This window comes from Pinus tabuliformis, chromosome 4_1 (genome assembly GCF_031772625.1).
Source record: "Pinus tabuliformis cultivar Carrire ecotype Pingquan chromosome 4_1, CPIR1, whole genome shotgun sequence".
NCBI classification, from domain to species: domain Eukaryota; kingdom Viridiplantae; phylum Streptophyta; class Pinopsida; order Pinales; family Pinaceae; genus Pinus; species Pinus tabuliformis.
In genome coordinates this window covers 294,586,076-294,658,164 of record NC_142303.1, presented here as the reverse complement: position 1 = coordinate 294,658,164, position 72,089 = coordinate 294,586,076, and the positions used below count along the sequence as shown (strand labels likewise).

The 72,089-nt window shown below is 37.3% G+C and overlaps 1 protein-coding gene across 1 annotated transcript; it reads left to right on the top strand.

Annotated features, from left to right (window-relative positions):
- The first annotated feature begins 36,401 nt into the window (after positions 1-36,401).
- Positions 36,402-37,701, top strand: LOC149175441 (uncharacterized). Its single transcript, XM_089422833.1, has 2 exons — positions 36,402-36,514; positions 37,470-37,701. Exons 1-2 carry the CDS (start codon positions 36,402-36,404, stop codon positions 37,699-37,701), a joined length of 345 nt encoding a protein of 114 aa, XP_089278959.1.
- The last annotated feature ends 34,388 nt before the right edge of the window (positions 37,702-72,089 follow it).

Sequence of the window (72,089 nt, the reverse complement as noted above, 5' to 3'; positions counted from 1 at the left end):
CCGAAGGAATGCAGGAAACCACCTGTTTGCATTAAATCCAACCCAAAATTTGAAAATGTTCATCTTTATGTTTCTAACATGTCTACTCTTCCGAGCTCTACTCATTATCCTAGCTTTTATTCTAAGGTAATACATCAGATTTCAGTTTTTTGCATCAAAAAACACTAACAAACTGGACTTACTACATCATTCCTCATTTGAGGAGATTATCGAGGCAGGCACCATGGTGCTTGATCCAGGGGTCTCGTTTCTCTGTTCCATTATCCATTTCATTGCCCTCAACATTTGTTCCACTCTCCCTAGGATGAGATTGTTGTGAGAGGCCTGAATTTGTACCTCTACAATTTCCTTAAGAAGCACTGACTTCATGTTTTCCCATTCTTCCTGATTCTAGTTCCGTAACTACTCATTTCGCTACCTCATCTCCTCCTCTTCTTCCTCCCGAATAACCCGATTCATTTCGATGGCTCTGGCTACCACATGCTTCATTATCCAAAAATGTTGGATCATTTTATTGAAGAGTGAGTTACGGCTGCACGAATTACCTAAGTCTGGCACCATGGCCTCCTAATCTCCCCTAGGGACCCCCTGGTTCGAGCTGATTGATCTCAGCTCTCTCTCCCAACCATTTATCCGGTCTCGAATTTCAAGTGGGTTCCCCACCATATAAGCATTTATAATGTTCATCATATGCTCAGCCTCCGATTTCCTTCCTCTCCTTTTCAGATTTTTGTTGGTCCCCTCTTCCTGTTTTGGAGCCCTTTTCACTTTCCATGGGGCCATGTTCTTTCTTGACTAAATGTTGTGCTTTACTGAATATTTCTTTCCTAGCAAGACATGATACCATAAGTCAGTAACATGGTTTAAAATTTGAGTTTTTATCCATTTACTTACCACCCTTTCCTTGCAAGAATTCTAGTTTCCCAGGGTTTGAAAATGGTGTGATGGCGGAGAACGCACCAAGGGCTAGCCTGTAATTCAGCCCATTTCATTTCCTCCACTCGAAATGGCCATGGGAACCCCTCATTGCCCTTGGTGTTGGCTTTCTGAGGGTCTGTGCAGGTCATCTCTTCTCTCCAACTATCGAAGGGGATGACTTTCTCTCCTTTTGTCGCAGGATTTCCTACTCTTTATCCTTCTGGACTTTTCTACAAGAATGAAAGGTGCAAGGGTTCAGTTGCTTACAAGGTTATCTCGCCTTCCAGAAATTCCTCCCTTCCCCACCCTGAGAGCTATCCTGGGTTTGGGCTTTCCTTTCCTCAGGAGACCTTGATTCATTTTCCCTAGATGACCAACAGATCTCCTCGAAGCTAGGGTTTTCTGGCTTGCTCCTCTAGTCCAGTGAGGACACTGCTTCCCGGGTCTGAGGTTTCCTACAGATAGGCTATGTCTACCTTCGAATTTCATCCTCATGGTTTCCTCAGGAACATAACTTAGACTCCTACTTCTAGCTACAACGTAAAAGACCGAATAGGAGAATGAATCTACATACCACCTTTCCCTGACGTTGATGTAGACTTTGTCTAATCATTGCTCCTATCTACCACCTTTCTTCATTCCCTCCTACTTCGAGCTCTACTGCATGCAAATTCCTAATGCCACCTCAAGCCCTCTTTGGTTTATTCCTATCCTTCTGTCCCTTCTGACCTCCACCTGTCCTGTTTCTTTCCCAACACTCTTTCCCAAGTCCTTTTCTCAAGATGTGCCTTGACCATTCTGTCCGCCTTTACTCCTCATAACTCCTATGCCCTCCCAGCTACTCCTACCGTATATTCGCTATCCTTCTGCTGCCACTGGCCATCCCTTCTCTGACCCTTTACCTGGCTCCACACTGTTATAGACATTTTTGTGCCTTACAGCATTGAGCATGAAATGTCCATAATCTAAGCGATCCAAAGTCCCTAAACATGTTGTTCCTACCCCTAGAGGAACAAGGCTAACAAACCACAACAATTCACAGAAGTTCTCCACCAGAAACTGCTCAAAAACAAGTCAATTCAGGATCAATTCAGTGGCTCCACTAGCTGTCTGCGCTGAATGTCAAAGCCAACACTGGCTACCTGCACTGAGCGAGAGTTGACATGTGGCAAGTTCATTTCACAAGGTGTCAAAACCCAGGAAGCTTCCAAAATCTTCCTCAATGACACTTGCCTCAGAGAATTCGACTGGTGATGAGTAAGAGGTTCCAAATATCCAATTGGAAGCAAGAACCTCCAAGTGGAATCAAGAACTAACAGAGGGAGAGGACACTAGTCAGATCTCAAGCTGACTCATCCTCTCTCCAAACATCTATATATGGATCTCTCCTCCATGAGATCTGGGGGCTGGAATTTTGTTATTGCAAAGAATTGCTATTGGTTTGAGATCAGAATCATTGGGTGCTTAATGCTTTGAAGGGGGTGAAGATAGGAATTCCATTTGCTGGGAAGGAGATGCTGGATTGGAGCCCTCTGGGTTGTATCTCTTCCTGAACATTGTTATTCATCAATAAAGCTATCTTGGTTTCTCCTATATACTGATGTATCTTTGATGTATGATTGCATTAGTATGTTTAGTTTATTTCTAATCCTGAACTAGTTATGAATATGAATCCATGTCTTATGTAGTGTTCTCTTCTTGTGATCTTGCAGAGACCTGTTGAAGCTGGGGGAGCGAGAAGGCAAGTAGCTGAGAACTCTCAAAGAGAAGAGAAACTGGATCGAGGGACAAACGGAAGACATCAGTTAGTCCATCCATCTCTCTTCATTCTAATTCATAAAGGAAGAATACTAGAATAGCTGTCTCTGTTTGTTGCTAAGGCACTGTCACACCTTAGGTGGATAGGATCGTCCTGCATAGGCATTTTTCCCCACAAAAAATTGGCGACTCCGCTGGGGAGATCTGTTTAGTCATTTTATTTGTGTCTCTATCATTGTTTGTTTCATAGACTCAACAGCAACAATCGAACTGCATCTGCTATTCTCAGAAGCAAAGTAGACAGTTGCTGCTTTGATCCAATCACTAGATTTGTCTATGATCTGAACAATGGACTCACAAATGATTTGATGATCCTTTGTGATAGATCTTAGTACTCCCTCAAACCGTAGATTAATCAGCAAACTGTGACCCAGAACCCAGTGAGAAACTCTCGTTTCTCCTTCAGCACGAACCCTGTGAAGAGGTTCTGCATTTCAACGCAGGTCCCGTGAAGGCTACCTGCGCTGAATGTCAAAACCCCTGTGTTGAGGTTGCGCTGATCCAGTTAGGCCTTGTGCAGCTGGGGTTCTCTGCTCTGTTTTGCCTTGTTTTGATCTCTTATTTTTGTAGCCTGTAACCAGCATAGGTACCAGTCTGATAACTCCTTTTCTCTGCTTAAATTCCGCCTCCTTTTGTACAAAAAGACTGTGAGTGTTTTTATGTGTTTGTGGCGTCATTTATAGTTTTCCTTTGCATGAGTGAAATAATCATCCTGTAGCCCTTGATTCAGATCTGTTGATTGTGATCTTAGGAGAGAGTTCATTGGCTGTTTACAGTTGATTATACATTTAATTTTGCTTTTGGTTTGAGTTTGTCTCTTTTAAGTGTCAAAACAAGTGTTCATTTCGAAAGTCGTAAAGTGTTGTATTCTCTTCTACCCTTTCTGATTTCGAAAAAGTAAACTTGTTTGTATTTGTCATTTAAAAGAAAATTCAAAGTTGTACAAAAAGCTTTCTTTGTAGGCATCAATACTAAGAAAGCGGAAAACAAACACCTGCATTGTGCATTTGCATCTTGATAGTTTGCATGCTTGATTTAGGAAAAGTGCATTAGAGTGTGGTGATTGCTCTTTGAGAAAAGATGGTGTCTTTCTTTTCCCTTTGTAGCTAGGATTTTCAAAGTTGAAAAGATATAAAGCTTGCTTATCATCTTTAGACTGCATTTAGGAATTGTATCATACATCTCGTGGTGATCCAGAAAGGCAAACTTCTAAAAAGATCAACCTAAAATAAATTGAATGAACTTAACAACGCTTTGCAACATAACGCACAACATAGAGGTCTAGGCTAGAGACGTGTTCCGGCGTCGTAAAGCCTGGTGACTGTCGATCTCGTTGAAGGTGGGTGATTCCTCTTGAGGGACGATAGCGCCAGTACGGATTGTGCTCCCACGTACCGTCGCGTATATATTGGGAGACCCCTATAGGCATAAAACCTTTATCCTTAGGAAGCCGTGTCGGCCGCCCTACTGATCGCAATTCACTGAACACAGCATTCAGGAAGATCGACCGCCCGTACCCTAAAAAGTATTCTGCGGTTTTGCGAAAAGTTTGGCACACCCTCTACCTAGAACTCCAGAGCAGTTTCTTTTGGCCTTTTTCAGACTCTATAACAGAAAACGTCCATCCGAGCATTTGTCACTTCGGGCTCGTTAAAACATCGAAGGAGACTAGAGTCATCTTTAGCTTTTTCTCGACTCTCTAAAATTGAAAAAGCAAGTTGTGTCTAAGCGTCGTTAAAAATTTATTTTAAACGGAACAATCACCCTTTATTCCTGCGTTGATCTTTAGGTTGAAAAAATGGAGCCCACCGACCAAGGAATTCCCCTTGGTGGAAATCCTAGTCCCTTCTCCTCTTGGGGAGATGTTGGTGCGCCCCATATGGCCACATTTTCGCTTCCAGGACTGACAATTGGCCTGCCGGTCTAACTCTTTTCAACCAATGTCGTTCAGAACACCACTATTCCTGAACAGTCGAGTCAACAGTTAGACCAGACCAGAGTCGCCCACCAGCCTTCTACTTCATCTAAGTCTTCCTCTCCTCCTTCCTCTTCACTTGAAGAAACTGGTAAAACAAAAAACCAAGTTCCTAAGGAGAAGAAGGAAAAGAAGAAGAAAGAGAAGAAGAAGAAGGAGCCAAAAACGACTGGGGGCAAACAAGTGTTGTCTGACAAAAATCCACACACAGCACTGGCAAGGCCTAAATCGCCATGCGTCATATGCAAGGGAGACCACTTCCACAGAGATTGTCCCTGCATCCCTCGGATACTAAGGGACTGGTCTCCCCGTTTGCACAATTCGGTGGCGTCAACCTCTGATAGCCATGTTGACAGCACACCGTCGACTAGTGAAAGTGAAGCCACAGGACAGAGAGGGAAAGCCAGATTTCCCTGCAAACTGTGTGAAGGCGACCATGCCATCCACCGTTGTCCCTTCTTAGACGAGGCTAAAAGAGTTTTGGAAGATCGCCCGATTTTACGAGCGCAACTTCCTCCTAGATATCAAAAACTCCTGCCAAGTCCTTCACTAGTTGAGAACCCGGCTGGCCCACTCAGGTGGTCAGCCGAAGCACCTATCATTGAAGATGAACCATCTGAATCCATACCTGACGAAAGTCAAAAGGTTGAGGCGGCAGTTGACCCGGTTTTTCCTTCAGAGGCTCTATCTTCGAATGATACCATCACAGAGGAGAATAAAGACGACATCGTCCAAATTCTCTTCATCAACACAGACTCCGACGAACACGGGGGCAATGCACCCATTCCTTTATCGCAGGAAGGAAGTTCGTCAGAGTCATATCCGGCCGTCTATTCGGTCCCACCACCAAGCAACCTAGTTGTCTCGTTCGACTGGAACCAACTAGGCAGACCCCGGTTACCAGCCAGTATACCATTCAGAATTATCGTTCAAATATACAGAATGGTAATGGCTGCCACCATCATTGATGAGGGGGCATCTGTGAGTATCCTTTCCTCTATTGCTTGGAAAGTGCTTGGTTCGCCAGCGCTTTTACCTGAAATGAGAAATCTATCAGGCTTTGATAAAGGAACCAGTCGACCTTTAGGGATCCTCCCCAATGTGCCTATCACATTGAAAGGGAAGACCGTTCAAATGAACGTGATGGTCGTTCAAGGACCGTTGGATTATAACCTACTCCTTGGACGAGACTATATATATTGCATGGGAGCCATCGTCTCCTCACTCTCTAGAGTAATGTGTTTTCCGCATGAAGGAAGAGTGGTCAAGCTCGTGGACCAACTTTCATTTCCCGGATCACGCATCGCAAATAGTCATGTACCATCCCTAAATGGTCTCTTCACGCAAGAAGTGTCTCAACCCACGGTCCGTCCTCCTGATGAGCGTGAGTAATCTGGGAGGATATGACTGGAACCCAGGGGGCATGCGTCCTGGTCTGCTTCGGCAGGAAAACTTTGGGTATAGGGTAGGTTTCCGCAGGAGAATATGACTAGTCTGTACCCCGTCCGTCTAGGAAGAGGGGTTATTCTAGAATAAGATTCTTTTGTCAAAGTTATGTGAGTTGGCGAGCTTCGTCGCTCGCCTTTGTCTATTTCGGTAGACATTGCCGAGGAAGTGTTTTGTTTGAAAGATTAACGAGACAATCTTTGGGTAACCTGAAAGAGGTAAGCCTCTCTCATTAAAACAAATGTCTTGACGGAAAAGAAGTAGAGGTAACCTTGAAATCATACTTTATGCCTGGGGGCATGCAAACCTTTTTGAGTGCAAGCAAGGGGCGGCTATTTATTTTTTAAATTTTTAGGACCTCTACCCCTTTAAACTCGTAGGATTAGTCGTTTCCGAACTTTCATAACGGAAGGATGCGGGGCATAGCTTTGTGAGATGAAGCTCCATAAAAAATAGAATCTTAATGAGACTTTCTTATCATATGACTGGGTTATTCGAGCAGTTTTAGCACACAGTTCATGCTCGTTTAAAAAATAAACGCAAGATCCGAGCAGTTTTAACGCGGACTTCATGCTCGTTAAAAAATAAACATAAGCAATGAGCAAGTGTCTCCACCAGCGTTTAAGCTCATTTTAAAATAAAAAATGAACAAAGTTCTGGTAAATAACCACTGTGAATGTAACATTATCAGCCGTTAAAGCCTCGGTCGTGTTTGCACCGTCACCTCCACTTTTCCATTGGCCGATCGTTCACATCCATATGATTGTTTACCCATTTTGAAGAACAGCTGCGAAGAGTGATTTCACTAGCCATCCTTGTGACACTGCCGTGATTGGAAAATTCCAACCTGTACCTAGAATCAGCTGCTAACCCTGTTTATCACTCGTTCCTCAAAAGACGAGTCTTCTTTAAGCTCTTTTCATCTGACTTGTAAAAAATGAAAAGATTGCCGAGTCCTTGGCCTTCCAGCTCGTTAAGGGGACACGAAGTGCTATCCCTCCTCTAGATTTTAATATTTCTGGACCTGAGGGATTATTGCACAAAAAGATCGAGCGCTTGTTTTGTTCGGCTCGTTAAAACTATCGAAAACTCATCCCTTCTGTATTGTTTTATACTTTTTCGGACTTAAGGGATTACATGACAAAAAAGGAACTTTGGAGTTATCTTTACGTACCTTTTCAGACTCTCTAAAAATGAAAAGGACCGAGTTATCTTTGTCGTTAGACTCGTTAAAATCATTAAATAGCGACAAACTTGTCTTTAGACGAGAACGAGTTTCACTATCGCTAGGCTCATTAAAACATAGCGATGGGCTTGCCCGAAGGGTAAGTTATAGAACAAGCATATGTTATCCTCCTCAAGCTTGACAAAAATAAAGAGGTACTGGTCAGCAATGACTGGGGAAAATTGGGTGAAACTCAAGAAAACTTTGATGGTAGCAAGTCGCTCTTGAACATGACACTTTTCGTCCGTACCACAATCGGGTTGGGTTGTTTCATTCACCGGTCACATCACCATGGTCTCGCCATACCATCCATATTTGGGGTAATGCTACCAATCCATCGCATAAGTGTCACCATATCTTCAAGAGAAGTCGTTCAGAGAAGTCAACCGTGTCCCATCCACTGCCGTACATTATCCTTCATCCTTTCATGACTGCCACCCTGAATCATATGTCACAGATCGTTTTCACCTCCATCAAAATCATTAGCTCCATTCCGTGTCATTGATGTGGGATTCATTAAGGCCCTCCTTTGATGGATCGCTTCTTGTCGACATCAGCTCATTATCCAAGAAGTTGATCTAGGAACACCCCCTTCAGTACTTTGAAGCTTGCATGCCTCAATGGCAAGTTTCTCACTTTCGGCGACAGGTATACATCAATGACCTTTGACCGAAAGATTTTGCGTGGTGTTTGACGCCAAGTCCTTTATTCACACCACGTGAATTGTACTGCAGTACCTTGAGGGTCATTATCATTATCGGTGATTCCTCTCGCGCTTGTTAACGGTTTACCTCATTGACCGGTAATCAAGCGATGTCTTTCCATGTTCGACTTCAGAACATTTCTCACATGGATCGACTTGTACTTAGAGTGAAGATCGAACGAGTTTGAAGACCCTGGATCTAGTTTCATCCATCCGGGCTGCGATATATATTCAGGAAAAATAAAGACATTGACATGTACATCATTGCAGCAGATAATCATCCTACTCAAAGGATGATAATTTCATCAAAATTATCAGTCTACCATCAGACGATTGTCTGTTCTATGTACAGAAAAATGAATTTATAAAGCTGAGCATGGGAATGCCCGCCTCAGCTAGATCATGAAAGCAGTATGAAAAATAATGTATTGTATTGTATCTTATTACAGGTCTCCTCCCAGCATTGGATGAACTTCGGACCCTCCTGGATAAAGCATTTCACCCGATAAACGGCCTCATACTTTAGGGGGCAACTGTTATAGACATTTTTGTGCCTTACAGCACTGAGCATGAAATGTCCATAATCTAAGGGATCCAAAGTCCCTAAACATGTTGTTCCTACCCCTAGAGGAACAAGGCTAACAAACCACAGCAATTCACAGAAGTTCTCCACCAGAAACTGCTCAAAAACAAGTCAATTCAGGATCAATTCAGTGGCTCCACTAGCTGTCTGCGCTGAATGTCAAAGCCAACACTGGCTACCTGCGCTGAATGTCAAAGCCAACACTGGCTACCTGCGTTGAGCGAGAGTTGACATGTGGCAAGTTCATTTCACAAGGTGTCAAAACCCAGGAAGCTTCCAAAATCTTCCTCAATGACACTTGCCTCAGAGAATTCGACTGGTGATGAGTAAGAGGTTCCAAATCTCCAAGTGGAAGCAAGAACCTCCAAGTGGAATCAAGAACTGACAGAGGGAGAGGACACTAGTCAGATCTCAAGCTGACTCATCCTCTCTCCAAACATCTATATATGGATCTCTCCTCCATGAGATCTGGGGGCTGGAATTTTGTTATTGCAAAGAATTGTTGTTGGTTTGAGATCAGAATCATTGGGTGCTTAATGCTTTGAAGGGGGTGAAGATAGGAATTCCATTTGCTGGGAAGGAGATGCTGGATTGGAGCCCTCTGGGTTGTATCTCTTCCTGAACCTTGTTATTCATCAATAAAGCTATCTTGGTTTCTCCTATATACTGATGTATCTTTGATGTATGATTGCATTAGTATGTTTAGTTTATTTCTAATCCTGAACTAGTTATGAATATGAATCCATGTCTTGTGTAGTGTTCTCTTCTTGTGATCTTGCAGAGACCTGTTGAAGCTGGGTGAGCGAGAAGGCAAGTAGCTGAGAACTCTCAAAGAGAAGAGAAACTGGATCGAGGGACAAACGGAAGACATCGGTTAGTCCATCCATCTCTCTTCATTCTAATTCATAAAGGAAGAATACTAGAATAGCTGTCTCTATTTGTTGCTAAGGCACTGTCACACCTTAGGTGGATAGGATCGTCCTGCATAGGCATTTTTCCCCACAACACACACCTACCCTCTGCCATCTCATTCCTTGATTGAGCCTCTGTTGGCTTCTCGGGATGCGATCCATCCCTACCCTGCTTCGTCAGTTGCCCTTTTTTCCATTTACTCTATTCATTTCTCACGTGTGTCCTATCTATCGTCCCCGGCTGAGTACTTTCCCCGCGTTTTCCACTTGCTTCCTTTTCCTGAACATTCCTCTCTGGATCACTATTGCCATTGTTATCGACGTCTAAAAGTTTTTGCACCTGCACCTTCTCCTCAAGGTGAGGGAGCTCTGTTCCTCTGAGGTCCATCAACCTTCCCCTGTTTCTTCTTCCCCAGTTAGATAGCCAGTCTGCCAGTCTGTTTCCTGTTCACCTTACATGTGTGGGAATAAGATAGTCTATTCTATTTATCAATTTCCCTATTTCACTGGTTAACCATGCTGTTCTCTATCTCCTGCTAATCTTTTCTATCGGTGTGTTGTTTTGCAGTTGTTTTACCATGTCAACTACTAGTTTCGAATCACCTTCAATTTGAAGGTTCTGGTGCTTTTCCTGAATTTTGAGTCCTCATTTTAGCACATGTAACTCCACTTCATTATTCGTTGCTTCTCCACAATCCATCGCAAAAATTCTCAGAGTTTTTCCGTCATCGTTCCTGAGTAGCCTCCCTACTCCTGCTTCTCTTGGGTTGCCTTTTGCTACCCTGTCGAAGTTTAGCTTGAAAAAGCCTTGCGGTGGATGCCTGTAAGTGCTTATCTCTTCAACCTCTCCGTTTTGGCTTTTACTTTGGGTTCTGTCTATCATGCTTTTTTTTAATTGTAACCACTGCAAAATCCTCTCCTCTATTTGGTTAATCTTCCAGTCTTCATCATTCCATCTTTCTGTTAAAATTGTTTCTCTGATATTTTGTATTGTTTGTTTCCATATTTCTGTCAGGGTTCTCTTTTCTTCTTTAAATATCATGTTTCTTCTTTCCTTCCAGATGTTCCAAAGCATGAACCCTACAAAAAGCATCCACACGAAGTTTAAGACCTGGTTTTGGTAAGGATTTCTTGGCCAATTTTCCAAAGTATTTTTTATATTATGGTAGTTTCTGTGACAATTTTCAAATAGTTGCTAGTGACTACTCCATAGGTTGCTACTGACGGTGCAGCTATTTGTTAGGTGCTCCATCGTCTCCTCCTGTTCGTGGCATAGTGCACATCGTGAGGGTCCCTGCATGCCTTTTTTCCGAATTTGATCCCAGGTTAGTGCCCGTCCATGGTGTAAAATCCATAGAAAGAAGGTTACTTTAGGCCAAGTCTTGATTTTCTAGATGTTTTTCCATTTTTTTGATTCTGTTTGTCGATTATGCCCTACCTTTAAATAATAACCTTCTGCTATAGAGAACGTGCCTTTTATTCGGGTTCCCCATCGGAGTATATCATGGCTTCTTTTTACCGCAACTTTCCTGGATGCCATTTCTTTGTTGTAATCACCCGAGCTTGTTGTCTCTAAGGCTGCTACCTAGTCTTCCTTTTGCTTCCAATTTTTCCAGTATTCCCCTATGCTTGCTTTCCAAAAGTTTCCGATCGATTCCCCCTCTGTTCGGGAGGTAAATTCATGGATTTCTTGGAGGGCTTCTTTATGGAGAAGTTTTTCTCGATGTTGCGAAGATTTCTCGTAGAACTTGGCTATGTCCCCCTCTCTTACCTCCCAAAAGCTATAGTCCCTTATCAAATCATTATTGTTCCTAGCCAAATTCCATATTGCTGATCCTTTTTCCTCTATTTGGCTTCTCATCCTGTCTTCTGGTTTCTCTGCTGCCTCGTATTTCTTCTCCCACATTTTCTTCCATAGATCTTGTCTGCCCTGTGTCCACCTCCACCACAGTTTTGCACCCATCACTTGGTTGAGTATGTAAGGGTCATGTAGGCCTAAGCCTCTATCATTGATTGGTTTGCTAAGTCATTCCCAGGAGATCAATGCCCATTTTCGTGTTTTACATGTTCCTTGCCATAAAAATTTCTTAAACATGGCTACTAATTTTTGACAAATAGATTTAGGAACAACTTGGCTAGACATCTGGTATATTGGGATGGATTGCAATACTACTCTTAGAAGGATTATCCGGCTAGGGGTATTCAGAGATCGGAATGTCCAGTTGTCTATCTTTTTTCTTATCTTGCCTATGAGAGGTCTCTAATTCACTACTTTGTACTGATACTCATTGAACATTATGCCAAGATAATTGGTGAGCTCCAGTATTGTAGCAATAATGCTACAACTCCTGGGGCTTCCTGTCTCTAATTTTATCAACCCGGTAGTTCGTACAAACTTGGAAGCGACGGTGTTGTATGCACAAGTACTAGCTCTTGTCGCAGCTGTCACTTGGTCAGCTGGCACAAGTCCGCTAGGGCTCAAGCCAACTTCTATATGCTCTCAGAAGAAGCTTTATGAGTGATGGACGAAAGCTATCTCGAAGGAATCTAACCTACTTTGCAAAAAGGAAACTGAAAGCCAACAAAGCATGGAAACCCTAATAAACCCTAATTTGACTAGCTTGACCCTTACAATGCAAAAGTGTGAATGAAACTTCTACCAATGATGCCATTACTTGCAGTGAGTTGAAATACATGAATCTAAGCTACTTGCATCTGAAAAGACATGTTTTTGTATTTTTTCATTAAGTGGTTGGATTTATTGTGATGGTGCTTTTGATTAGGGTTTGACTGTGCAGGAGCGGTTCGAAGGGAAGGAAAGCATGGGAAAGGTCAGGGGGGCTAGGAGAGGTCCCAAGGGATCCTTAGCATCAGTCTACAGAAGTCTACAACGTTTAGATGCTCGGCAACCAAGTTTGCAGGCTCCTACAGGATGTCTGCAGGGGATCCTACAGGAAACTCAGGGATTTCTACAGGAAGTCTATTAATTTCTACAGGATGTCCTACCGTGGGTGTTTTGGGTGATGGTGAAGTGGTGGAATGGTATGGGGGGATAAGTAGGATGGAGATGAAGTGGATGATGGCTCAGGAGTAGAGAAATAGGATGGAGAAAGAGTGCATGCAGTCGGTTGATGGCTGGAAGGATGGGATCAACGAAAGGTTAAGTAAATGGAGCTTCATGAGTAATGGAAGAGCTGGAAGGTAAACGAGCTGAACAGAGGTCGGTTGAGTGGCTTTAGGTGTGGTTGACAAGAAGAGGAAGGTAATGGAATGGTGTGGAGCAGTGTAGATGAAACAAATTGTCTATGAATGTCACCAAAAACGAGAACTCTTTAACCTATGTTAACTGTGCTATTTTGAACCAATGAACAGTAGTGCAATTTGTGAAAGAAACTCATGCATGGAAGTGGAATGAAGAAGTAATGATCAAGACCAAAGTGCATGGATGGATCTACGACTAAAGTAACTGTTGCAGCTTGCATGGAAGTAAAAGACTGCGTTTCTTTTTGGTGGTTGGTATAGACTGCACCCCCAACCTCTAAACAGAGATGGCAGTGAAGGCTCTCTCAACCTTTTCTTGGAGCTCAAAGGAACACTAATCCTCCTACTCTAATTCAAAACAACTAAAATCACTTAAACCATAAACTAATCCTACTTCAATCACATAAAACAAATCAAATCGGCAGGCTGGAAATTCTAAATGCATGACAAAACAGAGGAAATAAAGTGCTGCAAGGAAAAAGAAATAACATTACAAGGAGGAAGAGGTCTATTGCTCTCTTAAAAACTCAGAATTGGATCAAAAGCTGCCTGTCTTTATTGAATAATCATGAGTCTAATGACATGCCAAAACTGGCTTACAAGGAGCAAAAACCGAGCTACAACATGACTAACCAAATTGACTAACTAGCTAACCCCACATTGACTAACTAGCTACACAAAATGACTACCAAATAGCTAACCAAAATGAGTCCCCAAGCCTTCCCATTTATACAATTTGAGGACCCAACAGTCCTCCTAAAAGTTAGGGGCTTGGCTGCCCAAGACTTGTAGTTAACAGCAGTCCTACTTGACTTGCTTGGCTGCCCTTGAGCTGATTGATTCGGTGGCCCTTGAACTCCGAGCTGATGGTGGAGAATTCAAGGTAAGGGCCCATAAATGAGGGGGACACCTTCCTACAAATCCTCTAGCTTGTTCTCCCACGAATTTCGCTGCCAAGTGCTCATTAAGACCTTCCATTTTGTCTCCAAGTTGACCAAAAAGGCTATACAAAGCACCCATTAGACTTGTTGGCATAATGACTGACCAAATTCACTCTATTAACACAAATATAATAAAAAACATGCAATAAACAAATGAGAATGGTGGATTAAGTCAAATTAGGAGGTTGGATGAGCCCAAATATTTGTCCATTTTTGGGGCTCATCAATAATTTGCTGGGAAGCTTCCTACTCGGAATCCCATTGTTCTAGCTAAGAATCTTTGGGATGCTACCTAAGTGTTAAAGAAGAATATTTCTGATTTCTCATTGTTAATCTCTGTCCCTGAGGCTTTCATGAACTCTGAGAGAATTTTTAGGATCTTTTGGGCTTCCTTAAGGGAGGCTTGTCCGTAGATCATTACATCATCTATGAATTGTTGGTGTGTTATAGGAATTTCATTACCCCAAATTTGCAATCCCTTTATCTGTTCATTGGCCAGGAGCACTTTCACCAGCTTTCCCAGACCTTCTGCTACTAGAATGAATTGAAACGGTGAAAGGGGATCTCCGTGTCTAAGCCCTTTCATGGGATTGAAGGCTTCTTAAAGGGTTCCATTTAGCATGACTGACATCACTGGGGTGCTTACCATTGACATTATCCATTTCACCCATCTCTCGTCAAAGCCATGAGCCTTTAGGATACCCCCCAGATAATCCCAACTAAGACGATCATAAGCCTTTGCCAGATCCAGTTTTATTAGCATGCCTTTGTTTCTAGAGTTTTTCAGAGAGTGTATTACCTCTTGAGCAACTACTATACCATCTGTTATCTGTCTTCCCTTAACAAAACCAGTTTTCTCCTGAGCTATGAGGTTAGGCAAGATTGGTTTAAGTCTATTTACCATTATTGTAGCCAATATTTTGTATACCACATTACATAGAGATATTGGTTTGAAGCCCTAGGGTTCTTCCGTGTTCTCCATTTTCAGAATCAGAGCAAGGAAGGTGGCATTTAGGGCCGGATGCATGCGCTTCGTACATCTTGATTCTTCCACAAGTTCCACAAGGTCCTGGCTCATGAAACTCCAGGAGGCTTGGTAAAATTCTATAGTAAATCCATCAGGCCCCAGGGCCTTGTTCTTCGCCATTTTTTTTACCACTTCCTCCACTTCTTCTTTCGTGATCACCCTGAGTAGAGCCAGATTTTGATCTCTGGTCACTTTTTTAGGAATATATTGGCACACATTAGTAATTTCCTCCTCCCTTTGTATATTAGGTTCTGTTAAGATCCCTTTGAAGTAATCTACCAGTAACTTCTCCATTTCTTCTTGTTGAAGTACCCTGTTCCCTTGACTGTCCTTGAGTGAAAAGATTCTATTATGCTGTCTGTGGTTCAACATTGCTTTGTGAAAGAATTTTGAATTTTTCTCCCCTTCTTTCAACCATTGGACTCGTGATTTTTGTTTCCATAGAATTTCTTCTTGCTTTCTTCTTTCCTCTATTTGGTTAATCACCCTCCCTTCCTCCTCCACCAACTCCTCACTTCTTCCTCCCTCTATGATTTGTTGTTGGATTCCCTCCATTCTTATCTGTAGTTTTTCTTTCTCTTTTTGAATGTTACAAAATTCCTCTCTGTTCCATTTCTTGATTTTTCCTTTTAGGTCTTTTAGTCTAATTCGCAACGTATGCATTTTGTTTCTACCTTCCATTCCAGTTTTATTCACTTGCCACCAATTTTTCATTTGTCTATCAATTCTAGATCTCTTAGCCAAACGGATCGAACCGGAATGGCATTTTTTTATTCTGAGGGTTCATAGTAATCTCCAGTCTAATAGGCCAGTGGTCTGACCCCATAGATGGGAGAATGGAAGCTTTATAGAAGATGTCCTTTCCTATTAATTGTTCTGAGGCTAGAAATATATCTAGTCTTGACGCTATCTGTTTGTTCCCACCTCTTTTGTTATTCCAAGTAAATTTTCCATTTACAGTTGGAATGTCCACCAACCTTAATTCCATTTGCAAATCTCAGAATCTCTCCATCTCCGGTCTTCCCTCTGTATTCCTCATTTCTTCTCTTCTTTGGATGTTGTCATATTGAAGTCTCCTGCAATGATCCACATCTGTTCCTGATGCATATTCCCAAGCTTTTGCATATGAGTGAGGAATAAGCCTCGATCTACTGGGGTATGGGGCCCATAGACTACTGAAACTAAAAACCATTCACTTTGCCCTATGAGTCTAAAATTTCCTGTAAGGATTCTGGGCATTCCTATCCACTAGTCTGTTATGACTTCTACTGGATTCCAGATGACTGCTATCCCTCCCGCACTTCCTTTAGCATCTATGGTTAATTGCTCATATTTAGGTTTAATTTTATTTAAAATTTCCTCCATCTTCTGTCCTGAGATTTTGGTTTCCTGGAGTAGCATAATCTGTGGTTTGTCTTTTCTCAGCCATTCCACTAGATGTCTCTGCTTCCCTTTACTATTCAGACCTCTTATATTCCATGATGTCATTATCATTGAGGGGTTTGATTGAGGTTTTGGAACACCGCCGAAAGTGGAACAACTCTCCTTGTGTTCACTAACATTTCCCCCATTAGTTGGATGGATTCTTTAATGTTTTTCCATCCTCGTTTCTTTTTCCCTCCTTTTACTTTTCCTTGTTGGTCTAGTCGACTATCCTTCTAATTCTCTTGATGTTCTTCAGTCGTTGTTTTTCCTTTTCCCTGTTTGGCTTGATATTGCTGGAATGTTTCCGCATAGAGTATTTTTTGATCCTCGGGGATAAATCGCTCATCCAAGTTTATTCATTCATTTAATAACTTTCTCAGGACTTCTTCTTCTATACTTAGGTCTTCCCCCCTGTTTATCTCCATTTCTATCTCCATGTTTTTTGTCTGTTCTTCCTGTTCTTTGCCTTTTTCTGGAATATCACTCAGTGCTTTTCTCTTGGTATGGGTCCTTTCACTACTAGAGTTGGTGTCTTTCTCTTTGTCTTCCTGGTATTCCATGGTTTGATCCTCATCTTCCCCTTTTTCTTGGAGGATTTCGAAGCTATTTGGTTTTCCTGGGTTTATTTGCTAAACGCTTTTTCCTTCATTTGAGTTTTCTTTTGTTGGTCTTCTTCTACTCTTCACCTCCTGGAATCCTTCCTGATCTATTTATTTTTCTTCTACTACTTACTTTTTCTCTCGTTTTCTTCCATTGTTATGGGACACTCTTTGACCAGGTGTCCATATTCATGAAATCTACGACATCTAAAAGGTATATGTTTATAGTCCATAGTATGCTGCCAAACTTCTTCGTGGTACTCTAACTCCACTGTATCTAGGATCGGGTTAGCAATGTTCATGTATACACATATCCTAGCATACGAAGTATACCTTCCTTTTTTTGTAGTTTCCGCTATTTTCACAAAACTCCCTATCATATTTCCTATCCCTTCCAAAATTTCCGGGTCCCAGAAGTCCATTGGTAAACCAAATAATCTAACCCATACCGGTGCTGCTAAATTTTTTTCCTTATCAGGGTTATAGCATTCTTCCCAATATCTCATGAATAGACCAGCATTATAGTAAAAATAAGGGCCATTCTCAAATACTCTTTCTTTGTCTTGCAGGTTAGAGAAGATTACTGTAAAGAAGCCTTTTGCTCCCAGCTTCAGCTCGATGTGTCCTAGGGGCTGCCATTTTTGCTGAATCCATCTGGTGAGGTCTTTTTCGGACGACCAGACTCCAACGAACTTGCATATCATGGTGTGATCCTTCATGTAGATTCTGTACCTTTCTACTTTATTTGGCGGTATTACGAACCATGGTTTCTCCTCCACACATGGCAAACATTTTCCCCTTCTCCTTGCCTACCAGGTCGCACCTAGGACAGGGCCTTCATTCTGTTTCTCTGTTGTTGGCTAATTGTTTTGTCCTTCTCCTACCGCAGCATCTCTATAGGAAGGGATCTCTCCCCTCCTGACCTCTTCCGTCATGACCGTTGCTCTCGGTTTCCCCGCTTGTCTTTTGTTGTTACTCTCTGGTTTCTACACCTTTAACTATCTTGGTTTCTCTCTGCCATTTTACCTCATGGTCACCATTAGGTTTTAGTTGCAGAGATCTTACTCATTGAGTCCAGCAGCGCATTATTCCAACTCGTAACATGAGCTATGTTATATATATATATATATATATATATATATATATATATATATATATATATATATATATATTATGTCATAGTTATTTAGTTTTTTTTTTTGTTTTTCAAGTTGTATGTGATCTTGTAGGCTTGACCTATGGCTTGAGGAGCCTCGACCCATGGGCATCTAATCCATCAAAGTCACCTCAGGGATCGCACACGGCCTTGGCCACACCAGCCCTAAGTTGATTGGATTTTTTAGCATGTCTCCTCCCCTTAGCATAGGGCACAACCACCCCCCATGAGGTTCGATCATGGGTCGCCTTTCTAATGACACTCATCCTCAACGGATTGTGTTCGTGGGACTTAATTTCATATACACACACACACACATATATATAACTAAGTTATTTAGAGTTTGTAGGTTTCTGTGGTGAGGATTTTGATGTTGAGATTTCAGAGCATCCATAGTATTCATTTTTAATTCGACGTTTCGAGTCAAAACAATGACTCATCATTAGGAAAAAAATATGATATATAATTACACGTTAAGGCTAGATATGTTATATATAATTTACTTATATGTTACATGTTGTATAGTTATAATATATATTATATAATTAAATATAGTTAATAAAATTTAATTAAATAACACAAATTTCTCAATTTGGACTTTTAATTTAGTTCATATTTTATTTAAGAATAATTTTTTAAAACAAATTATTACATTTATTATTAAAAAATTATTAAAATATAAATTAATTTTAGTTTAAAATAAAAAAACTGAAATAAATTTTATATATTTCACATTTGATAAATAGAGGTTCACCATGGGCAACCATATTCATCATGTCAATCTTAAGCTCCCAATTTATTTATTTATTGGTTGTAGTTTGGTTATTTTCTATTTTGGAGGTTTTTTTGGTATATTTTTACTTAAGTTTGTTTGAAATTTAAAATGCATTTCTAATAATAATAAAAAATCATTTTTTTAAAACATATTTAACTAATTTCCTAAAGAAAAACTTTAAAACCTAAAATAATTAGAAAATAATGATTTTACCCTCCAAAATAAAAAATAAAAAAAATCATAATAAACCTACTACCATTGCAAGTAAGAAAAAAATTTAAAACCTAAATTATAGTTCTTTTGGTGGCTTTGAATTGTTTTCTTGTGGTTTTTTGTGGTTTTCTAGGTTGTTTTTGTCGTTTTATAAGTTGTTTTTTGTTGTTTGAAGTGTTTTTTTGGTGATTTTTTGTGGTTTTCATGGTGGCTTTCATGGTTTTTGTATGCTAAGTTTTTTCTCTAAATTAATTTATTTTATTTTGCAATAAAAATTAAATTAAAAAGAAAAAAATATATGAAACCTACCTTGGCTTGAGCCTCTTGGATGTTGGTAGAGTTGTTAGGGAGGTTGGTTGGGTTACTACATGGTTGAATCACTCGATCGAGCTTCAATGTCCTTGGTCAAGCTCTAGAAGTATTGGTCAAGCTTCCTTTTGTGTTGCGTTCATCGCAAAAATTGACTTGCACACACCTCGACTGTGCCTTTTATTATGAAATAGGGGCTCGGCAGAGCTTCTAAGCTCGATCGAGTTGTAATGCTCAATTGAGCTCTTATTGTCAGGTTAAATAGAAGCTTAATTGAGGGTTTGTCTTTAACCCTAGATCGAGCTATTTTTTAGCACTCAAGGAGCTAGATCAAGTGCTTGAAAATGACTCGATCAATCACTTAAAGTGGCTCAATCAAGCTCTCATTTTTCACCTAAACGCACCCTCCCTTGCCAAAAAGTGTAACACAACTCCATCTTTTACCCCCTATTAGACTCAAAAAGATGATGTAACATTTGTTGGTAGAAAGTTTACTATATGTTTATAGTAAATCCTTGCATTATGATGGTGTTATAACTACCTACAAGTCCCCTCTTCCAATATATGTGTATGTTGCATTTATTATGGGAGAGAGAAATGGAAACATACAATAAAAATGTACAAAACCATAGTTTTGGGTGGTTTTTATAAAATGTTGTGTGATATGGACTTTTCTGAATCTTAACTCATAGTTATTCATGAGTTTGAGTTTTACTCACAATATATCACAAGTCAAATTTGGTCAATTGGAGTCAACATGGGTCAACCCAAGTTTGATTCAGTGAGATAGAAAAAAAAATAAGTTTCCCACCTTTTGTGAGTTGGTGAGTTTGACTCGTGATTCGTCTTACTTTTTTCAAAGTACATGCTCCACGTAAATCGAACACATTTTATTCCAACTAATAATAATATTGCTTTGTTGAAAATTTTCTAAAATTCGTAGTCTGGGAGATGTAGATTTGAGAATGCTACTCCTTTGCCGAAAGGTTTCCTTCTTAATATCATCATGGAGTTAGATAGGTTTTCTGCAAAAATTTCTATATAAGAGATTCTCCATAGGCTTAAGTAAGAAAAATCTGCAGTTACTACTATGGTGGCTTGTGGTAAACATTGTCCCATCTTTCTACTTTGTCTACAAGGTTTAGGTTTGTAATTATATGTAATTAAGTGTTGTAACTTGTAAAGGTGAAATTAGGGAAACCTATCATAGTTTTCGTATTAGTTTTTAAACAGCATACATAATGCTTACCATTTTGAAAATGTGAGATCAATATGACTCATTGTTAATGGGATGAAGCTTGAGATTTGAGGACTAGAATATTGTAATGGAAGCAATAAGGTGGAGAAGAAAGTGAGAAAGATGGATTAGGTGGAAAATGTGGATTGGAAAATGATGGTAAATAATCAAAGAGGTTATCATGAGGTAAGCTACAAATTGGAACACAAGAGACAATGGGCAGAATATTGGTGATGGCAGGAACATGTGGAATGGTAGCGTGTACTAACTAATACTAGGGGTATGAACCAAGATGGAGCGTGATCAGGATCAAGAAGTACTTTCGTCCACGGGGATAAATATTTTCTCGCTAGGCGAGAGGATAGCAATACGGTGACAAAGGGAGTGAGAGTTAGAGACCCCAACAGCGAGAATGGTTAGAAGTAGCTAAAATAAAAAAATATGAGACAACACAGGGTTATAGGTGAGCTGATGCAATGTGAACGAAAAGTACTGGAACTTGGACTAAAGCAAAGGAAAGAGTTGGAATGAAAAACAATTATAAGAAAGAAAAGAAAGGTGGGCTATAATAAAAAACAAAAAAATATTTCATGTATATTTAGTTAATTGTTTGTATATAATTTCATGTAAACTAATTAGAAATTATTGGTAATATCTATAGAAATTACTTTTTATGATTAAAACATTTGAAGTGGGCTTAATATTTTACAATTTAGTATTATTTTCGGTATATGGTTTTCTTCAAAATCCAACAAAATTTTTTGGTTATGTACTTTATATAGCATTCAAAAATTACAATTTAAACAATGGGAAAATACACATTGTATTTTAGAGTTATTTACACTCTAAAAAAGGTTTACACATAAAAAAAAATTGGTCCCTCTTAACTCATGCTAAATCTATCTTTAAGATAAATCTATACTAATTTGATAATATATCTTAGTACCTCATGCTGGTGCACTAACCATGGTCACAATGTTTTGTTCAATTCTCGAAACCTACAAGTTAGAAGTTTCGATTAACATGTATCAATGCCTAATAGCATGTAATGTTAACTAATCCTTTGGAATTGTTATTCTATATTGTATAATATCTAATTAGTTTTACATTCCGTTTTTAAGGTTAATAAGTTACCAAGACACAATTGTCTCATACCTAGATTGCATTTGTATAAATAAGTAATTTTATCAATAATATGACACTCTTTCCTTGTGCCCTTTCATTGTGTTCTTTTATTGTGGAGTTTATTTGGGCTTGTACAGTGGTATCAAAGCCCTGGTTGATTTGTTTCTAAACTCCATGTATTTGAAGTCTATCGTAAAGGAGATGCAAAGTGTGAAGACTATGAAGGTAGAGTGTAGCAGAAGGTTAATCTAGTGGAGAAATGTAGTGGGATGCCCAAACTATTCACTCTCTGTAAGTTTCATATCTTTCAGTCATAATGAGTGCAACAAAAGGTTAATCTAGTGGAGCAATGTAGTGGGATGCCCAAATTGTTGACTCTCTGTAAGTTTCATATCTTTCAATCATAATGAAAGACGATTGGAGAAATTGAGTGGCATAATTTTTTTAGTATTTACATTTACTAGAGTTTATTCAAATCACAATATTTGCATTTACCACAGTAAACATGAGTTTAATGACAGTAAAATTTATGAAGGATAATAAGATACATTTACTGGGAGATGTCTGAAGGATACAAAGTTTGAATGATACAAGTTTTTTACAAAAAGATTTCTGAAGAATACAAAAAAAAAATTCTGAAGAATACAAAAATTTTACTGAAAAAGGATACAAAGTTTGAATGATACAAGTTTTTTACAGAAATATTTCTAAAGAATACAAAAAAAATTACTGAAATTTTTTACTGAAGTATTTGTGAAGGATACTTAAAATGAAGTATATATATTTTGGTGGCTGAAATTTTAATTGAAGAGGGATATATATTTTTTGCAAGAGGGATATATATTTTTTTGGTGGCTGAAATTTTAATTAAAGAGTGGTCAATTTTCTAGTGATTTGAAATACATATTTTTTAAGAGGCCATTGGTAAAATAAAATTTATTTTTGAAGGCTAATAAGATTTGAACCTAGCTCTTTGCTAGGCTATTTTTGAAACTTACCACTAAACCACAAAGCCAACTTTGTTAAAACAAGAGGAGAAACAAATTTATATATTTTCAGAAGTATTGCATATATTTTGAATTTGAAAGGATTTGAAGAATATTTGGCTACATAACAATTATGACTTCAATAGTTTCCATAGTTGGAGTTGTTCTTAATGGAAAGGAAAATTATCAAGAGTGGTTTAGAAAGCTTAAAAGTGCCCTTGTTTTTAACGATTTGTGGGAAGTTTGTCAAGGCAAGAAGGATAGTGATGGAAAATAAATTGCACCAAAGTCGCCTGATAATGAGAAGCAGTATGCAATTTGGGAGACAAAAGACAACAAGGCATATGCATTAATAATTGCATCAGTGACAAAAGAGGTAAGCAGATATATCGTTTCTTGTGGTACTTCATTCGAAGCACTAAATAAGTTGAAATAATTGTATGATTCACACTCAGAACTCGAAATTATTTAGTTATTGTTAAATTTGTTTAATTTGGAGATGAAGGATAATGATACTTGGAAGAGTGCCTTTGAAATAAAAGCCATTTTTCATGATATAGAAGCCACTAGAATTAAAGTATATTTACAACTTACAACTTTTATAAAAGTCCTTCACCCTGTCTATTCAAACTATTTGGAGTCTCTCCAAGCTAGTGGGCAGCTAAAGGCATTACATTTGATAAACTAGTAAGAAAAATAGCTAAGAGAGAGAAAGCCTTTGAGAGGAAAGAGGCTCCACCTAACTCTAACTTAGAAACTTTGTGCCTTGCACAAAAGGATCAAAAGTCTCATGCTGAAACTTCTAGAGGTGATAAAATTAGTAGAGGTCATGGTAGGAGAAATTATAGAGGCAGGGGGGGCAAAAGGAATGAGGGAGACAGACAAAAAAATGATAGACAACAAAGGAATTTTAATGATAGACCAGCTATCAAATGTTTTAGATGTGGAAAAATCAGTCATACTACTAATAAATGTAAAATCTTTTGGGAGAAAGTCAGTGAAAGGAGAGAACAGTTGAAAGATTAACCACCACCAAATAAGCGAAAATAATCTGAGTCTGCACATTACATTGTTTCTCACTATAATTTTAATATGAATGATGTTTTCAACACTGCATTTTCTTCATGGCAAGATACTTGGATTTTGGATTTAGGAACTTCTTGTCAAATGACATTTAGGCAAGATTTTTTTGAAACTTTCAATGACATTATTGATGGTGTTATTTACTTTGCTGACAAGTCTCAAGTTAAACCATCTGGAATTGGGTCTATTCGTTTGAAGATACTGAATTTTGCAGATTATGTTCTACAGAATGTACTTTATATTCCACAGTTTCAGCGAAATTTGATGTCTATTATCCATATTCGGTAGCAGGGGCATTCTATTCATATATTTGATGACATCATTGAGATAAGAAGAGAATATGATCATGTAGTTGTTATGACCGGTGTGGAAGAAGGTACGCTTTTGAAATTAAATGGTACTTCATCTACTAATTCTCATGAAAGTTATGTTCTTTTGGCACAGAAAAGTGATATCATGTCTCACAGCTTGTTGTGGCATGCTCGATTTGGTCACATCAATTATGGCAACATCAAAATTACGAAAAAAGTAAGGTATTAAAGGTTTTCCGACAATTCCAAGAAATATTACACCTTGTGATGCTTGTATTATAGGAAATCATTGTAAATAGCCTTTTCATAGTTCTTCTTTCAGATCTTGACGAAAATCAGGCCTCATCCATTCAGATTTATGTGGACCTATGCCTGTTGCAACTGCAAATGGAAATAAATATGTGGTGACATTTATTGATGATTATTTGAGAATGTGTTGGGTGTATTTGTTAGAGAATAAGTCACAAGTGTTTGATGTTTTTAAAATTTTTCATTTAATGATTAAAAATGAAACTCAACAGAATATAGGCATTCTCAGAATTGATAATGGTGGTGAGTACACTTCTCATGTTTTTGAACAATATTTGAAGGACAATGGAATCAAAAATCAGACTACCATACCTTATAATCCACAACAGAATGGCGTCATAGAATGCATGAATAGAACTTTGGTTAATAGGGTTAGATTTATGATGTTTTTTAAGAATGTTAAGTTGATGTTTTGGGAAGAAGCAGTGCTTTGTGCAGCTTATATTTGCAATCGTTTTCCTTATTCTATCATCAATAATAAATCTCCTTATGAAATGTGGTATAATCATCTTCCTGTTGTTCAACATTTTAGAGTCTTTGGTTCTCTATGCTATGCATTAATTCCTAAACATCAGTGCAACAAGTTGGGTGCTAGGAGTTGCAAATGTATTTTCTTGGGATATTCTGCTACTTCCAAAGCTTATAGATTGTATGATGAGGAGAATAAGAAGTTCATTCTTTCCAGAGATGTTATTTTCCTTGAATCAGATAAAAGTAATTCCATTGTTGATAAGCAATTGGCTCATTTGGAGAAATTTGCATCTAAGAAGTTCTATTTTGAATCTGATAATGTTGTTCCACACACTGAAGGGGGGATTCCCATTCTAGATTAGTCTGTGGTTCTTCCATCTTTGACTCATGAGAATGTTATTTCTGAAGAAAATTTGGATGATAGTAATGTTTCTACAGGACCAGAAATTGCTCTTGAAGAGCCTGTTCTTGAACCTGTTTTTCAAGATGATCAACCATCACAACCACTTCAGCAACCTTTACAAAGATCTACATGTGCTCAAAAAGTTCCAAGAAAGTATGATGATTTGGAAACAGGAATGTATTCTAAAGTTGATTCAGGTACTATTTCTCATGATTGTGAATTCAATCATTGTACAGTTAGCGAACATAATTGTTTTGAAGAAGTTGCTAATTGTGATGAATGGAAGGAAGCAATGCAAAAGGAATATGATGCAATTATTAAGAATAAAACTTAGAGGTTATTGGATCCTCCTACAGGTGTCATACCCATTGGCTGCAAATGGGTGTATAAGATCAAATACAAAGCAGATGGTTCTCTTGATAAATACAAGGCAAGACTCATAGGAAAAGGCTACGCTCAGAAGGAAGGAGTTGACTACACAGAGACATTTGCTCCTACAGCAAAATGGGGCACAATTAGAACTCTGTTTTCTCTTGCCGCTCAAAATAGTTGGAAGATACACCATATGGATGTTAAAACAACTTTTTTGAATGGTGATTTTAAGGAGGATGTTTATATGTTTCAGCCTGAAGCTTTTGTTGTTAAAGGCAAGGAGAAAAAGGTATGCAAATTAGTTAAGGCTTTGTATGGATTGAAACAAGCATCTCGTGCATGGTATGAAAAGTTACTTGAACACCTTCTCAAGTTGAATTATAAGTTATTTGATCTGGATGATGCAACTCGTTTTGTTAAGAAAATTGGAAAGTCAATTGTATATTTGGTTCTGTATTTAGATGATTTAATGATTACTGGAAACAATGATGACTATATAGTGTCTGTCAAAAGAGAATTAATGAAAGTTTTTGACATGACAGATTTGGGTTTATTACATTATTATTTAGGGATTGAAGTTGATCAGAAACACAAATATATTTTCATTTCTCAGAAAAAGTATATTGGATAGCTATTGGATAGATTTGGGATGCAGGATTGTAATCCTGTCGCTACTCCTATGGAGCAAAATTTGAAGCTTACTTCCACTGAAGGAAGTATGTTTGAAGATCCAACAAAGTACAAGAAACTTGTTGGAAGTTTAAATTTTCTAACTACTACTTGACCTGACATAGATTTTGCTATAGGGATACTTTCTAGGTTCATGCATAAGCCATGTGAAGGTCATTGGAATGCAACAAAGTGAGTGCTCAAGTATTTGAAAGGAACTCGAACATATGGCATCAAATATTCCAAAGTTGTAGATTTCCATCTCACCAACTATTCAGATTCTAATTTTGATGGAGATAAGGAGAATGGAGTCTCTACTTCTGGTTATTTGATGAGTCTTGGATCAACAACCATCAGTTGGAGATCACGCAAGCAATTTGTTCTTGCTGATTCTACCATAGCCAAATATGTTGTAGTAGCTCAAGCTACAAAAGAAATCATTTTCCTTCTCAAAATACTTGAAGACTTGTAGGAGAAACAAAAGGCTTCAACTCCACTACTTGTCGACAACTCTTCTGCAATTCAGTTGGCCAAGAATCCCAAGTTTCATGATCGAAGCAAGCATATTAACACCAAATATCACTTGATTCGACATTATGTAGAGGCCAAAGTTATTCATTTGACACATTGTCCTACTTCAAAGAAGATCACAAACATATTTACAAAGCCACTAGGACGTGAAAAGTTTGAAAAGTTCATAATGTTACTCGGCATGTTAGATGTGCCTTCAGATTAAGGGGGGAATGTTAACTAATATTTTGGGATTGTTATTATATATTGTATAATATCTAATTAATTTTACATTCCATTTTATGGTTGATAAGTTACAGAGACACAACTGTCTCACACCTAGATTGCATTTGTATAAATAAGTAATTTTATCAATAATATGACACTCTTTCCTTGTGCCCTTTCATTGTGTTCTTTTATTGTGGAGTTAATTTGGGTTTGTACATTATATTTAATATATCCAATAATATCACTGCATCCATTAATACTTGATGGAGCAAAGCTACTAGTTCCAATAGTCAGAGTACACCACAACCTTGATGAGCTCAACAAAATTTGTTCTTGTGCTTCTCTGACCCGCAAACAACCATGTTAAAGGGATCACCAATGTACAAAGTTAATAAAATCACACATATGCATGGACTTTCTGTCTCTATCTCATTTAATGGATTTGATATCATGTACACTTTTTATTGAATATATACTCAACATAACCATCAAACACATATCGACCTGGGTTACACACTTGTGACATCATATTTGGAAATATGGAAATAGTATACTTGTATTAATTACAAGAATTCACACATGGATACAACCTACAATTACACAACATGATAATGCCACTTTTCTCTCTAATTATAAAAATGGCACTTGGCCTTCATATTTCTACAACCTATGTATGTCTAGCTCAACTCCCAACTCACTTACATGTTGGACCTGGCTCACAAACAAGAGAGAGAGCCTATCTCCTTCCCGGTTCTCCTATTTATCCTTGCCATAAGTTATAACTGCTCCTTGTCTTAATTCATCTTGGAATTTGGCTGCATCCATCTCCATGTTGTTTCAATTCAACATTCCCAATGGTCTACAAAGTACCTCGATCCAACTTCCATAACATTATTAGATGCAAAACCATTTCGGCTAAACTAACCTAAACGATATTAAACAAAAAAGGGAAAATGAAAACTCCAAACAACAGAGCATATCCATAAATCAATGAGTCGGTATAATACCCAGGACTATCACCTGCATCATGGTCAGACTAGATATGAACTGACAAAGAAATTTTAATAGAGGTTTAACCCTATCTGAGAACTTATGGAGGAATCTAGAAAGTCACCCTATCTGAGAACTTGTAGAGGAATCAAGAAAGTCAAACCCTTAATAAGCTTTGGCGGCAAGATAGCAAGGTCCTTCTTCACATGAAAGGGAAATATACAACTGGAAAACATAAAAAGAGAAAATAACCAGTCAAAGGACGAAGAGAGAAACTCAAAAATGAACTTAGCAATTCTAAGAAATAAGTTAAGGGGAGACACTTTTAAATTACCTGAAATGAAACCCTGACTCGACCATTATCATTGTAAGGATGTTGATTCAAAAAAAGATGCCAAACCTATAAAGAAATTTTTCAAGTTAAAAGGTTTCCAATAAGAAAAATATAACAACCCCAAAAAATATTGGGTGAAAAGATTTTATAAAACCCATGAGATATTTATTGACGATTGTTGTAAAAACAAAAGCCTAGATGAATTACAATATAGTTTATTACTTGAGGAAGGTTGTTCTTGTTCACCGCTAGGGTTCACACTAAGTGAACAAGAATGTTTTTTCTCAACCTTATATGAAAATCCATGTGAAGAAACTTCACCTGAAAAGGGGTCCAATTAGCAAAAGCCCTCATGACACCTGCAAAAGAAAATAATCCTAGGGTTATTTCCCTAAATTTAAACCTTGTACAATCTATAAATAAGTCAATACTAAGCGTAATCGGTTAGCCTTTTCCTACCAAGGCATCATAGGTTCGAGTCCTTGGCTCGAACCATGACACCCTATTATGATTGTTGATAACAAGTGATAGTTAGAGTGCATGGCTCGATAATCTACACTCAAGACCCTAAGTAGCTTAGAAACCTAAATTAAATTACTTCCAGTAGAGAATTGTTATTCAATACCTCATTAAGGGTCCTATGACATTAAGCAAAATTATTGGCTAGCAAGGCAACACACTTAACCATCGAAGAATCGAAGGAAAATATAAAATTTACCTATAGTAAGGTGTGCCAAGGAGTTTTTGGATACGTGGTTTGGACGCCTAACGTTGAGTGAAAACGAAGCCGCAAAATTTAAACCCTAAATTTGGGCATGTGTCTTAGTTTAGAATTAGTTCCTACTTTGTAGGAGTTAATTCTAACTCTCTTATTCTTACGTAAACTTGTATATTCTTGATGATTAATGATCAATGGGTAGAGTGTTCTACCTGAGGCAATCTCTAGGTGCAACTTGCTCACATGAGAGCTGCTATGTTTCAGAATATATTTGGTTTCTTCCATTTTTAGCATGGTAGTAAAGCTGGTGAGATTTGGTGGCTATGGGAGTGCCTAAGTTTCAGAATTATGACCCTTGGTGGTTGGTACGAAAGAGGCCTCGCAAGGAGGCAAAGTGTTGAGGAATAGCATGGAAATTATTTTTTCTCTGAGGTAAAATTGGAGTAGCGTGGGTTTTATACCATATAGTCACGCTTCCCTAGCTTTGGAGCAGCGCAGGATTTGGCCTACAAAAGTGCGCTTATCGGTCTTTACGCAGAGTGATTCTGAGCAGCACTAGACAGAAGCGTGGTATTGACCAGTAAAAAGAGCGTTGCTACATTTTGTAGGTCAATCAGTGGCCCTGTGAATGTTGATCAAAGCTCTTTCGTCGTTGTAGGCTACCTGGCATGGAGAACTTTGGCTCCAGGGGTAGATTGGGGTGTCGTGGGCATGGAAGAATCATTCTGCATTGTTACTCCAGCATTAAATCAGCATGGGCAGCAGGCTGTGGTGGATAAGCATGCCTGACGCTGGTGTGGCTCACAATTGTGGAGATTGTGGAGATTGTTGCGATGCCATCGTAGCTTTTGTAGTCATATTTGAGTCCAGTGAACTGGTGCGCAGTGGTAGTGAAGCACCAGGCAAGCTTGTCGATGGTGCCTTTGCACGGAAGGCTGAGCAAGTGTGGTGGCAGCGTCTCGTGAGTGTAGGCAGTGAAAGAGTGGTGGTACATCCCTGGTGGTATATTTGAAGTGGTATCACTGTTGTGGCTTCGTGTTACACTATAAGTTGCAATGGTTATCGATTGAGGTTTCTGATTCGGTGACTTTTGGGAGAGGTATCAGAGTTCGAAACCCTAACGTGTCTGTATTGATTTTTTTCTAAACATTTGAAGTGGCATCTCTCTTGTTCTAGGAGCTTTGTTGCTACCATGGTTTCTCGTCTTATTAAAATAAACTCTTCCTTTGTTCAGTGCCTATAAACTCCGCTTTCGCCCACAGGCATTGAAGTGTAGGATTAAGGTTAAAACCTCATGGTGTTCTTGAGATTTGAGTAGATGAGAGTTGTTGTTTTTCTTTTACTCAGAAAACTTGTTAGGTGTCTGCAATCTGTCTTGCAATGTTTACAAAATCATATGCGATGATCCAAAATAATGGAATTGTTGTAGATCGCTCTGATTATTGATCGCTCCAATTGTGGGGAGGCCGAGGTTCGATTGCTAGAAATTACTAAGATAGATTGCATTTTTTGGTGATTTGTTTTTAGATCGAGATCCCTAGTACAGTTTGGGTGACCAAGATTGTTGTAGATTGTGTGGGTTTCTTTTTCATTGAAAGCATTTGTGGATTCTATGGAGGATCTATAGATCAATCTTGTCACGATGAATAATCAGATGGCAGAGGCACACTTGAACAAGAGCAATAAGTTCAATGGGTCCAATTATTGAAAATAGAAATTTAAATTGGAGACTCTACTTGATGGGAAAAGTGCATGGGTGATTGCGAATGGGGATGAGTTGAAGCCAACTGTAGCAGGAAGCAGAACAGATGCAACATTTCAGGATTGGGAGAAGAGAGAGAACAAAGTGAAAGTGTTATTGAAATTCTCAGTGGAAGACTACACTATCCCTCACATAAGAGAGTGTAAATCAACAAATGATATTTGGACAACTCTCAAGGATTTGTATAAGCTAAAGAATACAAATTTATTATTGTTCCTTAAGAGAAATATTCTCTCCATTAAAATGGAGGAGAGTGAATCAAGTGCTACATTTATCTCTTAGATCAAGGAGCTGATAAATAACATGGCCGATATAGGGGAGACATTGTCAAACACTAATCTTGTCATGGTTACCATGAATGGTATGACTGATGACTATCAGATGTTTGTGATAGCCCTGAACGCAAGGGAGAAAGACCCCAATTTTGAAGAATTGACAAGGATATTGATATAAGAGGAAGAGAGGTAGATGACTCTGAAACCCCAAATTCAAATCTTGCATTAATGGCGAAGAAAAATCATTTCAGAGGGAAAGAAAGTGCAGGGCAGAAAGGTGTAGGTACATCATAGAGAAATCCACCTCAAGATATGTCTTCGACCAAAAATGATTCAAGAACCAAGTTTTTTACTGTGGTAAAGTTTGTCACATTGCTAGAAATTTCCATAAGAAGAAGCTTGATGAAACTTGAAATAGACATAACAAGCATGCAGGGAACTTTGCTGATGAAGATCAAAATCAGAACCTCAGACTATTTGTAACAGATTCTTCTTTCTCTTCAGAGAATGATGAAGCAAAAACTTGGTTTGTGGACTTAGGAGCTTCCACTCACATGACAGGTGGCAGGCATTGGTTCGAAAGTTTTAAAGAAACCAACAGTGGTGCTAATATCTACCTTGGTGATGACAAAGCCTATGAGATCAAAGGACATGGAGAGATCCCTGTGACTTTTCCTAATGGCAAGATTAGGAAAATCCAAAATGTGATGTATGTACCAAAAATTAAAAATAATTTAATCTTTGTTTCAATGATTGCAGATTAGAACTTCAGGGTAGATTTTTTTTAAACTTATTGTATCAATAAGGATTTGCTCAATAAATAGAAACCGATTGCATCTGAAATTCAAGTTGGAGGCCTGTACAAGTTGAATGTCACAAGCGTACGACACCAGGCTTTGATTTCAACAACAATGACAATAGAGAATCTTTGGCACCAAAGATTCAGACACATCAATCTTCCTAATTTAGTGCTGCTACAAAAGAAAGGTATGGTGAATGGACTCCCTATTTTAAAAAATGCACATATTGACTGTGAAGGATGTGCACTTGGGAAGATGCACAGGGATGAATTTCCCTCAAGTTTAAATAGAAGAAAGAGAGATATCCTAGAACTTGTGCACACTGATATATGTGGACCAATGCAAACAAGATCATTAGGAGGAGCATATTATTTTTTATTATTTGTTGATGATTGCACAAGATATACATGGGTATATTTTCTCAGAAAGAAAAGTCATACATTTGAATATTTTAAAGAGTTTCGAAGTATGATTGAAACAAACAGGGAAGGTCATCAAAATTCTCCGCTCAGATCAAGGGGGAGAATACAAGTTGGGAAACTTTGTCAAATATTGCAGGAACCATGGAATAATTCAATAGTTTACAATACCCCACACTCCACAGCAGAACGGGGTTGCAGAGAGGAAGAACATAACTTTAGTGGAGTGTGCACGCAACATGTTGAAAGGTAAGAACCTATCTAATGGCTTTTGGGCAGAGGCTATAAATACTGCAGTTTATTTAAAGAATAGGAGTCCAACGAAGAGTCTTGATCTTAAAACTCCATTTGAGGCATTATATGGTTTTAAGCCTGCAATTAGTCATCTAAGAGTATTTGGTTCGAAAGATTTTGCTCATGTTCCAAAGGAGGATAGGAAGAAATTGGATTCTAAGGCCATCAAATGCATATTTGTAGGGTATTGTTCTGAGTTTAAAGCATACAAATTGTTTAATCCATCTACTCACAAGGTGTTTGCGAGTAGAGATGTTATATTTCATGAGCAGGTTGATGAAGGAAACATAGACAAAGGCAATGAGGAGTGGCACATTCCTTTGCTAATGGAGGACAACAGTGAGGAAATTAAAGACATCCATGTGCAGAAGTAGCAACAACAAAAAGAAGAATCAAGTGATGTAGGTATAGTCAGCAAGCCAAGTCCACCAAGGAATGAGCAAGACAAATTTGAGGCAAGTCCGCCACTAAGGAGATCAGGTAGGCAGACTCAATTACCAACAAGATATAGGGATCATGCTCTTATAACTAGTATGTTAAATGTTGTTAAGCCCTCAAATTATAAAGAAGCAAGTCAATATGATGAATGGAGGGCAGCTATGGAAGAGGAATATGAGTCAATACTTAAAAACAAAACCTGGGATTTAGTTGAATTGCTGGAAGGAAAAGAACCTATAGGTTACAAGTGGTTATATAAACCTAAATTTAAATGAGATGGTAGTGTAGACAAATACAAAGTTAGGTTGGTAGCTAAAGGTTACTCACAAAGAGAAGGAATTGATTATGAGAAAATCTTTGCTTCGGTAGCTCAGTTGAACACTATTAGAATGTTGATAGCTTTAACTACAAAGGATCATTGGAGTGTACACCAACTAGATGTGAAGTTTGCATTTTTAAATGGAGAATTGAAAGAAGAGGTTTATTTTAGACAACCTTAAGGGTTTATCAAACAGGGGCAGGAGCATTTAGTCTGCAAATTAAAAAAGGCATTATATGGTTTGAAATAGGCACCCAAGTCATGGTATGAAAAAATTGACTCATTTTTCTTGCAGCATAGTTTTAAGAGGAGCAAAAACGACCCAAATTTGTATACTGTGTTTGATGAAAAGAGTCAAATTGTTTTGATTTCAGTATATGTAGATGATTTAATTATCACTATAAATGCTGATGAATTGATTAAAGAAATCAAAGTGCAGATGTCACAAGTGTTTGAAATGAAAGACCTCAGAAAATTACACTATTGTTTGGGTCTAGAAGTTTGGAGGGACTCTGGGTAGACTTTTCTCACTCAAGGGAAGTATGTCAGTGGGTTATTGAAAAGGTTTAGAATGGAGCAGTGTAAACCTGCCTCAATGCCTTTACAGCAGAACCTTAAACTTCAGATGGAGGATGATTCCAAAGAGGTGGATGCCACATTGTATAGACAACTAGTTAGGAGTCTGATTTATTTGACTACTACTAGACTAGACTTAACATTCTCAATTAGTGTGTTAAGTCAATTCATGTCAAAACCTCTTGAGAACCACTAGGTAGCAACAAAAGGTGCCTTGAGATACCTTCAAGGAACCATTGATTTTGGTATTAGGTACACTGATTCTTCTGATGTTAATTTGACAGGTTTTTCATATTTAGACTGGGCTGGAAATCTAGATGACAGAAAACCCATAACAGTTTATGCTTTTAGCATTGGGTCTGGGGTCATCGCATGGAGCAGTAAAAGGCATAATATTGTATCCCTGTCTTCAACAGAAGCAGAGTATCAACCAATTGTGCAGCAACATGTGAGGTATCTTGGTTGAGAAACTTCTCCATGATGTTTGAGAAGAACAAAAATATGCTATAGTTGTCAGATGTAACAACCAAAGCTCAATCAAACTTGCAATCAATTGTGTGTTTCGCAAAAAAAAAAGCATATTGATACGCAATTTCACTTTGTTAGAGATAAGGTTCAGTCAAAAGAAATTTATATTGAATATTGTAATACTTGTGATAATGCAGCATAAATTTTTACCAAGCCCCTTGGAAGCATTAAAGTTGAATTATTTAGGTAGATGTTAGGAGTACTAGTGAACCCTTTCTCCATTAAGGGGGAGTGTTGAAATTAATGTAGAATATGTATTATTGGAGAGAGTCTATTCAGTGGTTGTGTGTGTGTCCTAGTTTAGGATTAGTTCCTACTTTCTAGGAGTTAGTTCTAACTCTCCCATTCTTATGTAAACTTGTATGTTCTTGATTATTAATGATCAATGGGTAGAGTGTTCTGTGTGAGACAGTCTCCAAGTGTAGCTTGCTTACCTGAGAGCTGCTATGTTTCAGAATATATTTGGTTTCTTCTGTTTTTAACATCGTTGAGACCTCAAACCACATAGAAGGAGCAAATACAAAGTGACAATGTCTAAAGGGTAGTCATTTCAAGGGAGTGAACTACTAAACAATCACCACCATCTGATCATGTGGAAAACGTGGAAATCTAGTTGTCTTATTTTTTTCTTGAGTGTTGAGCTAAGACAATTACAGTAATTTACAAAATAAATAAAAACAAAATAAATGAAATTTTATACTAGATATAGTGTATGGGACCACTAGCATCCCTGCTTTTTGCATTTTGGAATTCAATCCTCTTATTATTCAAATTAATGATGAGCTGACCTAACTTTCTAACCATCTCCTCACTCAAAAGGCACTACCAAGGAACCGATGTTGACAAATTGTGATAATTGTCCTTGATGTTTGAAAGCATCACATTCCAAAATGAGATGCTTTTCCGATTTCACTACCCCATAAGTGCAAAAAGTATACACCCGCTCTTCCCAAGCTTCTTTAGGTCTTTTCCACCGACCTATTTTGTACCATATTTGATACGAGTTAATTCTTAATTGAGCAAGACAAATTTTTTTCTCTCCATGAAATGTTAACTCCAATGTACTCTTTTTATCAATATGTTTAAGACAAAATGTTAATTTCTAAGTAATTGTCTTAAACAACACCTTTGTGTAACCGTGTTTGTTAATAATTTTTTTGTTTTGGAACTTATATTTTTAAACTCAAAATTCTTCTAGTTCCAATTAATTTTAAAGAATGATGTACACTCAATCACTAAATTGATAAAATCTAATTTTATATTTAATTATTTTCACCAAAATCCCATAAAAAAAATCCTATACCCAAACCCCAAACCCTATTCCCCGCTTAAACTTGGATAATGAAAATTTAATAATTAAAACATATAATGTGGGAACTGACGGTGATCCAGTGATACCATAGTCGTTCTCGACCCGCAATTAATGCGGATGTGCTAGTGAATGGTTGCGTCAGACCGTCAATGGATTCTCAGTCATGATCTCTGTTACACTCCACTCAAAAATAATAAAGAAGAGTTCAAACCACCACTGGATCCCCATGCCTATTATCTGCTCCACTCCATTTAGAAAAAATAAAGAAAACTTGAGTCAAATCTTAAAACTGGATTCTCGGCCGTATTCTACTCCACTTAGAAATATTAAAATGAGTTGCCCCACTTTTCTATGAAAGGTTGCCTTCGGTCTTAAATTACACGCCACATGGATGGTTCCTCTTCTTCGCATCGCTGCGAACGTCGAAAGTAAGTGCGTAGCTCGTTGGAATTCCATGCTCTCCAAATAGTTCCAAGAAACAGATTCAATTATCATAATAACAATAGTTGTAGCCTCTATTTTTCTTATTCCTCAATTATTGACTTGTGAGTTCCATTTATCATTGTTGGCCTTATTTAAGTGACCTGATTGCGCAGAGAATGAAACCATTGGGCGAGATTGTGTTCGGTGTGGATTTGTTAATGATAATGATGGCTACATCATGTCGTATGCTCCATTTGAAGGTTGTGGGAGCGGGTGTTCTCTATCCTTTTGGAAAAAATGGTTTTGGTTTGAGATCAGATCTGGGCACTCATGGTATGTACGTTTTCTCTATAACATTATAATGGATACAGATATTGTCATATTATGATATAATTTTATTTGCGTGTTCTCTATCGTTTTGAAAAAAATGGTTTTGGTTTGAGATCAGATCTGGGCACTCATGCTATTTAAGTTTTTTCTATAATATTATAATGGATACTGAGATTATGTTTTATTATGATATGATTTTATTTGTTGAATTGAGTTTCTGTGATCTATATCAAGTTATGAGAAGATTTCAGTGTAAATCACATTATGATACATTTATTGATGCTTTTTGAACCAACTAGTGTGGTTCATCGTCACGATAAGTTGAAAAATCAGATCATGGCTGCATGTTAAATAGGGAGAGCAGATCTTCCAACAGTGAAGTTTGACAAGGAAACTGCTATATGAGACTAGGTAATTAGATGGGCTATATTTGACCATGTAACTGCTAACTTTGACTAACCAATCTGACTGGACAAAGGGATAAAGAAATGGACCAAAATTCTATTTAATACTAATATTTAATTATAGTAATTTTAATAGATAAATTTATTGAATGAATTAATACATATTATTATAATATATTCTAGATTGTGAATGTTAAAATAACAATTTTATAAATATTTCTTTTTAATTTTATTTATTTATTTTTCCCATGTAAAAATAATATAGTTTAAGACATTTAATGCATTTTTATATTGATTGTTGATCCTTTGAATATTTGATAATCAGAGAGAGATAAGTGACAATTTTCAGTGTTTCTGATTGCGAAATATTGAGAGAACGATAGACCTAAGCTCAAGGTACAGGCTCACTGCTTACTACAGATTTGACCATTACATCGGTAGAAACTAAACTTATTTTTAGATCTGCAGAGACTAAACTTATTTTCAAAATCAGTGATAAATATAAGAAATGAATTCTAATTTGATAGTAGGGTTATTGGTTCCAATCATTTTTTCCAGGCGAGGATACAGCGTTGTAGCAGCCAAACTAGATTTGTCAGCGGGATCAATTCGGACGGGTCGAAGACAAGGCGATGATAAAACTGCTGCAGGTTGTAGAAAGTCGTCTTGGATGCCTGATCCTGTAACCGGTTACTACATGCCGCAAGACCATTTTGGTGAATTCTCTGAAGTGGCCGAACATGGATTGAATGTTAAGGCCCATTCTGCTACCCGCCAGGAAGCAAATTGACGATGCTCAATTGATATGAATTAAATAGAGTTTTCTTATTCTAATTAAGGCATGAAGATGGACTTATAATTGCTTGTTTAGTGTAGCAGATTCTCTTGGTTGGAAAAGATGTACTGTTGATGGTCAATATCTGAATATCTACTCTAAAATATCTGAATGCTTTCCATCCAACCACATCTAACACACAGCTCATCAGCTCATCATACTCTTTTTAATTTAATGATTAGATGTGATTCTGCAATTAAAATTACTTCGATAACAAACTTGAAAATGATGAAAAAAAGATGAAATTTAAAATTAAATTCCAATATGAAAATTATAAATAATTATATGATAATCAATTCTTTTATAATATTATTTTTTTCACCCTATAATATTTAAATATAAATTTATAATAAAAAATTTCCATTATATAATATCATTCCGTATAAAAAAATATTTACTAAATACAAATTAATATCAGCCTAAACAAAAATAAGAAAGATGTGGAAAACAAACTAAAATCAATATCAATTGATGCAATAATTATAATATATGTACAATCATTAAGGTTCATTTATTTTTTAAGTTTATTAAAATGAATAAGATGTTAAAATCTATAATCCTATATTAAACTTTAACTATCAATATTAATTCAAATATCCGGAGGACTTAACTGAATTTATATACTCACATGAAAACATACGTAAGACGGTTTGTAATATCGTCCCCATCCAACCTTCCGTTGGTTCAAATCCCATGTAAGGACCCCACTCCATTTTGTTAAGCGAAAATGCAGTTTGTAACACGTTGTGTTCCCCCTTGGATAGATCCCTAATGATGTATATACAATTATATAAGAATGAAAAATATATACATTTTGTTGGAAGAATCACCGCAGCTCTATAGAATCTGTAATTTCCACCCTGGGGATCCTAGTGACTGGCTTGTAATGTTTACCAAAACCTGCGGGTTTTGGTGTAACGGCAAACCTCCACATGGTATCAGAGCTTGGACCCAGGTTCGATTCCGCCAAGTTGCGTTTGAGGGGGGGTGTTGGAAGAATCACCGCACCTCTATAGAATCTGTAATTTCCACCTTGGGGATCCTAGTGACTAGCTTGTAATGTTTACCAATACCTGCGGGTTTTGGTGTAACCGCAAACCTCCACACATTTAAATATACATAATTAAGGTAAGAATCTAAATCATTATGTAAACATATTTATAGGTCGCATATAAAATTATTTCTTTGTATATATTTATTAAATATATTTATTTAATAAGGTTAATATATTTAATAAGGTTTATTTTTTTAGACCCTTTAACATTATTTGAAGTTTTTTATTCTGTTGTTTACATCATTCCTTGTTCTGTGGAACTCTTTATATTGGGGAGACTGATCGTTCTATTAATCAAAGGATTTGTTCTATTAACTAGAGGATTTGTGAACATGGTGGAGACATCAAACATGGGAGGTTGCACTCCTCTGCCTTGGTAGAGCATGCAAAAAAAACCAATCATCACATTGCATCAAAGAGGCTAGGGTCATTGCAAGGATTAACCATTTTCATCATCGTAAGCTTAGGGAGGCCCTAGAAATTGAAAAGCCTCCTATTGAAATTTAATCTAAATAGAAATGATGGCTAGAACATGAGCAAAGCTGAATTCCTAGGCTTTCTTCCTAAATTAACTATTTATTTATTTTCAATTTTAATTTTATTATTAAGAATATATATATATATATATATATATATATATATATATATATATATTCTATATGTCACCCTTTAGACTTATTAATATTTATTTTAATCTTATTTATATATTTTGACATTATTATTAAATCTCTTTTTATTATTAGTACCCTCTTAATTTAATTTTATTAATTAATATTTGGAAATTGAAATAAGATATTAATATTATAATATTTATTAGGGTTGTAAAGGATTAAATAAATAAATTATTTTATTATAATTGCTTATAATATATATATTTTTGATCATATTATTAATCATTAATGACTCTTTTAATTTAATTTTAATTTGAAATAAGATTATTAGTACGACTTCCTCTTAGAGTGCCCCGCGTACAACCACATTAGATCTTAGTTTCACAATCTTTGTTACAATACTAACCTTCCTAGCCTTTTACAATGTCAAAATTATAGTGAGCTCGGGAGGCTTCTCTCCAAGCTTTTTGAGCATAGGAATAAAATCTTATATCAAAATAAATAATTTGTTTCTTTAGGTCTGATAGAGCAATGTTTGGTCTCAGCAGAAGTTAACCATCATCATCATCAATATTATGTAAATTAATATTTATTAGGGTTATAAGGGGCTAAATAAATTTATTATTTTATTATGACCTCTTATAATATTTTTATCAAAATAATGAAAAATAAAATTATTTAATTGATTTAACTTAAACTTTTTTTATTCAAATCTTTTCTTTGCTCTCACTCAAACTAATCGTTACTCGCTAACTGCTAGTTAGCAGCTCTCTATATCTATTTATTTCATTGCCCAGATCTGTACCTCATCTTACAAGTCGATAAGAATATTTCTTATGTGACTTTTTTCGAAAGATGTTCATAATAAGTTTAGTTCAATTCACCTACAGAAACCACTTTTGCAAACAAAAAAAATATATAATTAAATAAATTATATAAAAATATAATAATGCAATATGTATAACTATATAGAAAAAATTGGAAAATGATTTCTACCAATAAGGTAGCATAAAAAGAATTGCATAGTGGTTTTTGGCAATGAATCTTCTAAGAAAATGTATGAGTGTCTGTCAGGCCAGGCAGTAACTCCTCAAAGCAATTCATATATTTCATTTAGGTTGGTATTTATTATATACAGGAGGGAGAGGTTGTTCATTTCATCTCCCGGTGACTATTCATATTCTCCATTATTTATTTACATCAATTTTAGTTATCCACCCAATCCTGATGATTAGGTGTCAACATTCCCTCCCTTAATCTGAAGAAATGTTCGTGATTCCAAGCATCATTCTAAATCTTTCAAGCTTTTCTCTTGCAAGCGCTTTGGTGAAGATGTCTGCAATTTGCTCGTTTATGGAACAATGGCATAGATGGATTGTTTTGGCTTCAACATGATGTCGAATCAAATGATATTTAGTATTGATGTGCTTCATTCGATCATGGAACTTTGGGTTCTTGGCCAACTTTATTGCAAAGGTATTGTCAATCATGAGTGGAGTTGATTGTACTTGTTTTACCTGCTGCCACACAATTCCCTTGAGCCACACAATTTCTTTTGTTGCCTCAGCTGCTGCCACGTATTTTGCTTTTATTGTGGAATCCGCTGGAACTGATTATTTGCGTGATCTCTAGGAGATAACTCCTGATCCAAGACTCATAGCATATCCTGAAGTAGATACCCCAGTTTCTTTGTCTCCATCGAAGTCTGAATCAGAGTATCCAATCAAGCTGAAGTCGTCCACCCGTGTATACTTGATTCCAAAGTCTTGTGTTCCCTTCAAGTACCTTAGAACTCTTTTCGCAGCAGACCAATGTCCCTCACAAGGCTTTTGCATAAACCTCGAGAGGATTCCAATAGCAAATGAAATGTCTGGTCTGGTAGTAGTTAGGTAGTTGAGACTTCCTACAAGCTGTCTATACTTTGTTGCATCCTCAAATTCTTTTCCTTCAATAGATGTGAGCTTTAAGTTTTGTTCCATTAGAGTAGTAAGAGGATTGCATTCTGTCATGCCAAACCCGTTCAACAGATTTCCAATGTACTTCTTTTGAGAAAGAAATATGGACTTTGGATGTTGAGTTACTTCAATACCAAGATAGTAATAAACATAGCCCAAATCAGTCATTTCAAAACTTTTCCCCAATTCCTTCTTTATGGATGCAATGTAGCTTTCATTGTTCCCTGTCATCAAAATATCGTCTACATATACCACAAGATATACAAATTTTTTGCCAACTTTCTTGATAAATAAAGTTGCATCATCAAGATCATAACGTTTGAAATTGAGTTTCAGAAGATGCTTAGTTAGTTTTTCATAATAGGCTTAAGGTGCTTGTTTGAGGCCATACAAGGATTTCACAAGTTTGCATACTTTTTGTTCATGTCCTTTCATAGTAAATCCTTCAGGCTCAGACATAAAAACATTCTCTTTTAGATATCCATTCAAGAAAGCAGTTTTTACATCCATTTGATGGACTTTCCAACAGTTCTGAGCTGCTAGGGCAAAGACTCTCCAGATGGTAGCCCATTTTGTTGTGGGGGCAAAAGTATCCTCACAATCAACCCCTTACTTCTGTGCAAAACCTTTTGCCACAAGCCTGGCTTTGTGCTTGTCAAGTGAGCCATCAGCTTTATACTTATTCTTGTAGACCCACTTGTAGCTAATTGGTTTGGTTCCTAATGGAGGATCAACCAGCTTCCAAGTGCCATTCTTTATGAGGGCATCATACTCCTTTTGCATCGCTTCTTTCCATTCATCATTAGAAGCAACTTCCTTGAAGGAAGTTGGTTCAAATCTGTAGACAAGTTCAATTCACAATCATAAGAAACATCCATATCAATAGGTGAATTAGAGTCATCTATATCACCTCCATTTTGCCGGCTTCAATTTCTAGTTCCTGTCTTTACAACCTCATCAGGATGAACACTTTCAAGTGTCTTTGTCAGCCACTTTGGGGGACCTTTCTCAGATGGCCCAGGATGCTCTGTTGATTAAGTTGGGACTGAATCCAGATTCAGTCTCCCAATTCTATCAATCACATCACTTAAAGCATCATCCGTTATTGGAGTTTCATGCGGAGGAGAGAGATCTTCAAAAGAATATTCCACATGTTGATCTAGTATAGGAATCCTCCCTTCAAGATGTGGAATTTGATTATCAAATTCTTGAAATGATCTTGCATTTGCGAATCTATCCAAGCGATCAAGTTGCCGCTCAACAACATTGTCAATTTTGGATGATTCAAGAAAAATTACATCTCTAGGTACAAAAAACTTTTTATTGACTTCATCATAGAGACGGTATGCTTTGGAGGTGTTTGAATACCCTAGGAAGATACACTTACGACTTCTTGCACCAACTTTGTTTCTATGTACTTTTGGTATCAAGGCATAACAGGTGGAACCAAAGACCCTGAGATGCTTTACCGAAGGAACATGCCCATACCACATTTCATATGGAGTCTTGTTTCTAATAGAATTAGATGGACATGTATTCTTTATATATGCAGCACATAGAATAGCATTAGCCAAAACATTATTTTTACATTTTTGAAGAAGAGCATGGAGCGTACAATATTTAAGATTGTCCTATTCATTCTTTCAGCTACACCATTCTGTTGGGGATTATAAGGTACAACCATTTGATGTTTTATCCCATGTTGGTGAAGATAGTTTTCGAATTCATTTTATGTGTATTTTTTTCCATTATCAGTGCGAATAGACCCAATATGAGATTGTGCATCATTTCCAATCCATTTATGAAAGTTCTTGAATGTTTTAAAAGCATCAGATTTTTTCTTCAATAAATAAACCCAACACATTCTGGTGTAGTCATCAATAAATGTCATCATATATTTATTTCCATTTGCAGAAGGAACAAGCATTGGACCACATAAATCTAAATGGATGATTTCAAGTTTTTTATGTGCTCTTGAATGTGAATCATGAAAAGTTTGTTATGCTTTCCTAGAAAGCAAGCATCACATTGCTTAAATTTCCTAGGAATTGTAGGCAAACCAGCAACACCATTTTTCTTTAACAAGTGGAGGCTGTCATAGTTCAAATGTCCAAATCTAGCATGCCATAATAAACTTGACGGAAGTGTACCTTCTTCATAATGAGAATTGTATGAGAAATGTTGTGCATAAGTAGAGGTACCTTGCAGCTTGAGAAGCCTTTCTTCTTCTATTCTCCTCATGACAAGTGAGTGGTCATATGCTTTTCTCACCTCAAGTTTTCCATCAAACATATGAATGGAGCGACCTTGCTGGCGGATGTGGAGAAACGACAACAAGTTTCTCTTCAGTTGTGGGAGATATAGACTATGATGTAGAAGAAAGTCTAGAAGACCAGGCAATTTAAGCCTGATTGTGCTAAGCCCTGATGGCTTGATTCTTGATTGGTCTGCAAAGTATTCTACTCCATCAACATTGTCAGTAAATTCTTCAAGAAAATCTTTTCTATTAGTCATGTGGCAAGTTGCTCCTGAATCAAGCAACCAATCATTTTTCCAAGAAGCAAGTGAAGCATTAAATAAATCTTCATTTACTCCAATATTACATTGTGCCACAACATAGTGAGTGGATTCAAGTGCTTTACCTTTGTCTGTGTCATTAGTTTTACCTTTCTGTTGGTTTCTTTGTTGCTCAATTTTGTCCCAAGGTAACGTGCATGTAGAGGCATCATGTGATCCATTTCTTTTGCAGTGTATGCAGTGCAAATCTGCCTTTTCTCCTTAAGTGTGTCTGCCCCCCTGCCTCTAAAATATCTTCCTCTTCCTCTTCGACCACCTCTTCCTCTGAAAGAATCTTTAGCATGATGCTTTTCTTTATGAGCAAGGCACACAACCTCTTTAGAAGATTCAGGGGCTGTCTTCTTTCCAAAATCTTTCTCCCTTTCAACAAATTTTTTCACAAGAGAGTCAAAGGTAATATCTTTAAGATTTCGATTTGATTGTAATGACTCAAGATAATTAGAGTAAGTAGGATAAAGTGCCTTGAGAAAAGTGATAAGAGGAATATCCAAATCAATATTAGTGGCTTGGATATCATGCATTATAGACTTTACTTTGGATGCAAGAACAAGAGGATCATTATTTTGCAATTCAAGAGTGAAGAGTTTATTCATAAGTTGAACAACTTCAAGTGTAGAATGTGAGTCATAGAGTTCTTTCAGCTTTTGTAAGTATTTGAAAGTAGTTGAAAATGGCGTAATATGGTGACTCACCTCTTCACTTATAGATGTTGCAATTAATGCATAGGCTTTGTTGTTCTTATTTTCACAAATGGCGAGCTCTTTGTCTGAGGTAGTGTTGGCCGAATAAGTCGTTCTTGTGGACAAGACCGATCTCCCTAGTATCAAAAGATAGTCTAGCAACAAATGGACAAACAATCTATCTTTCTCTAAACATATGCGATTTATAAATAAATACTGCAAAGTGTTATAGACATTTTTGTGCCTTACAGCTATAAGCATGAAATGTCCATAATCTAAGGGATCCAAAGTCCCTAAACATGTTGTTCCTACCCCTAGAGGAACAAGGCTAACAAACCACAGCAATTCACAGAAGTTCTCCACCAGAAACTGCTCAAAAACAAGTCAATTCAAGATCAATTCAAGAGCTCCACTAACTGTCTGCGCTAAAATGAAAAGTCTGAACTGGCTACCTGCGCTGCAACACAGGTAGAAGCACTACCAGGGTGCGCTGAGCAGGAATTGACAAATGGCAAGTTCATTCAACGAGGTGTCGAGACCCTGGAAGCTTCCAGAATCTTCCTCAATGACACTTGCCTCAGTGAATTCGACTAATGATGAGTAAGAGGTTCTCAACCTCCAAGTGGAAGCAAGTACCTCCAAGTGGAAGCAAGAACTGACAGAGGAAGAGGACACTAGTTAGATCTCAAGCTGACTCATCCTCTCTCCAAACATCTATATATGGATCTCTCCTCCATGAGATCTAGGGGGCTGGAATTTTGTTATTGCAAAGAATTGTTGTTGGTTTGAGATTGGAATCATTGGGTGCTTAATGCTTTGAAGGGAGGTGAAGATAGGAATTTCATTTGCTCGGAAGGAGATGCTGGATTGGAGCCTTCTTGGTTGTATCTCTTCCTGAACCTTGTTATTCATCAATAAAGCTATCTTGGTTTCTCCTATACACTGATGTATCTTTGATGTATGATTGCATTAGTATGTTTAGTTTATTTCTAATCCTGAACTAGTTATGAATATGAATCTATGTATTTTTGTAGTGTTCTCTTCTTGTGATCTTGCAGGGACCTGTTGAAGCTGGGCGAGCGAGAAGACAAGTAGCTGGGAACTCTCAAAGAGAAGAGACACCGGATCGAGGGACAAACAGAAGACACCGGTTAGTCCATCCATCTCTCTTCATTCTTAATTCATAAAGGAAGAATACTAGAATAGTTGTTTCTGTTTGTTGCTAAGGCACTGTCACACCTTAGGTGGATAGGATCATCCTGCATAGGCATTTTTCCCCACAACAAATTGGCGACTCCACTAGGGAGATCTGTTTAGTCATTTTATTTGTGTCTCTATCATTGTTTGTTTCATAGACTCAACAGCAACAATCGAACTGCATCTGCTATTCTCAGATGCAAAGTAGACAGCTGCTGCTTTGATCCAATCACTGGATTTGTCTATGATCTGAACAATGGACTCACAAATGATTTGATAATCCTTTGTGATAGATCTTAGTCCTCCCTCAAAGCATCCCTTTGAATGTACCTTGCTTGTTGCTTTTATTTGGCCTGAAACCGTAGATTAATCAGCAAACTGTGACCCAGAACCCAATGAGGAACTCTCGTTTCTCTTTCAGCGCAGACCCTGTGAAGAGGTTCTGCATTTCAACGCAGGTCCCGTGAAGGCTACCTGTGCTGAATGTCAAAACCTCTGTGTTGAGGGTGCGTTGATCCAGTTAGGCCTTGTGCAACTGGGGTTCTCTGCTCTGTTTTGCCTTGTTTTAATCTTTGTTTTTTGCAGCCTGTAACCAGCATAGGTACCTGTCTGATAACTCCTTTTCTCTGCTTAAATTCCGCCTCCTTTTGTACAAAAAGACTGTGAGTGTTTTTATGTGTTTGTGGCGTCATTTACAATTTTCCTTTGCAAGAGTGAAATAATCATCCTGTAGCCCTTGATTCAGATCTATTGATTGTGATCTTAGGAGAGAGTTCATTGGCTGTTTACAGTTGATTATAAATTTACTTTTGCTTTTGGTTTGAGTTTGTCTCTTTTAAGTGTCGAAACAAGTGTTCATTTCGAAAGTCGTAAGGTGTTGTATTCTCTTCTACCCTTTCTGATTTCGAAAAAGTAAACTTGTTTGTATTTGTCATTTAAAAGCAAATTCAAAGTTGTGCGAAAAGCTTTCTTTTTAGGCATCAATATTAAGAAAGCGAAAAACAAACACTTTCATTGTGCATTTGCATCTTGATAGTTTGCATGCTTGATTTAGGAAAAGTGCATTAGAGTGTGCTGATTGCTCTTTGAGAAAAGATGGTGTCTTTCTTTTCCCTTTGTAGCTAGGATTTTCATTGTTGAAAAGATATAAAGCTTGCTTATCATCTTTAGACTGCATTTAGGAATTGTATCATACATCTCGTGGTGATCCAGAAAGGAAAACTTCTAAAAAGATCAACCTAAAATAAATTGAATGAACTTAACAACGCTTTGCAACATAATGCACAACATAGAGGTCTAGGCTAGAGACGTGTTCCGGCGTCGTAAAGCCTGGTGACTGTCGATCTCGCTGATGGTGGGTGATTCCTCCTGAGGGACGATAGCGCCAGTACGGATTGTGCTCCCACGTACTGTCGCGTATATATTGGGAGACCCCTATAGGAATATAACTTTTATCCATAGGAAGCCGTGTCGGCCGCCCTACTGATTGCAATGCACTGAACACAGCATTCAGGAAGATCGACCGCCCGTACCCTAAAAAAGTATTCTGCGGTTTTGCGAAAAGTTTGGCACACCCTCTGCCTAGAACTCCAGAGCAGTTCCTTTTGGCCTTTTTCAGACTCTATAACGGAAAAAGTCCATCCGAGCATTTGTCACTTCGGGCTCGTTAAAACATCGAAGGAGACTAGAGTCATCTTTAGCTTTTTCTCGACTCTTTAAAAGTGAAAAAGCAAGTTGTGTCTAAAGCGTCTAAAAATTCATTCAATTCGGAAGCACACTTTCCCCTTTTTTTTATTTTGGTTTATCAAGTAATCCGCAATCGTGGAAGAAATTCAATTGAAACCCCGTCGTTCGCGGAGGCTTACGAGTCAACCGTCTTTGTCTCCGGAATCGAAAACAGTACGGACAAAGCGAACTCGTTTAACCGGTTCGAAATCTCCTATCAAAGTTAGAACAAGTGTTCCAACAACATTTGAGATTCCGGTCACTCCAAACATTTCTAGAACCCCTGCCCCTACAGAAGAAGTTCAACAGCCACAGAGGGACAGTAATACTGATCCTAGTCTGAGAGCAATTACTTGCGTTACTGAACCAGTTCCATCCGCAACCGGTTCAGAGAGTCTTGCTCCTCAAACATCTGTCGCTGTTGATTCAACCCCTTCTTCGGCACCAGAAATATTTTACGGACCTGACGGTCTTCCCCTTCCACCTGGTTTGATTGCAATAGAGGAAATTGTAGAAGATCCGCAAGCAAGTACTCCAACACATTTTGGAGTCGGGGTCACTCTATTTCCTTCGACATCGAAAGTTAGCCTACCACAAGTGGAAGTTCATGTAGAATCGCTAGGAAATCTATTGGATAGACTCAAAATGTTTGAACAACCGTCAACATCTAGGACTGTGTCGAATGACACAGCGACAGCAGAGCTCCCTGCCGTCACTCTGACAATGTTTGCCGGCATACCATCTGTCCCGACTAGCTCACAATCGCTAGAAGGAGTCCATCCAGGGACTATTTCGATAGTGTGGTCCGTTCCTGTTTATTCCTCCGGAATAATATCCGGCAACTCTTATGTTGAGACTCGACAGATTGATCCATTTGGAGGTCAATTTGGGCCATCCAGTCCCCAAGGGCAATCAATCCCCTTGAGCTCCGGATTACCACCGTATGGGGGGCAGTATGCCCTTTCATTACCCCCTCCGGGAGGATATCCATACGGGAGTTCTCAACAGTATTCAGGTTATACTGGAGTTACGACGAGTGGTTGGGTACCTATGCTACCCCAACAACCAAGAGTTGTGTATTCTATGCAACAATGTGTACCTATGTCGAACATCCCGACAACACCAGCTATTGTAACAATGTCACAAGTTCAAGCGATGCCTGTTGTATGTCAGCCTCAGATTTCTCAGGTTGTAATGCAACAGCCCCTTGACCCTGTGACTCAACCACAATCGCCAACTGGTGGGGCGACACAGGTCCAAATGGGTACAATTACCGCACATCTTGGTCCGACGGTTAGTATAGCACAACAGAACATGGCTTCACAACCGTGGCTGGTGCAATACCAACAACCACAATTCCAACAAGTGTACCAAGGTTCTGAACAGCAGATATTTGCGAACAGTGGACAACCGTACATTCAAAACGGTCAAAATCAACCACTTTACAGTGGTTAAGTCCACCAACCGTATTAGTCGTACCAGCATCAATTACATTATGCTGGTATGCAAAGGCCAACTGCCCAGGCAATTCCATCGTACCCTGGGTATGCTTCACCTAATCTGAATCAACAGTTACCATTCGTGGAAACTTTAGAGTTACCCGATTTACACCGGTTAACAAATGATCCAATTGCTTACGCCCCTTGGTGGCCAGCAATTCCTCACAAACTTCCATCGGACATTCCTAAATTTAATGGAAATCTAGGTGAAGACCCATCAAATCACGTGATGACATTTCATCTGTGGTGTTCATCAAACACCCTAAACGATGATTCGATAAGGTTTCGCCTTTTTCAGAGGACATTGACGGGTCTAGCAGCCAAATGGTATATTGAATTACCTAGAGCTTCGTTCGACAATTTCAGCACCCTAGCCACGACTTTCTTAACCCATTTTCAATTACCGCTAAGGTATGAAACGGGAACCAAAATCTTAACCAACTTCAAACAGACAACGGCCACTCATATATCCGATCATATACATGAGTGGCGTCGTTGTCGTAGGATGGTAAAAACGTACGTTCCCGATCAGCTATTAGCTGAATGGTTCATCAAGTCGTTACTTCCTGCCATAATGGAAGATGTGGCCAAGGGGGGAGTCGTAACGGAGGAGCAAGTTATTGCTCGTGCACAATATCTAGACTTAGTCTACACTCAGTCTGGCACGCTCTACGACAAAATACCTGACGCCCCTAGACCAGAGTTCTCAATTCCTCCTCCTCCTAAATCAAATAGTGACTCTCATGCCGGCGATGGTGTGATTGGCACGAGAAACGTGAAATCGACAAAGGCTTCGTCCAAGAAAGCCCGTAAGATTTCAGATCAAAATGCAAAAGAAGAAATTCTTGCTTCGGAAGTAAATGCCGTATCAGCAGATAAGGGCAAAGAAACCAAACAACCAGGAAGCAAGAAGAAGCAAAACAAAGGGAAGAAGAAGAAACAGGGTGAGTCATCTCCCGAAAAAACCTCTTCAAACCCTCCTGGGAAAGGGAAACCAAAAAATCCATGTTTTATATGTGATGAGGATCATTGGACAGCCAATTGTCCATACAGAGCTGAGCTTAAGAAGTTCTTTAAAAGTCCAAAAACCTCAGCTGTGTTGACTGATCCGTTCCCAAATCCAGGTACAAATCTGGTTGATAGTGGAAATGCTTCCCCGTCGCAAGTGCTAATGTTGTCGATTTCCAAGCAACAAAATGATGCTTTGATTTCGACAAGGAATAAAGATTACGGGAATCCGCAGCTGTCGAACGACAAAGGTAAAGATCGACCAAGTAGTTCGACAACGACTTCGACAGAAGTTGTACCACCCATCATTCTTGAATTAACAATAAAACCGCCAAAGGGAGTAGTACACAAGTCGACATTTAATCCTCGCGCCAGAGCGGCGCAGCATTATAACATAGTCGAAGATTTGGCCCAATCGCCATCCGCTATGTCGACTCTTGAAGTACTACAAAATTGTCCATCCCAAAGGCAGGCTTTGTTATCGGCCATTGGTGGGGTTGATCCTAAGGATTCCAATCTTGTATCCTTCGACCACAAAGGATACGATCCTCAGTTACCAGCTCAACTAGCTTTCCTTATTCAAGTGAAAGCCCTCAACAAAACTGTTCACCGGACAATTATTGATGAGGGGGCATCTACATGTATTATGTCGATGAGTTGCTGGAAAACTTTAGGATCTCCAACCTTGTCGTGATCTTCGACGACATTAAAAGCATTCGACGGAAGGACATATACCCCGTACGGTATCCTAAATAACTTGAAGGTTGAACTAGGGGGAAAAACAGTAGAAATAGATGTTGAAGTCATCGATGGGAATCTTGACTACAACATCCTACTGGGAAGACCGTGGATATATGCCATGGCAGCTATAGTGTCGACCTATTTTAGAAAGATCGCATTCCCTTTTCAAGGAGGAATTACGATCGTCGACCAACAAAACTTCCTCCCTAATGGTTCACAAGTTACAGGAAGCATTCCCATGATCCATGAAAGCAACCATTCACTTCAGAATATTAGAGTAGGCCTACTGAAAGACCCCACATTAATGGGAACTTTCACACTTCCACCTCCAATCTATATAGGAGAAGTAGCGTTGGTAGGAGCCTGTAACATGATATCTTCCACGAAGATCTCAAAAGACGATATCGACATGGATCATGCAATGGTTTTGCCCCCAAGCCCAATAGAAATATTGTAGCAATCAATGTTTCGGGCATGGGAGGCGAACCCAAATCAACGCTCATCAAGCGTTTGGGTAGATAGGTCTAGAGAATATGGTACCCCATTAGATCCTTGGTCGAGAGTGCATGGAACCGACGAAGGAATCCTACAATCAATGTTGATTGAGGGGGCACCATGGAATGATTGCCACCATCGTTCCCTTCTTCCAGATTATGAAGAAGATACTCAACATGACCTTTATCACCCTTCAGTTTTTGAATTCCTATCAAATACTGTAAATACGGTGGATTCCGAGCGAAACTTATCCAATATTGAAGAGACTATAGCCATAAATATCTCGACTAAAACAAATGTTGTAGAGAATATTTATGTCGGCAAAGGTTGTTCTCCTTCAGAACTGGAAATATATAACGCTCTTTTTCACGAGTTCAGAGATGTCTTTGCTTGGTCATATGATGAAATGCCAGGCATTGACTCGAGTATCGTTGAACACGAAATTAAGATGTATCTAGACGTCAAACCGGTAAGACAACGGCTCGGGCAGGTGCACCCCAAGAAAGCCGCTGCCATTAAGGCAGAAGTTGAAAAGCTTCTCCATGCTGGTTTCATCTACCCAGTTCCTCTAACCGATTGGGTATCGAATATTGTCCCTGTTATGAAGAAACAAGGGACAATTAGAGTGTGTGTCGATTACAGGGATGTAAACCAAGCTTGTCCGAAAGACAACTACCCTACACCCTTCATCGACCAGATAATTGATGAATGCGCTGGATGTGAAATCTTTTCATTCATGGATGGATTTTTCGGGTATAATCAAATAAATATCCGCCCACAGGACCAGTCAAAGACTGCATTCATTTGTCCGTGGGGCACATTCGCTTATCGAAAATTACCCTTTGGTTTAAAGAACGCAGGGGCGACGTTTCAGAGGGCAATGAATTATGCCTTCCATGACATCAAGAACATCGTTCAACCATACCTCGATGACCTTCCGGCTCATTCGCGAAAGCGGACTGATCATCCGCAGCATTTAAGAGCGATATTTCTACGTTGCCGACACTACAAGATAAGACTCAATCCGCACAAATGTGTGTTTTGCGTCAGTTCTGGTCGTTTACTTGGCTTTGTAGTCTCCAAGGATGGGATTCGTCTCGACCCTTTCAAGGTTCAGGCAATCATCAATTTGCCTCCACCTTCTAATTTGCTTCATATTCAGAAACTCCAAGGGAAAGCAAACTTTCTGAGGAGGTTCATTCCGAATTACGCAGAACTTGCTAAAGGTTATACACGTCTTTTGAAAAAGGAGGTGCCCTTCGTTTGGGATCAGGTTGCGCAAGCTTCCTTTGATGCTTTAAAGGATTCCTTAATAAAAGCGTCATTAATGTACGCCCCCGATTATCAAAGAGATTTTAACCTGTATCTGGCTGCAGTGGATACAACCATCGCAATGGTTTTAGTTCAAGAAGTCGACGGAATTGAACACCCTATATATTATTTAAGTAAAAACTTAAATGATACCGAAACCAAATATTCTTATGTTGAAAAACTAGCGCTTGCAGCTGTTCAAGCGATTCAAAGATTTCGACATTATGTCCTCTTTCGGAAAACTACCATTCTATCAGATTGCAACCCCATGACTTATATATTGTCGCGACAGTTGCTGTGGGGCAAATATTCAAAACGGATAGCGATCCTTCAAGAGTTTGATCTGTAATTTGTAAAATCAAAATCAAAGAAAGCTCTAGTTTTCGCAGAATTATTGTGCGATCTCCCATCATCATCCAACGATGAAACATCTGAAGAATCAATCGTGGACGAGAATTTGTTTCTGATATCTGCAAGCAATGAGTGATATGGAGATATAATAATTTATCTCCAAACCCAAAAGTTCAGGCCTAACACCTCACACTCTGAACAAAAACGTATATGATACCAAGCAAAAGACTACATGATCGTCGGTGATACGCTTTACCGTCGTGGTATCGATACAGTTCTGAGGAGGTGCCTCACCCATGAGGAGGCCGAAAAAGCCTTAAATGAGTGTCATTCAGGCGCGTGTGGGGGGCATCAATCTGGATATGCAACAACACAAAAAATCTTACGAGCAGGATACTTCTGGCCAACCATGTTCAAAGATTGCATAACCGTAGTCAGAAGTTGCCATGCTTGTCAAACTTTTGATAGCAAAACCAGAAGACCACCCGCACCTTTATAGCCAATAGTTGCTGTAGGGCCTTTCGCCAAATGGGGCATCGATTTCATGACATGTAACCCCACCTCGACCAGGGGGCATGGGTATATTATAGTCGTCGTTGACTTTTTTTCCAAATGGACCGAGGCGATGCCTACATTAGATAACACTGGTGAAACAGCTGCCCTTTTCTTTTTCAATCATGTAGTCGCCAGGTTCGGCGTACCACAGGCCATAGTTACGGATCATGGATCGCATTTTCGCAATCACATGATGGTGGAATTAGCTGCCAAGCTAGGGCTATCTCACGACAGCTCTACCCCGTATTATCCGCAAGCCAACAGACAAGTTGAAGCGATCAACAAGGTCCTAAAGCGTATGTTGCAAAGGATGATCGGAGTTCACAAAAGAAGGTGGCATCTAATCCTGTACTCGGCCTTGTGGGCTTACCGAACATCGGTAAGGAATGCGACCGGGTTCACACCTTTCCAACTGGTATATGGCCTGGAAGTAGTCTTAACAGTCCAGTGCAAAATTTCGTCTCTTAAACTTGCAATCGATCTCCTCCCCGGAACTTCAGAAGAAGAGGCCTGTTTCTTGGAATTAATCCAATTGGATGAAACCCGTCGTGACGCCGCTTTGGCTAACGAAGCCCATAAGAAACGAGTCAAGGCGCAGTTCGACAAAAATGTCAAACCCCGTGTCTTCTCAGAAGGTGACTTGGTCTTGCTTTACGACCAAGAATCCGATAAACTGGGAGCAGGTAAATTCAATTCTTTATGGATGGGCCCTGTTGATGCCTCGAAAATCGCTGCAACAACATTGGGGGATAACCACCCGGTCCGGACCTTAAAAGCAGCTCCTTTTCCGTTTGGTGTGGTGGCTCCGACTGTTCATCTAGGTCCAGTTACCTTCTCCCTATTGCTATTGGTTTATAATGTATCTTTAACTACCAATAGACAGGGACATCAGATCACTTCTTCTTGCTGATCAGGCAAGAGAATGACCCTTAAGCTGATTTGGGTTCAGCCAAGCCATAACTAAAGTTTTGCCTCTTTGAGGAGAGGACTTAAAAGAATGTAGAATTTACTCTAAATGCAAGCTTATTTTATGATGCAAGCAAAAGAAACTAATCTAAATCCTATCTTAATTAGGTAGATATAGATCTAACCCAACCAAGAGCAAGATAATCAAAATATTGGGATTTAAATATGTCTTGTTTATGATGAATATCAAGTTAATGAAGTAGTTCAATTAACTGATATTATGGTTACCAAAACACATTCTATTGAGACCTTAAAACTGAAATAATAAACCAACAACATTCCAGGAAGTAGTTCACAAAAATGATATTGATTACCAAATCAATAAATCCAATAATTGAATAATGATATGTGGAAATAGTTCACAACATATTACCACTCAATAAATCAGTTTTAATAAGGCAGATTTCTGAGTAAATAGTTACTCAGAAATCAGAAATTAATCCATAAGAACAGAGATACATGATAACAAGATTGAGACAAATTACCCATATTGACAATAGTGCACAAACATGAATAAAATGACACATTCATATCACCATAAAATTAAAACTGATATTTGAAACAGTAGTATTAGAAATACCAATTTATTGCATCCATTTCTCTGTTCTTGGTCTCCAACAGCCCTTTACATTGTTTGAACTTCTGCCTTCAAAACTAGAGCCACAATAGTGCAAGCTTTGTTCTTCATGCATAATTCAATATACAAAGGGCAAATCCTCAATAATCCCCAGATCTGAGATTTCACTCCTCTCTCCTACAACTCTAAAATTCCCATTACAATAGTGCTTTTAGAAGTCTCTAAAATTGCATAGGAGAGCAGCCCCTTTTACATTCTGCAGTCTGTTATTTATAATATTTGTGAAGGAATTTTGGAGAGGAGAGTTTGTTGAAGAGAAATCTGCCAAATATAATTTTAATTGCTCCTAATTCTGATCTTCAATTGCTGGAGCATTCTCATTGCTTGAAATCCTTTTCTCCATATCTTTTCCACTGTTTTCCTGCAAAAGAAATCAAAATAAATTAAAATGCAATCAAAATATCATTTCTGGCAATTAAATCAAACCCAATCAAATTCTATTTAAATAAATAATTGAAAATAAAATATAAGCTCTGTATTGATGCTTGGAATGATTTGATTGACAAAGGATATCATTGGCCAATGGATCTGCAATTAGAAGAGGCTTTGGATAAATGAAATTGAAGAAAATAACTCAGAAAATTGATTTTGTTTTTCAAAATTCGGAGCCTGATCTTATGCCTGATTTTTGACCCAATAAATGAGTAAATCTGTTGGTGAAACCTCCTCCAAAATTTTCTCCTTGATTTTATCTTTCCAATGAGCCGTCCTGGGCCTCATTTGGCCAAGTATAACTCAATTTATGAGCTTCCAAAGTTGAGGAGTCAAATCTGGCATGAATCTGGAAATTCTGTTGCTGGGCTAATAAAAATCAGAATTTGAATTAAAAATCTAATCCTAAATTAGTTTCTAATTTAATTGTTAATCATTAATCTAACTAACTAATATCTAATTAACTATTTATAAACAAATCTATTTTAATCAATATTAATCTAAATGATAATTAAATTTAAATTAATCCAATTAATTAACTGTTATAAATTAATTAATATAATTAATTTAAAATTTATTAATTAAATAATATATTACATGTTAATTTAAATAATATAATATATTACATATTATATATTAATATATAAACTAATTAATATTACCATATCTAATATATATTAAAATTAACCATATTATCCTACGCCACTCCTTATTACCTCCACTCATTTGTTTTCACTCACGTATGATAAAACTTTGAAATAAATACCAAATTTTTTATTAAAACTTGAATTAATGCCTTATGACCATATTTGCTCATACGTATGAGTGAATTTTGTAAACCATATCCACGCAAAACAAATTAATGCATTTTTCCTTTTTCGCTATCGGTATATCGGCGTGGAGAAGGCGTATCGGCGTGGAGAAGGCTTTCGGCACTTCGCATCGGGAGGGAAATGAATATCAGGGTTCTTTTTATTTGTTACATATGAAAGTCCCCGATGCGATATCGCATCGGGGCATCAGGGTTTTTTAAAAACATGTTATTTGAAAGCTCTTAAGCTCCCGATGCGATTAAAATCCATTTTTTTTGTTTATATTTTTCAAATATTAAATTTTAATTTAATTAAATTAATTATATTTTTAAAAAATAATTAATTTAATTAATTTAAGATTTAATATTAAAGATTAATTTTTTATTTTGGTTTATTTTATTTTAATGAGTTTTAATTAAGTTGTGAATTTATCTAAACTACAGCCATTTGAAAAATAATTTAAAAATAATAAAAATACACTACAACCACTTGAATGTCTGGGTTTTTGAGTTTAGGATTTGATTTGGAAATTAGAGTGAATTTCTTAAAATCCCGATAATTAATAATTTGGCTGCATGACTAAAAAATGAAACTTGCTACGGGTTAATATTTAAAATGAATGCCTTATTGAACTAATTTATTTACAAAATGCAATATTGTACATTTTATACATTTTTAACCCAGGCTAGATAAATGATGAGACTTCAAAGGAGTGCCATTTTCAAACCAGTTGACCAAATGAGACGAAACAAACGTCAATGAGAAGCTTATAAAAAATCGACTCTGACAAAGCAATCAAAACAAGAATCCAAAGAAAATGTAAACTTAACTAAAGCGTAGTGCAATCAACTAAAATAAAAATCCAAAAAGGTGCTTAGCCAAAATTTTTATAGAAAGGGTCCCCATTATTCGAAGTGGACGCATCAATAATGGGGGGTGTTGTGTTTTTACCACAACAATTGGCGACACACGGGAGAAGAACCAGTTATCTCTGTTTAATGAGATTTTCCTAAAATTAAAGCAAAAATAATTAAAGAAGAGAAAATTATGCTTGAAATGCTTGACTAAGTTTATTAATCTAAATAAAAACAAGAATCATCTAATTGTAATTTTTCTTAAAATTCCTCATACATTAAAATATTTCAAAACTCTCCATCAGTCCTTAATTAGTTGTAGAGATAAAGCAGGGGTCACTTTACAGCTTAGCTTTTTAGAATATACTCATTTGTCACAAGTAGAGCCACTGCTGCCAGCAAACATCTATAGTCTCGGCAGGGTTACTTTTTCAATCATCAATGATTCAGAATCCCATCTGTTTAAGAATTATTGATCTAGAGATAAATCCATTTATATATGTTTATTTTTTTGAATTTTATTTTTGTTATAAATCTTAAAAGCCATTGTCCCGGTTTGGTGGCCAGATAGTTGACAATGCCATTCACTGGCTAAAATTGGACTGAACAAGCTGGCTCGTGATGAGACCCCTTGTCTTATAATTGTTTGCAATCATAAGCCATTACCCTGGTTTGTTTAGCAGTGTTGGTAATGTCAGCGTATTTTTCCCCTATGATCATGGTAAGCAGGCTCGTGATGAGACCTCTTATCTTTTAAGTTTAAATATATTTCTGGATTATACTCTAGAAAATAAGACTCTTTAGGACAGGGAGAATCATTGACTCCTTAAGAGTTAAGAATGACAATTTCAGAGTTAAAGGTGCTTTGCTGTAACGTGTCTTTACTTGGTTAAAAATAACTTTTCTTGACTGATAATAAAACTTTGAAAAATCCTAATAAAATTTTAAAATCTCAAAATGATTACAATTTGATGAAAAGAAATTTTCAGATTTTATGATACTTTGCCAACTTCTCTTGATTGGTAATCTCTTCCTTAAATATGTTTACCTTTATAATAAGAAAATCAAACTCTGCTAAGAGATTTTTAAAAAAAAGCTAATAGATGACTATTAACAATTTTTCTCCATGTATCCTGACCATTGTTAGGTAACAAGAAGACCTTCCATATAAATAATGGCAAAGTCACCAAAATCAAAGCTGAAATCCGAAGGAAAAGAATTCTTATGCTAAAATGAGAAAAGAAATCAGCGAACAAAAATAAAAACAAATAAATCTCTAAAAATGGGAAGGAAAATCCAAGTTTAGCATGATAAATTCAAACAAGAATGTTTATACCAATGTCTCTAACAATATGAAGAAAAAGAAAATAAGCATGTAATCATTCCTTCTTATGTTGAGATTTAGAAAAACATACCTTGCAGAGTTGTGAATGCTCTAGGCTTTTAGATAACAGTGATTGTAAAATTCAGTCACAATGAATAATTTCTGTTTGATATGAATCTTCTTGTTTCCAAGCATCATCTTAATCATTTTCTAAAAAGGAATGCTTAAAGAAACAGATTAAAAGTTCAGAAACTTCCTGGTGTAACTGTTTCGATGAATATTATCGCTGCTTATTGAAATAAAGCCAGGAGAAGAGTATGGAATTTGAAAATATGATTCGGCAGAAGATTGAACCATTTTATGAAGAGCTGCAAAACAGAGTTTTATATCAGCATAATTTAAAAAACAAAAATGAAACTAGAGTGATGAAATGGAAATTAATGAAAGTGGGCACATGAATCTTACCATTGGATAATTGCTTTTGAACTTACCTGAAAGGTATCAGTTTCTCCAAAGTTGCTGACTTCTTATTTTAATTAATATTAAAAACATGAAGAAGTCAAACTAACCAAAATCATATAACCCCAAAATCATTATTTATTTTATTTAAACTAAAGCAAGCAGTAAAAATGGAATGCTTAGTGCTCAAGGGAATTGAAATTAAAAGAAATGCATCAGAAATGAAAATGAGAATTTGCAGTAATGACTGTTTCTCAAAATATTATTAGTTTTATATAAACTCCATGATTTTATAAATTGTCCAGAATCAAGACCAAATCTACGATAATAAAATTTAAATATGAAGATAGAGAGGTCTTGAATTCCATTTTTAATTATGGAATTATATATTTAAACTAAAATGTATGAGAAAATGAAATAATTTGAATATGCTGCAAATTGGTCATTAACTGCTTTCTTACCATAGTGGTTACCCAAGCTCGCTTTTAAAATAACACATTGCCGTATCGGATGATTTACATAACATGTTTCTTTACCATGCTTCAAATTTAATCTGCAAAACTTCACCTTTATTGCTATGCCATATATCGATTAAATGTTAATGGCTCAAAGGCATGCATTGGAAGCTATCGCATCGGAGATGGCAAATTGCTGATAAGAACATGTGCAATGAAATGAAGCGATCACATCATTAAAGAAACATTATATCGGGGATCAGAAAATATTTACATTGTATTTCCCGTATTGCAAAACGCACATCGTAGATTCAAAGAAGTGACGTGAGCATAAAAAATGTGATGAATATGATTGCACTATCGGCGATACGATGGATGACGTAGCTTAATCGGCAATCGGCAAACTTTGGGTACCCGATGTAACACAGTATATTTTTTTCGATGCCGATATGCGATGAAGAGCGGACCCGATTACTTTTTATGATGGGATTTTAATAACATATCGGATCCGAGATATCGGCCATAAATAAAACTGCAAGGAAGCGATTGCGATATCGGCAATGCGATGGATGACGTAAATCGGCGATCGACAATCTTAAGCACCCGATGTAACACAATATGATTGCTGCGATGCCGATATGCGATGAATGACGTGGCTAATCGGCGATCGCGATTAGCAATGTTATGCGCACGATTTAACAATTCTCAATACGCCGATATGTGATGAAGAATGGACCCGATAATTTTATGATGAAAATTTAATAACACATCGGATCCGGAACATCAGTCGTTTTAAAGTTATGTTCTTACCATTATTGCGATTGAACGGACGCGATATTTTATGAAATTGATTTGAGTTTCATATCGGGTCCGGAATTATGTAGTCATCGCAATATCGGTAAAGTCGATTATCGGAGATCGGCGATTCATATTCATGGAAGTATACTTCACTTGGAAAGCTCCGATATGCGAAATTTAATATGGCATATGAGTATGATAATACATCGGAGGTCTTCGATGAACAATTTATCAAAAGAAATACTAAAAACTACTTCCGATGAAATCTTATGATGCGAATGGTCTTATGATATTTCTTGAAATTTCAATTGGGTTTTCTAATGAATGAAAGCAAAGCTACAAAAATGCTTGAATTCTAATAAATCAGAATTAAATTTCCCTGAACCTGTTTGCAAATTTGAAATGAGTTCGCTGCTTACTTCAAGTTTTGAAAAGAAATAAAAACCTGCAAATAAAACAGAACACAAATCAAAAATAAACTAAGGAAAAGAGAAACTAATAAGAGATGAGAACAAAGTTGTAAATGCGTACCTGGAAGGAATTTGTTTGTAAATTTTACCTGATAATCTTCAAATTCTTCCTATGATTAAAGTCATCTCATTATTTATTCTAAATCTAAGTGCGCAATCAGCCTAAATGAAATCAATCATTCATGTTCATGGAATATAAAATTTACCAGAAATAAATATGAAACTATGCTTCCCTTTCGAAGTGAAGTAACAATTTATTACCTCTGCTCATTCCGAATTAATCTTGAGAAAAATCTGTATTGTTATAGTGACTTTTTAATAATGCCTTTAGTAAATAGACATGATGCGTTTTTACAACATCAGATAATAAACTAAAGATTAGAATGAGATTAAGCCACTAATTGTAGAAAAATGTCAAAACAGATTTAAATGTGTGCACTTGGCAAAATGGGCATCCTTAAGATCAGCTTTTGGCAAATTCCGAGGAATATAATATGAACTTCATATGATTGCTGTGACAGGTTAGATTGACTGATAATGATTGAATTAGAATTAGGCTTATCATAGTCAATCATACATCTCATAGGATAATGGGATCATGAAGCTTTTATATCCTCAAATCCTTACCATATAAATTTCAAAAGAAAATCTTAGAAGGAAATCCCGAAATGAAGAAAAGTGGCTTTGAGGCAATTGATACCAAGTGCAATTTTAATTGAATTTAATCAAGACATTATTCAAAATAGGCAGAGTAGAAATATCGCTATAAGAAATTTCAAAAAGGAAAGCAAGAATTAAAATTTTCTGATAAGGAAAAATGTTTCCACTGAACATGTATGAGAAGGCTGATTGCTTTGTTTTATTTTTAATCTATAAAACTGTTACAAATAAATTAACTACATAAAACAAGCTAACTAAATTAATTCTACTCCTATTCTAACCATATACATGAAAATGACTAGGTATAGTCATATTTCCAGTGTAACCATTCTCTCATTTTTATTCCCGCGTTTATGTACAGTTCAAATGTTAGTAATAAGAATAAAAATCTAACTAAACTAAGGAAAATAAATATGAAATCAGAATGTACAGTTATTGTTAGGAACTTAATTAAAATCTCTCTCTCTTGAAATTTCCTTTCCAATTGACTACCAATTGGATCATAAAAATCTGGATGGATTTCTATTAAGGATTGAGAAATGTTCAAAGGAAGAGATAACAGGCTAGATTGTGAAGATGAACTTTTAGATTCTTTGACCTGAAAAAATTTGTTATTGTTATGTACAAATGTTAAATCATTGACAATTTTCCTTGAAGGAAAAATTTCCAAATAATTTTCAAATGAGTCAATGAAAAATGGATGGAAGCCTTTCAAATAAAATGGCAATTTATTAATTGAATTGAATCGCTGGCCAGATTTCAAAAATACATTTTCTCGTTGATATTGCCTTTGAGAAGATAGAAGCTTTTGATAAGCAATGAACATCGATTGACATTGATATGTTAATAGTTTTCTATGTTCATGGTTATAATATGAAACTTCAATTTCCCAATTCGGCAATGCATCAATTGAGTGTTTGATAGTAAAGTGTTCAATATGCCACCGAAAAGTGTGAAAATTTTGCAAAATAAAATCAGAAAATAAATCTAAGTTTAAACAAAATAGCTGTGAAAGAAAAACTAAAATGAAATCACTATTTGTACAACTAATGTTACAGCACATTTGGGATCGTTTTGAAATGATTTCATTTTCACAAGGAATGGCCAAAATTATGGAATTTGGGTAATTTCGAATTCCAACTTGTGAAATAGAAAACGAATTAAGATTATGAATAGGAATGGGAGTTTGATCCTCATATGAATCATAAATTGGAATGATTTCTTGAATGGTGAAATCATGAAGATAATTTGTTGCTCTAAAATGAGGATTAGTTGAGATAATTCCTAAATTGAAGCGTTCTTCATCCTCAGATGTTATTTGAATTTTATTAAGAGGATTCTCTTGAGAAAAATTGAAATCAACATCCTCAATATCAGAGTAATCATCATAAATGACCTCACAATATTCTCTAGAATTCCCTTCAATCTCATCCAATATATCAAAACAAGGAGGGACAAGAATTTCATGTTCATCAGTGGCAAAAGAATGATCAATTATTGTTTCTTTATCTTGATAAAAACTTAATGGTAATTCATTTAGATCAGCCTCTTTAATTTCTGGGATATCATTAACATCAAGAGGAAAAATATTACCATTATTGAAAATATCAGGATAAAGGGAAAAGTGTGAACCTGAAACAATGCATTTAAAACTGTCTCTGTTTGAGAGCTCTTGTGCATTATGCTCATTGTAAATTTCAGATTGCAGATCATTCCTTTGCGTGCATATGCTTTCTTGAAGAACGCTGCTTTGCTGCTCTGATTTCGGCATTTGTTCATCATGGAGAAATTCAGAAATTTGTACAGCAGTTTGCATTTTATTTGCTTTGATTGCTGCTTGTACTTGCTGATTTGCGATTTGATTTTCCGAATTTACTTCAAAATAGCTTTCAGATTTCAAGACGGCTTTTTCTCCAAAATTGTTGCTGTTGTCTTCTTGCATTTGAATGGAAATATTTTCCAAGCTTTGTGAAACCACTTCATCACAATTTATTTGCACATCCATATTGGGATTCTCATTTATATTAGAAGGGGATGGAACAAAGCTTGGATTAATTTCATATGGATTGGGAATGGGTGGAAGAGAACAAATATATTCAAACCAATCTAATGATTCTTCTTCCGTAGGTTTATCTTCGTCTTTAAATCTTAAGCAATTCAAATGAAATCGCATATTAAAATCATTAACAGACTCATTTTTAAACCTTCGTAGATATTCAATTTCTTCACATACCTGTTCATAATCATAGCCGTCAAATTTACAAATGAAAATTGTAACAAATTGATCCCAGCTGTGGATTGAAGCAACTGGAAGAGTTCTGCACCAGCTTCTGGCTTTTGCCGCAAATGTGAGAGTAAAAATTCTGCATAAAATGCCTTCATCAATTCCTTGAAAATCGTAATTTGAAACATTTTGAATAAATTGAAAGACATGGTTAAAAGCAGAAGAATTTATCTTACCATTGAATTTTACCTGAGACAAGAGTCTTACCACTTCGGGTGGAGTATTGGAGGATGCACGTCCATGGATACAACTCCAAATTGGAAGTTTAAGAGGAGCCATCACAATAAATAAAATATTAAAATTGAAAAGACTCCAATAGACAAAAATCTCAGGCCCTCCTTCTAGCGCCAAAAATGTTGATGCCTCGAAAATCGCTGCAACAACATTGGGGGATAACCACCCGGTCCGGACCTTAAAAGCAGCTCCTTTTCCGTTTGGTGTGGTGGCTCCGACTGTTCATCTAGGTCCAGTTACCTTCTCCCTATTGCTATTGGTTTATAATGTATCTTTAACTACCAATAGACAGGGACATCAGATCACTTCTTCTTGCTGATCAGGCAAGAGAATGACCCTTAAGCTGATTTGGGTTCAGCCAAGCCACAACTAAAGTTTTGCCTCTTTGAGGAGAGGACTTAAAAGAATGTAGAATTTACTCTAAATGCAAGCTTATTCTATGATGCAAGCAAAAGAAACTAATCTAAATCCTATCTTAATTAGGTAGATATAGATCTAACCCAACCAAGAGCAAGATAATCAAAATATTGGGATTTAAATATGTCTTGTTTATGATGAATATCAAGTTAATGAAGTAGTTCAATTAACTGATATTATGGTTACCAAAACACATTCTATTGAGACCTTAAAACTGAAATAATAAACCAACAACATTCCAGGAAGTAGTTCACAAAAATGATATTGATTACCAAATCAATAAATCCAATAATTGAATAATGATATGTGGAAATAGTTCACAACATATTACCACTCAATAAATCAGTTTTAATAAAGCAGATTTCTGAGTAAATAGTTACTCAGAAATCAGAAATTAATCCATAAGAACAGAGATACATGATAACAAGATTGAGACAAATTACCCATATTGACAATAGTGCACAAACATGAATAAAATGACACATTCATATCACTATAAAATTGAAATTGATATTTGAAACAGTAGTATTAGAAATACCAATTTATTGCATCCATTTCTCTGTTCTTGGTCTCCAACAGCCCTTTACATTGCTTGAACTTCTGCCTTCAAAACTAGAGCCACAATAGTGCAAGCTTTGTTCTTCATGCATAATTCAATATACAAAGGGAAAATCCTCAATAATCCCCAGATCTGAGATTTCACTCCTCTCTCCTACAACTCTAAAATTCCCATTACAATAGTGCTTTCAGAAGTCTCTAAAATTGCAGAGGAGAGCAGCCCCTTTTACATTCTGCAATCTGTTATTTATAATATTTGTGAAGGAATTTTGGAGAGGAGAGTTTGTTGAAGAGAAATCTGCCAAATATAATTTTAATTGCTCCTAATTCTGATCTTCAATTGCTGGAGCATTCTCATTGCTTGAAATCCTTTTCTCCATATCTTTTCCACTGTTTTCCTGCAAAAGAAATCAAAATAAATTAAAATGCAATCAAAATATCATTTCTGGCAATTAAATCAAACCCAATCAAATTCTATTTAAATAAATAATTGAAAATAAAATATAAGCTCTGTATTGATGCTTGGAATGATTTGATTGGCAAAGGATATCATTGGCCAATGGATCTGCAATTAGAAGAGGCTTTGGATAAATGAAATTGAAGAAAATAACTCAGAAAATTGATTTTGTTTTTCAAAATTCGGAGCCTGATCTTCTGCCTGATTTTTGACCCAATAAATGAGTAAATCTGTTGGTGAAACCTCCTCCAAAATGTTCTCCTTGATTTTATCTTTCCAATGAGCTGTCCTGGGCCTCATTTGGCCAAGTATAACTCAATCTATGAGCTTCCAAAGTTGAGGAGTCAAATCTGGCATGAATCTGGAAATTCTGTTGCTGGGCTAAAAATCAGAATTTGAATTAAAAATCTAATCCTAAATTAGTTTCTAATTTAATTGTTAATCATTAATCTAACTAACTAATATCTAATTAACTATTTATAAACATATCTATTTTAATCAATATTAATCTAAATGATAATTAAATTTAAATTAATCCAATTAATTAACTGTTATAAATTAATTAATATAATTAATTTAAAATTTATTAATTAAATAATATATTACATGTTAATTTAAATAATATAATATATTACATATTATATATTAATATATAAACTAATTAATATTACCATATCTAATATAGATTAAAATTAACCATATTATCCTACGCCACTCCTTATTACTTCCACTCATTTATTTTCACTCACGTATGATAAAACTTTGAAATAAATACCAAATTTTTTATTAAAACTTGAATTAATGCCTTATGACCATATTTTCTCATACGTATGAGTGAATTTTGTAAACCATATCCACGCAAAACAAATTAATGCATTTTTCCTTTTTCGCTATCGGTATATCGGCGTGGAGAAGGCTTATCGGCATATCGGCGTGGAGAAGGCTTTCGGCACTTCGCATCGGGAGGGAAATGAATATCGGGGTTCTTTTTATTTGTTACATATGAAAGTCCCCGATGCGATATCGCATCGGGGCATCGGGGTTTTTTTAAAAACATGTTATTTGAAAGCTCTTAAGCTCCCGATGCGATTAAAATTCATTTTTTTTGTTTATATTTTTCAAATATTAAATTTTAATTTAATTAATTTAATTATATTTTTAAATAATAATTAATTTAATTAATTTAAGATTTAATATTAAAGATTAATTTTTTATTTTGGTTTATTTTATTTTAATGAGTTTTAATTAAGTTGTGAATTTATCTAAACTACAGCCATTTGAAAAATAATTTAAAAATAATAAAAATACACTACAGCCACTTGAATGTCTGAGTTTTTGAGTTTAGGATTTGATTTGGAAATTAGAGTGAATTTCTTAAAATCCCGATAATTAATAATTTGGCTGCATGACTAAAAAATGAAACTTGCTACGGGTTAATATTTAAAATGAATGCCTTATTGAACTAATTTATTTACAAAATGCAATATTGTACATTTTATACATTTTTAACCCAGGCTAGATAAATGATGAGACTTCAAAGGAGTGCCATTTTCAAACCAGTTGACCAAATGAGACGAAACAAGCGTCAATGAGAAGCTTATAAAAAATCGACTCTAACAAAGCAATCAAAACAAGAATCCAAAGAAAATGTAAAATTAACCAAAGCGTAGTGCAATCAACTAAAATAAAAATCCAAAAAGGTGCTTAGCCAAAATTTTTATAGAAAGGGTCCCCATTATTCGAAGTGGACGCATCAATAATGGGGGGTGTTGTGTTTTTACCACAACAGGCCCCTATATTGTTAAACGGGTGTTAGCAAAAGGATCCTATGAGTTGATGGATTATGACGGAATTCCATTGGCGCAACCTCGCAATGGGTTGTACCGTAAGCGTTACTATGCTTAAATAGTAACCTGTATGCTTTTGTTGTATTTTGTTTTTGCTAAAGTGTTTGTTTTGGTCGAGTAATCCACCTTTTTACATTTATTGCAGATGTCAAACCTTTTAGAGATATGTGTTGGATATGCCGACGGAGCGAGTCGTAGTTCGCAGAACCTGTCCTCTGCAGCCTGGGCCATTTTTGATCCAAGCGGCGAGTTAGTAAGTTTCAGAGGTGTATGTATTGGGCAATCAACGAATAACATCGCTGAGTATAACGCGTTGATAGAACTACTCTCTGATGCCATCACCCATGGTATACGCCGACTAATCGTCAGGCTAGACTCACAACTCGTAATACTACAACTCAATGGTATATATTTCGTCCGCAATCCAGCTATTTATCGTATGTTTCTAAGGGTTAAGATTTTGGAAAGACAGTTTGATTTAATTCAATACCAACATATTTCCAGAAACTTAAACACATTAACCGAATCATTAGCAAACTATGTGTTAGATAGACATTTGCGACATTTATAAAAAGAAACACATCATCAATATTGTACATGTGGATCACATAACTCAACCAGAATAAAACCCCGAAAATCAAAATATATATATATAAGCTGTTTATGGTTTACATATAATGTTCTGTAACCAAGAAAAAATCTGTCGCATGACCCAAAAACTCAAAAAAGCTAGGGGGCACCCTAGTCTAGTGATGCTCATGATAGCACGTCACGGCCTGTGCGATCATGCGTAAGAGACGAGTCCATCGTCTAGGCACACCAGTAGTATGCCGCTGCAGCTGTAAGGGCAACTCGTCGATCCTCACGTCTGGAATGCCGAGAGTAAGACTCTCAACCTGCTCCTGCACAGCTGTAAGGGTCTCAGCCACATCAAGGTCACAAAGAATAACCCTCCCAGCAGTCTCCCCTGTTGGGGCAGCGGTTGGCGCTCTCGGACGAACTGCTGAGCGAACAGGACCAACAGCTGCATGAACACATGAGTTTGATTAAAGTCTTGATAGAATAAAGCACAAGGACGTTATGAATAAAAACAATAAACAGTGATATGGTCAAAGGTTTTACCAATAGCGCCCCACTGCTCGCCGTCCGGCAGTACCAAATACGGATCACCTCGGAAGTCCATACCAACATATGGATACTCGGAATAGACCATCTCCTGATGCTCGAACCACCTGAAGAAGGTATCAGTGAAAGAAATCTGAGATTGACCAGCATGCCTAGACATGTGATCAACCCATCTCTGCATGTGTGGCTCAATAGGAGAAGGCAAGTCGAGTGCAATGTGCTGAGGCTGCATCAGTGGTATCTTCTCCAAAGCAAAGGTGGTCAAAATAGAACCAAATCCAAAGTTCTTCAACTTCCCGTCCTTTACCTTGGTCAACTGACTTTTCATCTGAAGAAGTACTGCATGACACCAATTGAATATTTTCGGTTGGAGACACTCCAAGGCATGCTGCACATAGGATCTGTTGGCTACGTGAAGACACGCGCTACCGGCCATCCTACCAATAGTATACAAGATACACCTGAGGGACCTGTCAGCAATCTCTCGGATAACGATCTTGTCGTCTCTGCTCAGCTGAGATCCTTCCCTGCAATACTGGCGGGCATAATCTCTCACAGAGTCACTCCCTCGGGCCGAACCTGACAAAGAAATGGGGGCACCCCGCCTCGACAAGCCAGTCAAGAAGTAAATGTCTACTACGGTCAAGGGGATAGATTTGCCCCTAATCTAAAATACTTGGTTGATAGGATCCCAAGCGTCAAGCAAATACTGCAGTAGAGAGATCTGTTGTCTCATACTAGAGATACGGAAGAACTTCAGCAGACCATAGTTCCGCAGCGCGTTCACCGTGACAGGATCATGTAAGGTAATCATGTCCTCTTCTTCATGTTCTCGTTCTCGCCATGTAAGGGTCATTTTGCTCCAATAATTTATGAAAAACAAACATGAGAGGAGTTAGATCCTGGATTTGATGAGAAACTGGCAAAATTTTCATCAAAAACTGTGCAACAAAACTCTTTCCTAAGCCCAACGCACCTAGGCAGTGTTCCACCTATGTTGAAGGTCAAACTGCCTTCATACAGTTTGACATTCAGCGCAGGTTTCGAGTGAACCAGGTGCGCTGATGACAGGGCGACTCAATGAAACCCCAGGGGCTCAGGAAAACAGAAAAACAAGCACAGAATGCAGAAAAGAAACCATGAAATGAAAGAGCTCAAGTTTAGCTCCTACCTGGTCCAGACGGCACCGAAAATCGTCCGCAGAATCTCCCGGAATCAGCTGATGAAAATCAAGGGGAAGAGGCACCTCCAAAGCTCCAACAAATCAAGTTCAAAATGAAATGGTAAAATGAGAGGTAAAAACACTTTTTAAAGTTCGAAGCGAAATATTAGGGTTTTAATCTCATTTTCAAGCAAATGTTTCATTTCTAACTAGTTTGATGCAGCAATTGAGGATACAGTACTATCTTTGAAAAGGGTGAAAGCTAGTTATGGTAAAAAATCAAAATTAGACCATGTTATCGAGCAGTTTTAGCACACAGTTCATGCTCATTAAAAAATAAACGCAAGATCCGAGCAGTTTTAGCACATAGTTCATGCTCGTTAAAAAATAAACATAAGACTGAGCAGTGTTTTCCCGCGTTTAAGCTCATTAAAAAATGAACTACCCAGTAAATAACCACTGCGAGTATAGATTCATCAGCCATTAAAGCCTTGGTCGTGTTTGCACCATCACCTCCACTTTTCCATTGGCCGATCATTCACCTCCATTTGATTGTTTACCCATTTTGAGGAACAGCTACGAAGAGTGATTTCACTAGCTATCCTTGTGACACTGCCGTGATAGGAAAATTCCAACCCATACCTGGAATCAGCTGCTAACCCGTTTTATCACTCGTTCCTCAAAAACGAGTCTTCTTTAAGATCTTTTCATCTGACTCATAAAATATGAAAAATTGCCAAGTTTTGGCCTTCCAGCTCGTTAAAATGACCGGAAGTGCTATCCCTCCTCTAGATTTTAATCTTTTTGGACCCGAGGGATTATTGCACAAAAAGATCGAGCGCTTGTTTTGTTCGGCTCATTAAAACTATCGAAAACTCATCCCTTCTGTATTGTTTTATACTTTTTCGGACTTAAGGGATTAGATGACAAAAAAGGACTTTCGGAGTTGACTTTATGTACCTTTTCAGACTCTCTAAAAATGAAAAGGACCGAGTTATCTTTGTCGTTAGACTCGTTAAAAGCGTTAAATAGCGACAAACGTGTCTTTAGACGAGAACGAGTTTATCGCTAGGCTCGTTAAAACATAGCGATGGGCTTGCCCGAAGGGCAAGTTATAGAACAAGCATATGTTATCCTCCTCAAGCTTGACAAAAATAAAGAGGTATTGGTCAGCAATGACTGGGGAAAATTGGGAGAAACTCAAGAAAACTTCGATGGTAGCAAGTCGCTCTTGAACATGACACTTTTCCTCCGTACCACAATCGGGTTGGGTTGTTTCATTCACCGGTCACATTACCATGGTCTCACCATACCATCCATATTTGGGGTAATGCTACCGATCCATCGCATAAGTGTCGCCATATGTTCAAGAGAAGTCGTTCAGAGAAGTCAACCGTGTCCCATCCACTGCCATACATTATCCTTCATCCTTTCATGACCGCCACCCTGAATCATATGTCCTCCGATCATTTTCACCTCCATTAAAATCATTTGCTCCGTTCCGTGTCACTGATGTGGGATACATTAAGGCCCTCCTTTGACGGATCGCTTCTTGTCGACGTCAGCTCATTATCCAAGAAGTTGATCTAGGAACACCCCCCTCAGTACTTTGAAGCTTGCATGCCTCAATGGCAGGTTTCTCACTTCCGGCGATAGGTATACATCAATGACCTTCGACCGAAAGATTTTGCGTGGTGTTCGACGCCAAGTCCTTTATTCACACCACGTGAATTGTACTATAGTACCTTGAGGGTCATTATCATTATCGGTGATTCCTCTCGCGCTTGTTAACGGTTTACCTCATTGACCGGTAATCAAGCGATGTCTTTCCATGTTCGACTTCAGAACATTTCTCACATGGATCGACTCGTACTTAGAGTGAAGATCGAACGAGTTTGAAGACCCCAGATCTAGTTTCATCCATCCGGGATGCGATATATATTTAGGAAAGATAAAGACATTGACATGTACATCATTGCAGCAGATAATCATCCTACGCAAAAGATGATAATTTCATCAAAATTATCAGTCTACCATCAGACGATTGTCTGTTCTATGTACAGAAAAATGAATTTATAAAACTGAGCATGGGAATGCCCGCCTCAGCTAGATCATGAAAGCAGTATGAAAAATAATGTATTGTATTGTATCTTATTACAGCTCTCCTCCCAGCATTGGATGAACTTCGGATCCTCCTAATAAAGCATTTCACCCGATGAACGGCCTCATACTTTAGGGGGCAACTGTTATAGACATTTTTGTGCCTTACAGCTATAAGCATGAAATGTCCATAATCTAAGGGATCCAAAGTCCCTAAACATGTTGTTCCTACCCCTAGAGGAACAAGGCTAACAAACCACAGCAATTCACAGAAGTTCTCCTCCAGAAACTGCTCAAAAACAAGTCAATTCAAGATCAATTCAAGAGCTCCACTAGCTATCTGCGCTGAAATGCAAAGTCTAAACTGGCTACCTGCACTGCAATGCAGGTAGAAGCACTACCAGGGTGCGCTGAGCGGGAATTGACAAATGGCAAGTTCATTCAACGAGGTATCGAGACCCTGGAAGCTTCCAGAATCTTCCTCAATGACACTTGCCTCAGTGAATTCGACTAATGATGAGTAAGAGGTTCTC

Bases quoted from the DNA above. Each gene is read 5' to 3' on its own strand.
- LOC149175441 (XM_089422833.1), top strand. From the start codon at position 36,402: ATGATGGCTACATCATGTCGTATGCTCCATTTGAAGGTTGTGGGAGCG. The intron at 36,515-37,469 runs GTACGTTTTCTC...CATTTTTTCCAG, and splicing joins GATCTGGGCACTCATGGTAT to GCGAGGATACAGCGTTGTAG.